The following is a 72,089-nucleotide window of genomic DNA, read 5'->3' on the forward strand; positions in this document are numbered from 1 at the left end:
TTTGTACAAATTCTCTATATACAGTATCAATGGATAGACTATTTTTTTTCGCACAGATTATAATTACAACATATACACAAAAGCTAGATATATTGCAAATTTTGGCATGCATCATAAGTTCTCTTATGTAATGTATATAAAATTTAATTTATAATTTAAATGACTTTATTATTCTTCATTAAAACCTTCCGACATCTCATTATTAAAGAGTCATTAAATAAAAATCAATCTTAAAAATTAAAAATAATTAATTAATAATAACTAAATTAAATATTATTTTATAAATTAAAAAATTATTAATATTTAAATTAATTTTTATTATTGATAAATAATTTTTAATTTGATATCAGTTATCAACTAAAAAGTTTGTAGTTAAAAAATTAGTAACTAATTAGATACAAATTAAAAAATTACTTATCTATTCATATAAATAAATACTCACTTTAATTGGACATATATGGATATGAATACAATACTTTTACAAGGAAGCTAATATTAATTTTGTCTTTTCTAATTCTTAATTGTTTCATTTTGTAAAGCCTTTATTTTGTCTTTTCTTATTCTAGTTTTTATTGGCTTTTATTTTATATTATCTCTTTAACTAGATCTCTGGAATGAGGGTACTGCTTATATATATTCAAACTCTTTGCTTTGATTTAAGTAAGAAAAATAAAGTAGAAGAAATATTCATTCACATATCCTTTGTCTTCCTTTTTCTTCTTTATTTTATCTTAGTTTTTTATTTATAATAATAATTAAATCTCATTTATGTTTAAGATTTGTTTAGTTTAATGATATGTTTTATAGGTGTATGCATTTAAAGGAGTGATTAGAAAGTAAATAGAGTTGGAATTAGATGTCTGGAGTGAACACAAAATATGAATATATAAATAACTTAGAGAAAGATGTGTGAATTTAGAAAATGTGGGTACGACAAGAAAGTTTTAATTCTTTTTCTTTCAATACATAAAGATGTATTTCTCTTTCTATTATTATTCTTTCTTTCTACTTACATCATTGGTGCATAAAAGGTGAAAAACAACGGTTATTTTAGCATTAATACAACGATTCTTGGATCGTTGTGTTTTAACATGTAGTATATTCTCTTCCGGCATAAACGATGACTATTTGACCTTCGTGTTAATGACATATATAAGCAACGGTTATTACCATAACCGTCGTTTTAGACCTTTTTTGTACTTGCAAATACAATACATGTAAGAGGTATAAAACGATTGTTATGGTAATAATCGTCATTTCTTCCCCGAGAGGGATCCTACAATCCATAAACATCTTGATTCCCGTCATTAATAGAAACTCTAGAAAAATACCTACAAGTTATTAATCAAAGCATAATTAATAATAATTTAACATAAAGTAAACTAATATATAGGTAAAGATACTTACATCATATAAAATTAAATTATATTTATATTGAACTCATGGTTTCCAGTTCCAAATTCTAATAAATCTCGCATGTATATGTACAGTGGCATATCATCTCACAAAATCTCCATAGGGTCTTGACCAATCTCTTTAGCAACTACCGTTAAGGAAGCTATAGGATCGTCAATGGGAACCTCAAGCTTCTTTTTCGCACTTGGTTTCTACAAAATAAAGAACATTTGTATTAAATTAGATGAAATACATAAATATAAATTAATATAATGAAATGAAATTATTACCAGAGGTTCTGGTATAATTCGAATGAGGGGTCTGAGCCAGGTTATGAATGTCTGAAATGCCTCAATCACAGTGGTTACCTCATCTGTAGGTAGTGAAACACGAGCATCAGCTACTCATATTTTTTCCATCGTTACCTTCATCACATTAGGGGAGAGATGAATGTTATGTAAGGTAGTGGCCTCTTGATAGACTTTTCCAATGGCTACCACCTGAGGAAAGATTTTACCCTCTATCAGTAACTCACATTGGTAGGTAGTGAAACACGAGCATCAGCTACTCGTATTTTTTCCATCGTTACCTTCATCACATCAGGGGAGAGAGGAATGTTATGTAAGGTAGTGGCCTCTTGATAGACTTTTCCAATGGCCACCACCTGAGGAAAGATTTTACCCTCTATCAATAACTCACATTGGCTTATCTGGCAAATGACATCCCTCCCTGACGTTGTAGGAGTTGCACAACTCCCCTTTGTGCTCTTCGGAGCGGGACTATCAAGCGGCTCATCACAAAGTTGTTCTGATAGAAACTTTTTTCGCAACTTACGATTTTGTTCCTCAAACTCTAGCCACACGCGCTCAGTCTCCTTTCTCATCTCCTTCATTAATTCTTGACGTATCTTACTCTTCATTTTTGCTTTGGTCTCTGAGGTGGGGGAGGAGGATGAATGTCGTGGTGCAGCTCCGAAATAATGTTTAATTCCAACCCCTTTTCCAGCTGCACGTACACAACCAGGATGCTCAGGTTGTCCAATTGTTTCAATCAGGATATATTGGCGACCTTGAGGTACACAATTTTGGGAGCTTTGCTCAACCAAGGAATCCTGCAAGAGACCAAAATCATACAAGTTTTTAATATAATTAATGCTTTAAAATAAATGCAAAAGAGGATAAAAATAACTTACAATTTTTTCTAAGAATATCCGTGATTGCTCGGAACTATATGTACCTGACTTTTTAATTCGGGCCATCTTCCATTTTTCGAGGTGGGAAGGTGGTGATGGAGGTTCACTAATCCCTATATCAATCTCATAAGCAGTCCCCAATCTCGATTGCTCCTTTTCCATTATGAATGATTGTTGCTAATTGCCAAATTTCAGTAAAATATAGGCATTTATGAGTATTAATTGCTAAATAAGTATAAAATAACCCTTAATTTATGAATTTATACCTTTTAATATATTTTGTGATTTGTAATTGAATTGAAATGATTTATTCCCAAATTTGGTGTTAATTTTAGGATTCTAGGGGAGAATGGAGATGATTGGGAAGAAGAAGAATATACAAAGCTAAAAAGGAAAAGTAGGAATGCATCAACACTCACCAAGCTGCCAAATGCACAAAAGAACCATCTCACCACCAGGGGAGTTCGCTTAAGCAAGTTATATGTCACTTAAGCGAGATAGTACCAATGAAGTTGGGTTGGACGTTGTTTTGCTCACTCAAGCGAGCTCATTCTCGCTTGAGCGAGAATACACTTAAGCCCATGAAAATTAGGTTAAATAGGGGGCTTGAGGCACAACCCTAGTGTTCAAGATTGAGAGGAAAACACCATTGAGTGACTTGTAACCCAATTGGGAGGATAAAAGGTGTTAGAAGATGTGTGGCTAATTCTATCCTTTGGGATTGAGAGTAATATGTTCAAACTCTTATGTATTGAGGTGATATCTAAGCATAATATTTTGTTCTTGATTGATTATTGGTATTATTGTTTTGCTTCTAATTCTTGATCTAAAATCCTAAATTTGTCTGGAAAGTATTTTTAAGGTTTTGACCTAAACAATAATACTTAACATATTTGAGTGCTAGTGATGTGAGTTGATTTTAGAATTACACATTTTTATGGGTTGCACTTTGTTTATGGTTTTAATTTTAAACAAATATGGTGAGAAACCCAAGTAAGATTCCCACTAGATACGAACTTAACCAAGTGGTTAAGTAAGTGTGAATGTTAACTTCTAGAGGACAAAGAGAAAACACAATTATATGTTGTTGATGATGAAGAGGTGTGGAATTAAAGAGCATATAACTGAAAGAAAGAAAGAAGATGGAAACCAAATAGAAAAAGATGAAAACAAGAACATAAGGGAATGGAAAATAAAAAAAATGAAAGGAAAGAGAAGCTTAGGATGATGAAAGTGTGGTCACACCACTTGGAGGGGGAGGAGACTCCAAGATGAATGGTGAAGAGCCGCCACTTGAGGTGCACTACTTTCAAGATAATACCTAAGAACAATTTAGGTGACAAAGCTCACTAATCACTCCAGTATAGTTTCTCTTCTTAATTCAAATTCAATGTGTAAATACATGAAGCAATGCACTCTATTTATAGGAGAGAGTGTATGGGAGAATAAGATAGAAGGATAGGGGTGTAAATGACTACAAGCTTTTAGAGACTAGGTTAAAGGTGAGCACATATGGAAGTCTTAAACACATGGGCGAGTTTCTAGAAGCCAGGTTACGGTGGGATTTGGCACAAGTCCAATTTACTAAGTACATCATCTTCTAACTTATTTTTTCTAATTGAAGCTCAAAGTGAGCCCAATTTATTTACTTAACTTGTCTTGTAAGAAGACTAGAAGGAAGAACAACTAACATTCTGGTTCATGTCGGTTCTCCCGCTACTGAGGCTCTTCTGAGATTTGGTGGGACCTTGTCTTGTATGTTGAGATGACTGACCTGGTTTTGAAGAGTCTGTGGTGTCCTTAGTCATCTGCTTGTCGATTTGGTTTGTATCATGCCCCCCAAATTGGAAAGAATTCGACCTCGAATTTAGAACTCCTATAAATAACATAGTTAGTTTGTTCAATGGAAAGATAGAAACATTTCTAGACTTGGTATGTGAAGCAAACTTATGTTCATTAAGCATTGGGAGTATGGGTGAGTTCTACTTACAGACTATGTTTTAAAAGAATATTTGGGGATGAAATGATTTTTTTGTGAAAATCCTCTTAGAAGGTGAAAACATTTAAGAGGTTTTTGAATATCATCCCTAAAATTCTTTATCAAAGATGTCAAGTATTTAAAATGATTAGGAGATGAAAAAGATAAGGAAGAATAATACCTATGAGGTACCATTTGTATTTTTGTACGGGTCAACATTATTGTTTTTACTACGTGAGGTGAGATGATGATACTCGTTTTGTCTATTTTTTCTTCATCTTTTTCATTTTCTCTTTTGGTTTTCATTTTTACTTGGTCCTCATTAACTTCTTTGGGAGAGAGTGATTTTAATATAATCTTATGCCCTTGGAAGTTGAAAGAAATCTTATTGGTATGACCATCATGTAAAAATTTCTATCATATTGTCAAAGCATTCCCAATAGAATGAGTGTTGCTTCCATTGACACAACATCACATAAAACCTCATCTTTATACTTTCCTATACCAAAAGTTATGAGAACTTGTTCATTAACCATAATTTCACCCTCTTCACTTAGTCATTGTATTTTATAGGGCTTTGTATGAGAAATGATGGAAAATCCAAGTTTCTCCACCACTCTTGTACTTGCCACATTTGTACAATTACCCCCATCAATCATCAAAGAACATAACTTTTCATTAATAAGGCACCGGGTATGGAAAATATTTTTCCTTTAACTTTCATCAAAAGATTTTGAAGTTGTCCTAACATACGCCTTATTACTAACAAATCACCTTCACATGGTACTTCACACTCGTCCTCACTTGGGGATTTTGAAGAGGAAAAGGAACTAGCTCTAGATGTTTGGGAACTATGATCACTACAACTATTCCCCCTTTAACCATAATTGTTCGTTTACTTGGGCAATTAGCAGCAATGTGCCCAAAACCTACACATTTAAAGCATTTTTGACTTGAAGTTTTGGTGGGTGATTTAGGAGTATAAGGTTTATCTCTAGACTCTTTATGATGTGGGATGGTTTCTTTTGAGAAATTGGAAGGAGAATCTTGGTTTTGAATTTTTTTTTTTTTTGCCCTTCCAAGATGATTTGTAAAAACCATCACTATGAGTATTTTTAAAAGAATTTTTCTTCAAAACTTGTGATTCAACCTTGACGGCTAGGTGAACCAATTTTTCCAAAGAAGTATACTCATAATTTTACAACATCTTGTATTTCTTGTCGTAATCCACTCACAAATCTAGCAATCTTTGACTCTTCACTTTCATGCATATTAATTTTAGTCAAAGTCACTTCCAAATCTTTAAAATATTCGTCTGCACTCCTAGATCCTTGATGAAGTCGTTGGAGCTTCAACAAGAGTTCCTTGCTATAGTGAGAAGGAACAAACCATTTGCGCATGCATAACTTTAAATCACTCCAAGAGACCACGACTAGCCTCTTGTTTAGCCCAATGTGTATTACAGTTTGATGCCACAATTGCATGGCATAATCCTCAAATTCTATGGAAGCTAACTTAACCTTTTGGTCCTCTTCGACCTCATACACATTAAAAGTTTGTTCTACCTTAACTTCTCATCCTAAATACAAGTTAAGGTCACTTTCACCACTAAAACTAGGTAACTTAACAAAAGGAAAAGAAGTCTTCGGTGGTTGGTATTGGTGGCGCCTATTTTCCACATTGCACTCTCCATTCTTCTTCTTTTTCTTCACTCCCATAGTACTTATGATACCTTGTAGTGCATTTAGGTTCTCACCTCCTTTCTCTAGCTAGTCTCTCTTAAGTATCTTCTAGCCTTTGCATTCTCTCCACTAGTTGCCTAAATTCCTCTTCTTTGTGGGGGCAAGCTCCTCTTAACATTCGAAAGCTCCCCCAAAAGATGTTCCTTTTGAGGAGATTGTGGCTTTGAAGGCTCGCTCGAAGACAAATGAAGCCTAGGGGCAAATATGTATGGTTACCCATATTGGTGCCAACTCACCTCGTATGTTTATCTCAATCAAATCTAAACGAGCATTTAGACCATCCTTCGTCTTCCCATTAATGTTAAGAAGTGTACCAATTAAACTATCGCACACATTCTTCTCAACATGCATTACATTTATACAATCTTTGACTTTTAACCTCGACCAGTACAGAAGATCAAAGAACATTTATTTTCCCTTCCATATCTTTTTCTACTTACCGAAGGTGTGGTCTATGTTCTTTACCTTTTCGTAAACCTCAATACCAATTAATGGAATTGGTGGATTATCAGTCTCTTGATGTCCATTAAAGGCTTTTTTCAACCTCTAGTAAGGATGATGACTTCTAAGAAACCTCTGATGCCAAAGATATACAACCTTCCTTCCATGTTTCAATTGTTGAGAAACGATGTCTTATTCACATATTGGACATGCTTTATGACCCTTAACACTATACCTTGATAAGTTACCATATGCCGAAAAGTCATTGATGGTGCAAAATAACATAGCATGCATCTTGAAAGTCTCATTGTCAAATTCATCAAATACTTCAACACCCTGATCCCACATTAACTTCAAATCTTCAATTAGGGGACTTAGATAAACATATATGTCATTTCCTGACTGTCTTGGACCGGATATCATCATAGACAATATCATGTTTTTTTGTTTCATGCACAATCCAGAAGGTAAGTTGTAAATAACTAGTAAAACAGGTCATGAACTGTGATTCGTACTCATATTTTCGCTTCATGCTCAATTCATTCCGTTTGTAGCTAAACCAAGTCAGATATTTCTTAACTCTTTACCAAATTTTGGAAACTCATCATCAAATTTCTTCCCAACTAGATGTTGAAAACCTCTAAACTCAATACCAACACGTATCAAAGAATTATAAATATATATGCAATATAAAATTAAAAAAATTAATTACAGTTATAAATAATAAAGAATATCAATTAAAAATCAATAAATTATTTATAATCTAATTAAAAATCATTAAATTAATTATAAATACTAAATAATATAAATCTATTTACATTCTAACAATTTATTAATTCTACTCTAACCTAACAACTAAGATAATATAAATTAATAATAAATACTAAATATAAAAATTATAAATCATTAAATTAATTATAAATTTTAAATAATATAAATTTATTTATAATCTAACAATTATTAATTCTATTCTAACCTAGCAACTGACATAATATAAATATAAATTAAAAATAAATACAAACTATAATAAATAAAAAATAAAAAATTAATAATACTAAAAAAATTAAAAATACCACCAACCTTGTGCGTGAAGGCAACGACGACGGTGGCTAGCACCGGCAAAGAAACCAGTGGTGACAACAAAGAAACCAATGAAAACAGTGGTGACAGCCAATGAAATAATGATGGCAGCCAAGAAAACCTTCACCAATGGAGGAGAGAAACCAATAAGAGAAACAATAAATAATAAGCAATAGAGGAGAATGCAATGAGTGAAAAAAACTTACAATGAGTGAATGTCGCAACGAAGATGAAGAAGAAGCAGAGAGTACGAGAGAAAGACAAGTGAAAAGACAAACAAAAGCATAAGTGGGGTATTTCGAATTAGGGTAATAAAATGACTCAAACAATGGTTCTTAGGTAAACCGCTCTTTTAGACAAAAGCTGCTTGGTATAAAACTGCGGTTAGGGTGAAACTGCTGTTTTAGACCAAAGCGCTTGGTATAAAACCGTTGTCACCACTGTTACGAAATGGACTTTAAGCCTAACTCAACCCCATAAAACCGGCTCAATGGGGTGAGGTTTGCACCCACTTATATACAATGAAAGGCTCTAATCTCTAGTCGATGTGGGATCTCCAACACACCCCCCTCACGCCGAGACTGCCAACTCGTGCGTGGGACTATATATTTTGGGTGGTCCGATAGCGGGTGGCACGATAGGCCCAACACAAACACTCGCTAGGATAGGCTCGAAATGGCTCTGATACCATGTTACGAAGTGGACTTTAAGCCTAACTCAACCCCATAAAATCGGCTCAATGGGGTGAGGTTTGCACCCACTTATATACAATGAAAGACTCTAATCTCTAGTCGATGTGGGATCTCCAACACTAACCACCATTTTACACTCGTTTTAATTTCAAAAATGTCACCGTGTTTTGATGGACAATGTTTGACAGTAAAAGCGATGTGTATTTAGTGTTGTAAATGGGATTTTTTGCACTAGTGTATATTTATCTTCCTTCTTTCTAAGCTTATCTTAGCCATGGCTTTCTCCTTTGGTCTTTTTACCTTAATTAGTTGTGAAAACTTGTCTCTTAGACTATATTAAGTGTGAAAATTTGTGTCTAAATAGTTGTAAGCAAGGGTAGAGTACAAAAAAAGTGAAGTAGACTCTTAGGTAAGTTTTCTCACTTCTTCTTTTTCCCTCTTTCCATATTTATGAACATAAATTTTTTTCTCTTGCCTTTATATTGGTTTTGCAGGAACATAAAGCTTATAGGATTGGTACTGGAAGGACTTTACTGCATTAGGGATACGAACATACCTACTACTCTAGATAGCGAGCAAGGTGCAATACTAGATAACATCTTAATAACAAACTATCTAGAGGTTGTTTTTGGATGTTGTTTTCCCTGATTTTGTGAAGGAAAAGGGTGCATTTTGGTGCTAAGGGCTTATGATTGTTGATTATGTTAATGGTTCTTTAATATTATAGGATTAGTTTGTGTTGGACTCATTTTTTGCTTATGTGATGTTATAAGAATGTGGATATTTAATATGAAGGTGGGTGTAGTAGGAACAATGTATTGTTAGGAATCTAATAACTTTATATCCAGTTAGTATTTTGTTAGGTTGGATTGTAAGGTTGATAAGCAGGTTGAGGCTGTTGGTTTTTCTTGTGTAAGGGTTGGGGCACCCTTGAAGGGCTCCATCTAATTTAATTAATTCTTTGTTGATCCAAAAAAATGAATGCTTGTAAAGATCTTTGAGAGAGATGAAATATTAGTAATGTTTAGCTTAATGTGGTTATGATATTGTTGGTTAGGTTTGGATTCTTGGGTGATTAAAGAGTTCTTAAAGTGTTTTGTTTCATCATATTCTAAAAAATCACAAATTTTTCTTAAAAACAAAGGAATTAAAAGTAAGGAAAATGAACTTATTTTAAATGTTATTTTAGATGGTAAGTGAGATACTAATTATGTAATTGAAAGATATTTGATCATACGTGACTAAATTTGAGATCAAAGTGAGTTGGTTGAGCATGAGTCAATTTTATTGTTGAGATATTTATAGGTTAAGGGTGAGACTTTTTAGTGATCAATATGTTTAGTACATTGTTAATAGAAGAATTTATTTATTTATACACATGTTTTGTTTATTCTTTGATTGTAGGTATATGTTGTAGACTATATTAGCAATCTTACTTTTTTTATATAAGAGTTAGAGTACCTCTAAAATGCTTCAAGTTAATCTATTTTATTTATTGTTGATAAAAAAAATTGAAGAATTTATCGATATGTACCAGGAATATTGCTTGTGATAATTTTGTCTTATATTAAGATTTTAAAAAATAATTAAAATAAAAATATTAAAATAACAAGTAATTTAATAATATAATGTTTTTATTTATTAAAATTTAATAATACTTTTTATTTGAATTTGAATTTATTTTAGATATATGCAAAAAAATATTTTATTAGTAGAAAAATTTCATTCACTTTTTCTTAATCTAAAATAATTTTATTTTTTACTATGTTATTCTTCTTCTTTTATTTTTTTTACTTCCTTTTATCCCAAAAAAACATAAGTTAGCCCGAAGCCATTGTAGTAACTCGTAATAATTTGTCTTCCACTCTATATTGACATGTTCTCGTGTTGACCAGTAGAAAAGCATCCTATTAAAATATTTATAATTATACACCTAGAGTTAAGAATTATGTGTGAAAAAAAAATCAAGAAAAAGAATTATGAACTCAATGGATTAAAATAAAACAAAAGTTATATTTTAGGTTTTATTTAATACGTTTTGAAAATGCAATAAGATTGATATATACCAAATATTATACCTTAACTCGTTCGAAGAATTAATATAATAGTAGGTCATATCTTAAATATGATGTTGATATTTAAAAAGGTGATATTTTTAATTTTAATCTTATTTTTTCATTTTAACAGTTTACATTTAACATATTTAGTTTTTGATAGTCAAAATTAGTTATTTATTTTATTTATGTTCTCAATAAATTTCTAGTCTTATGGGTTTCCTATTTTCTGTTTTGCTTTAGTAAGTGTAAAAGGTTATAAAATGTCTAATGTTCATTTCAATTTGTAGTGAATTCAATTCACTTCCAATTTTACGTGTTATTTCATTTTAGTTCCTACATTTGGTATAGAGCTTGAAGTTGTGCCCTCTTTACCTTTGTGGAACCTTGGTACTTTTGCCGCATCGACAACCAGATTGCCTTCGATGTCCCTTTGTCAAGAATTGTTTCCAGAATTTCTCTATCAATAGCCTGGAATAAAAAATTCTTAACCTTCAAATCCTTGAGCTTGGCTTCCTCCACGTTTTTTCTCTGTGCTTCACTCGTTGCCGCGGTTCCAATCGGCGGCTTCGGTATTCCTTTGTCTACAAGACTCCACATCTCTTTACTTCTCAGAAAGTTTTCCATCATCATTGACCAATGATCATAATGACCGTCAAATTTTGGAATAGCTGGTTGCACGAACTTTTCTGACATCTGAAGCAAAACAGAAAAACCACTTTTCATGGCAAGTTACAAGGAAATTCAAAAGCAACTAATCCTAGAAAATAGGGAACCCATAAGACTAGGGATTTATTGATGTATTTGGCTTAGGAGAATATTGGAGCACTTTGGAGCTGAAGAAAGAGGAAGCACAGAAATTAATTGTGACAACAACTCTACAATTCAGCTGTCCAAAAATTCTGTTTTTCATGGACGAAGCAAGCACATTGGAGTAAGATTTCATTTTCTCCGAGACTTGGTAAATGATGGAGCTGTGAAGCTGAGTTTTTGTATCTCTGAAGAACAGAAAATGAAATCTTACTCCAATGTGCTTGCTTCGTCCATGAAAAACGAAATTTTTGGACAGTTGAATTGTAGAGTTGTTGTCACAATTAATTTCAGTGTTTCCTCTCCAATATTCTCGTAAGTCAAATACATCAATAAATCCCTAGTCTTATGGGTTCCCTATTTCTAGGATTAGTTACTTTTGAATTTCCTTGTAACTTGTCATGAAAAGTGCTATTTTGTAAAAGGCTATAAAATGCCTAATGTTCATTTTATTTTGTAGCGAATTCAATTTCCTTCCAATTTTACGTGTTATTTCATTTTAGTTCCTACACTTTTCACATAATATTTTTTATTTTTCAATCAAATTATATAATTTTTTTTGCATTTTGTACAAATAGAAATTATACTAATCATAATGACTTTCAAAACAATCGTTACAAATATTAACAATTATATCACAAAATAGTAAGTCATAACTAGATGACAGTATATAAAATATATTTCTCATTGTCAATGCATTTTAATTAATTACCTTTATGAACATGGAAAAATGTTTCTTTATATTGAATTTCTTAACCAAACATTTTTAAATTTTCAATAAGTAGAAGTAAATCTAAATAAATAAAATAATATTTTCTTAGATGAAAGACACATGTTATCAATGGAGAATCTGACTCTATTTCTCAGTATACTATTATTAAAGAAATGATTAAATGTATTATGTGTTGTGCAGAAGCAGACATAGCAGTATATTAGTATAATAGAGTATATAAATATCCACGCAAAAAGCATTTTGGCGGTGCATTGAGAAAAATATAGAACGGAATAAGGGCATATTAGAGAACTTACAAAAATGGCGATTGCACTCTAGCGGTGCGCAACGCACTCGTAGCGATTATTTGAAAGAAGCGCCATTCTCCAAAAAAGCAACTACAATCGGATCTACGGCATGCGTATTCGTGGCTCCACGCGTCAGCGTAGCAACGGTGGCTGCCACGCCTTTCGAGAAACATATAAAACAAGGGAATCTGATTGGGCCACGTGCAGCTTCAGGGAAAACCACTAGTGGTTTTTCTGGCCACATAAGCGGTTTGATTGCACCACCCAAAAGTGGTTTCCTCACTTTCCTTATATAGCTACCGAGCTCGTGCTGCTGATGCGTATTCAGCGCTTTGTCTGTTATAACCAACGCCTTCCTCAGTAAGCACACTCTTTTCTCTCTTCTTCACAGTTTTTTTTCCTTTTTCTTTTTAAGATTCTCTCTGTCTTTCTCGGAAAATCAATTGGTCTTCCTTCGTCACCACAGTGGATCCAAGCGTCTTCTATTTTCTCTTTCGCAACCGTTGTTTTGATTTTCGCTTTTTATTTTTTCTTCTTCTTCGTCTAATTGAAGTTTTGTTTGTGGATCTGTTTTGCAGCGAGTGCTTTTCTGAATCGGAAGGATCTGATTGTTAGGGTTTGGTATGGGGAGAGGAAAGATCGTGATAAGGAGGATCGACAATTCGACGAGTAGGCAAGTCACCTTCTCGAAGCGAAGGAACGGTTTGCTGAAGAAGGCGAAGGAGCTTGCGATCTTGTGCGATGCTGAAGTGGGAGTTATGATTTTCTCCAGTACAGGAAAACTCTACGATTTCGCCAGCTCCAGGTACACGATTCGTCTATCGATCTATTTTTCTTTTTTTTTTGTGGATGTTGAATGCTATGCTAATATATGCTCTACGATTTCACTGTCAAGTTTTGTGCATCGATGTTGAATGCTGTCTGTGTTGTAGCTTATTCGTAATGATATTATTAAGATATTAGCACAAGTTTTATAAGATTTGAAAAACCGTTCCCGTCATAGTGTAGTTAATAGTTAATTTAATTAGCAGTAATTAGAGCACTTCGTTAGGTTAGACACGAGCGACCCTTTCGTTCAAACGCAAAAGGTTTAGAATTTGAAGAACGATTATGTCTGGTGCTTACTCGTACAGTTAATAACAATAACAGTAACGGCTATATAGATAGTGTTATTTTGGATTCAACTGCAGTGACGGGTGTTATGGGTTACATTTCTCTATAGGCATCATTTTTAATAATGTTGGGATTTTTGCGGGAGATTATAATTAATATAGGTGACGAGATAGTTAATTAATATTATTATAGTAATAAAAGGGCTTACATAACTGTGTGTAGTTAAGTAGAGTGGTGTTTTCTTCAAAGATGCAGTGGGTTTGAAAATTAGAATAGTTGAGCTGGATGAAAAAAATAGGGTGCCGAGTAATCTTATCACAGTTCTGAAGTACTGCAGAAGGGGTCCACCGAAAACCTCAGTTGTGCTCTACAAGAAGACTGTAAGATGTTTATCAGTGAGATAAAGAAACCACTTGGATCTTATAGGGAGTTGAATGAGTTTGTGCGTTTTGTAGATTTAAAGTTAGAGTCGTTTCGTGTTGTTGAACTTGATGAACTTGAGATAAATGGTGTGATTCTTTCCTCATAAATTGTCATTCTTATTTTAATCTCTAATACGTTATTTGATAGGAGTGATTTATTATTTGCGTGAATTTCTGAGTTGATTTAAGAGAATTTGGGATGATTGTCTGTACTCTGGTTTATGCCATTTGTAGAGATTTAATGGAAAAATTTAGAAAGATAAATGAAGTGTGACAGAGAATAAAGTGGTGGATTTGTAGGATTGTTTGATAAATTATAATTTAATTTTATATCTAATATTTACTTTTTAAAAATAATTTTATATATTAGACTTTTTTTAAAAATTTATAAATATTATTGAAAATTAATAAATAATATTTTTAAAAAATACCTTTTTATTTTTAATAATGTTTATATTTAAAAATATACTTAAAATAATTTTCACATTATACTACAAGTATACCAATTTTCATTAATTCAATCAAATCATTTATATATTAGTAATGAACTTTCTATTGAAATCTAAAATATATTTTCTTAATCAAATCATTTCACTTATTATTATTATTTTTAAATAATTATCATGAATTATTGATATTGTGTAGGATGTGATTTGAACTGCAGTAAGCGAGTTATAGATAGAAAGAAATCGTGTAATTTTGTAATTTTTAAAGAGAGTGTAGTCAATGTTTTAGAAGTGTTTGTCTTAGTTTAACTAAGGGTTTGGTCTTCGGTTACAGCCAAGTCACACTCTGGATATTTTTCCTTTTCTGACGAGTGTTAACTCTCTGATTTGTATGAGGATGGTTTTTGATATTCTTTTTCAGGTGTTTGTTTTTTAGGTGATTTTTCTAGATCCAATCAGATGTGTTTTTTTCTCCATAGATATCAGTTGGAACGCTTTTTAGTGGGGTGGGATATGCTTAAAATTATTAGTCTATATATGGGTTAGACCACCTTTTAACTGGTTCACATTTATTATTTTTTATTATCAATAAAAAAATTACATTCCAAGCTCTTAATCAAACAAAACAATGATTTTATTTACTTATTCCAAGTCATATATTATTTATACAGGCATAACTTCTCCTAGATAAATTTTCCATAGCATTTTGATGAACTTTAATCACATAATTTAGGTTAATCTCTGTATAACATATAATGAAGTATCATTAATTTTTATAAAATAATTTTTTTATTATATACGTCATATAAAAGTAGTTATATTTCTCCAATTTATATTTTTGATTTAAATTGGAGAAAAAACACCTATTAGTACAGGCAAGTTGGCTTCCTTTTCTGAACATATCCAACTGGAACACCTGGGTATAAGTTTTTTTTTATCAGTGTTTACATGAGAAGATTTTTCACTTTATAACACTTTATTAGTACATACTTTCTATTCTCTTTGTTATATTATATTATTTATTATATACCAAAAATCTTAACACCTCATTTTTTTTATTGTTTTGCCCATTAAATATATTAATTTTCTCTTTTTAATTTTATATTTTCCATGTGGAAAAATATGTAAAATATATTTACTTTTATGGACAGGATTAAAAAGAAATTAAATGGAAAAAATATTAGTAAGAGAATTGTAAGATAACTAGTTAAAAGATATATGTAGTTTTTATCTTGATATTATTAGTGTGATGAGCTTACATATGATATCATTCTGAATGATAAAAAATACACACCCTTTTTTGTTATCAAATGTATTTTCCACTCTAACTATATACTAATATTGAAGTGTTTAGATTTGGAATAACATTAACTTATGTCTAGGTTCTTATGTAACATTGAATGCTCACGGTTCAGTGGCGATTCAATTTAATTCTCTTAAATACAAAACTTTGAAAGTTAATTTCAGTTAAAAGTTAGCTTAACTTTTGAATTATATTTTTACAGCAATTAAACTTAACTAATAAATATATAATGGTACAAAAAGATATGTTGATATGATTTATATACGTTTATTTTATAAAATATAGTTATGGTTTCATGCTTTCGTTTATATTGAACTCTTATTATTTTTATTAAAAAAAAACAAAATAGGGCAATAAAGAAATAGATACCATAAAAAATAATGAGTTTTTTATTTATTAAGACACTATTTGAATGATGGCTTCTTAAAAGGTAATTATTTTTTATAAAATAATTGAATGATTTATGACAAAAATTATGGTTTTTGGATAGAAATTTGTAGAAGAAATTAAAATTTTATGAAACTAATTAACATCTTAAAAATTTAGCAATTTGATTGCTTAAAATTAATTTCAAATTTTACCTTAAAAAAAGTGAAAATTCTTTGTATTTTCTCTTCTCTCACATTAATATATCGTCTATTCGGTTTCGATCAAAATGTGTTTGACTGAAGTTAAAACATTAGCAATTTGACATGTTTTTTTTTATTGATTTTAGATTTATTTAAAGTTAGAGTGATCCTAGTTATTTTTTAAGGCCATCGTCAAGGTTATTTTGTGCGATATATCTATCAATCAACATATAAGTTAGACTTTTTATCTGTCAACAACAACAATGTTTTTTATTTGATGTTAATCGAGTTTTTTCTGCTAATGTCTTTCATAACGTAAATCGATATTATTTTAAGTAGGGTAGAGTGATTTTTTTACCAATGTTAATCTATTTTTTACTAACATTCGTAATAATATAATTTGGCTAATATGAATTAGGATTTTGTATCACACCAAATATACAAGTTAATGCAAGTCAGTATATTTTTTTTGTTGAACTTATTAACTTCTAAATGACATTATTGAGATTATTTATTCATTAATAAAGATCAAAGTTATTTTTTAAATTAATGTTTGTCAATATGTTCTCAACCAATGTATCAAGGTAATTTTTCGTAGTTGTAAACCAAATTTTCGTGGTTGAAGTTTGTAGTGATTATTTTCTCTCAATATCTACAAGGTTGAAGTAGTCATTTTGTATTTAGTATTTTTGTTTGGTAGTAATTAAAATACTCTATCCAAACAAGAAAAACAAAATTAATAAATTGGAATCATATATATATATATATATATATATATAAATAAAATATTTTAAAAATAAATTAATTCAAATTTAATATATTTTAATTTCTTGAAAATTGAAAAATTCCTATCCATAGCACAATATAAGAATAAAATGAAAAAAAAAATATAGAAAGTTACATACTACAAATTTAAAGAATAATATAAATAAGATGAGTGAAAAAACATAATATGTTGCGGGATAAAGTTCGTTTACTAAAGATATGTATAGTCAAACAAATTAATTAGCTAATTGATTTGTGATAATTGTAAATAATAAAACCACCTCATTCTTTTCCCAAATGTTTATGATTGTAATGTAAAACTATGGTGTTAAATGTTTTGAATGAATAAAATAAAAGAGAAAACAATTAAAATTATTAAAGATTAGGTTTCATTCCCACGACAAAGAGAACAACTCATATATTTTCACGAACAATCTCAATAATAAAAGAGAAAATAAAAAAATACCAATTAAAAAGGAGGATGCTAATGAATTTTGTAAAGCTCTTAATCCTTTTAAGTTACTAACCAAATAAAAATGTCTATTTAAAACTTATGAACCCAACATTAGACCCACGTTAAAATAAGAAAAGACAATAAAATCTAGTTAGAGACGGAATCGATGTGCAGATCACAAACATAAATATACATATTTTGACATTCATCAATCATAATCTCATCTCATCTAAAAAAATATCATTGCACAATATTATTATGAGACTAATAATATTTATATTATATTTATTATAGAATGGGATTAGTTTGAGTTATGGGATTTGAAATTCACCATGTTACTAACTCAATTTAACTGTATACACCAAACAAACTTAAACCAACTTATTGATATTTTTATGGGTTAAATCATCGGGTTAGGTTAAAAAATTTACATTTTTATAGGTTGGATCATTGAGTTAGGTTGAGTTAGATGGATTCGTAAGTTGGATGTAACTAGTTTTCACTTATAAAAGCATATCATGTTCTCTATTGCTTGTAAAAAAAGAGAATTAAGTAACATGTAATGAAAAGTAAAATAATTGTTTGATCTATTATTATTATTATCATTGTAATTGTACACAACCCATAATAGAAAAACAACCATCACTAACCAAAAGTAGTAAAGTACCTAATGAAAAAAAAAATCCAATTTGTAAAAATTTACAGGAACAATAATGACAACAACTATAATAAAAAAATAAATATCTTTAATGGGGAAGTTAAAACCCATGGAACACAAATCACTTATTCAAATTTCATTAAAGATCAAATAATGAAAAAAAAATAGATCAAATGCACTAACAATTTTTAACTAATTTTGAAGAATAAAAAAATCAAAATAGAGAAATAATACCAAACGGATTTCCTCAGTCACAAACTTTCAATTTACTATAATCAAAATGAAGAATACTATTCAACAAACTTATTGTCCATTGTTTAATCTAATCCAACGGCAACTTAAGCAGAAATCACGATTAATTAAATAGAAATCACAATTTTAGTAAAGTTGTTTGATAAATATGCGAACTCATTTTCTACTCTCTTTGTTTTCTTTTTCAGCTATCTTTCTCTCTTCCAAAGACCTGCAAAATTAACATTCTTTCTTAATTTGATAGAGCTAAGTGAAATAGAATGAACTTACTTGATAAGTTTGAACTTTTAAACACAAAGAACCCAAGTTAACCTATAAGACAAAACTAAACATGTATAAATTCAAACTTGACACTTCATCAAAGAGAAGATCAAATGGCTTATAGGTACAATCTACCTCCCTTCAAAACTAGGTAGGAAATATAATCACTAACAAATCTTCCACAATGACGTTCCAAGAACTTAAAAATGCTCAATTTTCATTCATCAATTTAAATAGAAATATTATAAATAAATAAATTTTCCTATATTGATAATGTTATTTTATTTGAATTGTTTTTTTATTTCTTACTTTCCTATTCCCTTTAATATATTATGCTTCCATATCTCCTTTTAATGTGTTTAGCATGTAAAAATAGATTAGATGTTGAAAAAACACAATCAAAATTTTCTGTTATTATCTGAAATTGATTAAAAAATATAAAAGTTGGAGGTTTCATCACTCTTACTCTTTTAATGAGTTTATGTTGATTTAAAATGAGATTCAGTAAATTGTAATTGTAGCTGAATTGATGAACTTCAAGTCTAACACAATTTACTTCTCTTTCTCCTGCAAGAGTGAGAGGGAGAGAAAATTTTAAAGTTACACAAACATATAGACTAATAATTACTACATCAACTAAATCATCTACCCCAAAATTTCATTCCTGAGACATGTGAACCACTTTACAATTTGATAAGATATTACGGAGGCATAAATATTACTTCTTTAAATTTGTACATAGTAAGGTCCTAATTTCTTTAGTTAATGTTACCGTGAACAGAGTATATGTCTGACGCCTTCTGATTTTGAATTACTCTTTTCAGCATGAAATCGGTAATTGACCGATACAATAAATCAAAAGAAGAAAATTTTCAACTTGGGAGTTCAACCTCTGAAATTAAGGTATATAAATATCTAACTTACAATCACACATGAACTACTTATGAGATTATCATGAAATTGTATAGAGCATTAGACATGTTTGAATGTGAAAAAAGAGATGACTGAAAATATAATTTGTAATGTAATTTTTGCATCCTCAAGTTGCTAGTTTTTTCATTTTTCTTTCCCAAGTATTAATGAGTTAAGACACCACAATTTTCAAGTTCGAACAAAAAAATACTTCATTATTTTGGGGGAAACAATCCAAATGAGCAAATTAACTTGGGGCACTTCCTCCCTTCCACTCTTTTCAAGTTCATGATTCAGCACACCGTTAAAAAATATTTGAAGGGTAGAATGTAAAATATCTGAAAAATTGACAACCCAGTACCTTACCCAGTGTATAATAAAAATAAAAGGAAGAACTTAGCAGGATTTATCAGTTCTTGGTTGGCATGATTATATACCAAAAAAGTAAAATGTTTTGTCACTCTTCTAGTAAAACATCCATACTGGCCAAAGCATAACATAACTAAAAACCACGATGCCAATTAAGCACTCTGAAAGAAATGAATAATTTAATAACTTCCTACTTCTTCCTTTCTTCTCGAATGAAACTCCCCAACCAAGGGATAGGATTGGGAGATATGAATTGAATCACTTCACTAGAGAAGACTTAAGTTTGATTTCTTCCACAAGAACCCTAATTACAAAATAAATAAATTGTTTACAGAATTAAGTTGAGTTATATAGACGGAGCTACAAAATTAGCAATGATAGATCCTAATCATCTTTATTATTAAGAAGTGGATTGACTATGTTGGAAATCCCATGCACTTTTATTAAGAGTTTGTTAAACGTATTAGGTCATCTGTTATCGGGTTGTTATTGGACTACTCATAAATATACAGTCTCATGTATGAATTGGCAGCCTTGCATGAGGGGGTGCGTTGAAGATCTCACATCAACTAAAGATTAAGATATTTCATAGTATATAAGTGGGTGCAAACCTCACCTTATAAGTCGATTTTATAAGGTTGAGTTAGGCTTAAAGTTCACTTCCTAATATGATATCAAGACCATTTAAAACTTATCCTAAGGATAGTTTTTCAAGTTTATGAGACCACCCGCTATCCATAAATATATAATCACAAGTACAAGTTGACAGATCTTGATGTAAAGAGGGGTGTTCAAGATCTCACATTGGCTAAAAATTAATCTTTATTACAAAATAAATATAAGGATAATCAAATAAGATCTAATAAGAATAATCTACAATCTTGATCTTGATCTTAACTAAACCTAAAGCTTCTAGAACATTTAATTGAAAGTTCAAATAAAAGCACATACAACTGTCAACAATCCATAATTTTCACTCTAATGGTTCGTATAAGTAACTAGCTTTAGACTCTAATCAAGAGGTGGTAACCTGAGTCTAGCGCAACACGCCATGTTACATCACAACTTTACAACCCTAAAACTTGATCGAAAAATTATCCACTCCGAAGACTTGACCTGACCTAACCATATTTCAAGGGTAATGGTGAAAGAGTGTCAATCACTTATATTTGCTCAAGATAATTTCATTCTCTTTACAAAGCACACACCTAGCTCTTTTTTAAAGAATTTTTTATTCTTTATGTGACAAAAGGTCTTTGAACATTATTCAATTTGCTTGGTAGGATTCACTTCTCTTTAAAAGACAACTCTTATAAAGTCCTCTTGAAAGTAACACTTTGGAAGGATAGTCTTTATGTGTTTAAAAGACAACTCTTATAAAGTCCTCTTGAAAGTAACACTTTGAAAGGATAGTGTTTATGTGTTCAAGGATCTAATACATACATTATGAAGAAACTCTCAATTACTATATAACTAATCAAACGTTTACCATTAAGTTAATTAAGTCACTCATGATACAACTTTTTTATTTAAGAATGTTACGACCCAAATAATATAAATCCTAAATCCTAATCTTATTGCAAGATAATTGATGTATCTATAATTGTCACAAAAATTGAATATTGAATTGTGATATTAATTGTTGAGCTCATAATCAATTGTAAACTAAACGTCTTCAAGCACTATTATAAGGTTATACGTGCCCAAATAATTTATGTTATTGTGGTCATACAATATATTTATATATTATTTTGTTTAGTTTTGTCTCATTTAATTTAAATAATATGAAAGCCTAAAACTTTCTTTCTGATAAAAGGAGCATATATCTGGTGATTCGTCTTCCTATAATATCTAATCTGACCTTTATTTATTTCTTTCATATTTTTAGTTTTGGCAAAGGGAGGCAGCAATGTTAAGGCAACAATTACACAATTTGCAAGAAAGTCACCGGTACACCCCTTATCAGAACATATGCTTATCCTACTACAGTCGAGTTTAAAAGAAAATTCCACATTAAAAAGAACTCAGCAGTCTATTTAACATGTTAGTGTCAACTGTAGGTATTGCATACTATATAGTATTTATGCTGTAACTAATACCTCACTAATTCCTACCAAAAAAAAAAATGCTTGTGTATTTGACAAATTAAGCATTTTCATAAAGTTATTCTATTCATATTAACAAAGACAGCTATAGAGATCAGCTTGTGTAAGCAGCATTAGGTGTACATAAATTAGGGTTGGTAAGATGGATTGAGGAAAAATTTTAATTTAGAATGTAAAATAATAATAATTTATTGATTCATTTTTATCTATTAGTTTATTTTAAAAATTTCTTATCAATCCATGATCATTTAAAAAAAAATCATTGAATCCATCAATTAATTTTTCATGAATGGATATTCAATCAATCCACAAAATATTATTACCTTTCGTTATATATAAAAGAAACAAATACATAATTCTCAAGACAACTAAAGCAAGTTAAATTGATAAGGTTTAATTAACAATGTCATAAATTTATATTTTATTTCAGAAATACTTATAGAATTTAATGGTTTAAGTGGTGGTAGTTATATTTAATGTCATGACTCGTAATTAAATGAATAATTTCTTAACGACTTATTTTGTTAATGAACAGTAAATGCATCTTCTTTCATGAGAAATATATGCAAGTCTCATTGATATATACTTCACAGTAAATTACGTGTATAAACGAAAATTAACAATTAACGCAATTGAAATTAGTCATATATTTTCAAATCTATTTTGTAAAGTAATTTTTAAAACATTTTTAAAAATACACTTTTTGAATTTAAAATGCCAGAAATATGGGAAAAAAGGTCGGATTAATTTTAATCCATTCAACATTTATAAGATCTATAACATTTTCAAAAATAATTAATGTAATGAAATTAAATGTATAGATTGGAATCGAGTTATTTTTATTTTTTGCAAAAGAGGAGTTGGATGGATTTATTATGAATGGATATATAGATTGATTTGTCACCACTAGAATTGTTCAGTATTGGAAACTGCTCGATGGTGGTCTTCATAGCAAATGGCAATTGTGCATTGTGATTTCTTTTAAAGCAAAATTAATGCATTATGATTATATATAGTTGAGCGTCCAATAATTTTGATAATTGTAGTTTGTGAATGTAGAATACCCTCTGTACAAGATTTGGTCCTCAGTACAGCTAGTGTATTGTTATTTTAGGTTAAATTTTGTATTTTATTAGTTTACATTATATCAAAATGCGTTACAACTTCATAAATTATAATGAGACATTGATTTTCAACACAAACCAGAGGTTATGAAATCAATTTAGCTACCTTAAGCGAAACCTAATTGACATGCAGATACCGTAAAAAAGATGAACATACATTTTCAGTAACATCGTCATACATGCATGGCCCAAACTTCTCCATATTCAAATAATAACAATGTTAAGAGTAAGATAGTTAAGGTTTAGAAAAATTATCTAAATGAGGCTCTAGCATAAGTCTTGTATATGTATTAGGCATGTTTAGAAATTCTTATAACTATAGCACCATTCCTTTTTTTTTTTTGCCTAGCACACTGGAGTAAAGATTTACAAGAATAGTACGGTTTCCTGTTTACCGCCAGTATTCGACTTTTCGATGACCAAATTTAGGACGTTGTTTTCGCGTCCCGCCACCACCACCATGATCCTCCATCCACCGCTGTCAGCACCCTCAACCATGCCGGCCTCTGCGGCATGGTCATTTCTGGCGTTGAGGATTGCCCCTTTTTCATTTTTCTCATCCTTGCCCTCTACTTACTGGTTTGGAACAACGGCCAGAATTTAGTTCACAGAAAGACAAATTCTAGCAGTAAACTGTAAATCTTGCGATAATATGCTACTAGGGAAAAAGAAAACATTGCGGGATGGGTAGATGGTAAATTTCTCACGTGTTCACATCTTAACAAACAACTGTTTGAGATCATAAATGGACTAGACATTATACCAAATAGTACTTCTGTTGTATATTCAGGTTGTTATTAGAAAGTGATTTTTAAATCTAATAGAGGTAATAGAGGTAATATTTGGTGTACTCATTTCCTTGGAACTTTTGACCTTTCAACTGCTACCTCATTACTTTGTTCTCATTGTCTATATTCCATCTCTCTTCCTCGTCTTTTAAGTTCCTCATCTGTCACTATTCCAAAAATTAATGTGCCTGTTTGTGAACTAGTTACAATTATTATTACAATGAGATAAATTGTCTCATAATTATAGAAGAATAAAAATGAGTATCTCTTAAAGTTTGTCAAATAATTTAAAATACACACAAAAAATTACGTTCAAGATTATATATTCAATTATTAAGGTTCCATATATCCAATACATACAATTTTACTTCTAGTTTGATGTAGCAGCAAAATCATGGGGGAAGAACTGTCAGGTTTGACAGTCAAAGAATTACAAAATTTGGAGAAGCAATTAGAAATAAGCCTTCGTGGTGTCCGTATGAAAAAGGTTTGTATTCTCTATCAAACATTTCAAGCTCAATTTTGAAGATAAAGATGTATTTGTTAACATAATATCGGCATATGCAGGATCAACTTTTAGTGGATGAAATACAAGAACTAAATCGAAAGGTAAGTCTTTAAACACAAGTTAATGATCTAAGTATTTTATTACTTAAAATATTGCTTTTACTTACTGCAGGCAAACCTCATTAGCCAAGAAAATGTGGAACTGTATAAGAAGGTAAACCTAATTTCTCAAGAAAACAAGGAATTGAAAAAGAAGGTACTGGTTTGGATGGCAGATCAAACTAAAATAATCTTCTCAAACTGAATGATCCACTTTCTAAATGAGGACAACTTTGTTTACTATTTATCCTGAACTTTAAAAGAGTTTTACTAACTCAGGTCTATGGAACAAAAGATGATAGCGAAACAAACAGAGATTATGTTCTGACAAATGGTCTAGGCATGGGAGAGGATTTGCAATTGCCCGTGAATCTCCAGCTAAGCCAGCCACAGCAACAACACTACAAGGCTCCTTCAGGAATTTCGAAATTGGGGTATGATCTTTCAATCATTTTAACTAGTAGACCAATAATTATGATGCAAAAGCATTGATATCAGATTTATTTTTATTCTTGCAGCAGATTGCAATTGCATTGATCCATTTACAGGATATGTGTTTCGCAATTGCTATCAAGAAAAATGGACTAGGATTTTAACTTTGATGTGTTTATATAAATGTTCTGGCATATAGACCACAAACTAATTAGTTTAAATATTTTATTATCAAGAAAAGAAAACCAAACCTAGCATGTATGTCAGAAGTAATGAAGCATCTTTTGAGAAGCTAAGACTCAAATTAAGGAAGAAATTCTACAAACCACACAGATGTGTAGTTCCTTTTACCAGTTTTATATGTTAAAAATTATTAGTGACTTTTAAATGGGTGAAAGATGCAATTTGCAATTGCATTGATCCATTTACAGGATATGTGTTTCGCAATTGCTATCAAGAAAAATGGACTAGGATTTTAACTTTGATGTGTTTATATAAATGTTCTGGCATATAGACCACAAACTAATTAGTTTAAATATTTTATTATCAAGAAAAGAAAACCAAACCTAGCATGTATGTCAGAAGTAATGAAGCATCTTTTGAGAAGCTAAGACTCAAATTAAGGAAGAAATTCTACAAACCACACAGATGTGTAGTTCCTTTTACCAGTTTTATATGTTAAAAATTATTAGTGACTTTTAAATGGGTGAAAGATGCAATTTGCAATTGCATTGATCCATTTACAGGATATGTGTTTCGCAATTGCTATCAAGAAAAATGGACTAGGATTTTAACTTTGATGTGTTTATATAAATGTTCTGGCATATAGACCACAAACTAATTAGTTTAAATATTTTATTATCAAGAAAAGAAAACCAAACCTAGCATGTATGTCAGAAGTAATGAAGCATCTTTTGAGAAGCTAAGACTCAAATTAAGGAAGAAATTCTACAAACCACACAGATGTGTAGTTCCTTTTACCAGTTTTATATGTTAAAAATTATTAGTGACTTTTAAATGGGTGAAAGATGCAATTTGCAATTGCATTGATCCATTTACAGGATATGTGTTTCGCAATTGCTATCAAGAAAAATGGACTAGGATTTTAACTTTGATGTGTTTATATAAATGTTCTGGCATATAGACCACAAACTAATTAGTTTAAATATTTTATTATCAAGAAAAGAAAACCAAACCTAGCATGTATGTCAGAAGTAATGAAGCATCTTTTGAGAAGCTAAGACTCAAATTAAGGAAGAAATTCTACAAACCACACAGATGTGTAGTTCCTTTTACCAGTTTTATATGTTAAAAATTATTAGTGACTTTTAAATGGGTGAAAGATGCAATTTGCAATTGCATTGATCCATTTACAGGATATGTGTTTCGCAATTGCTATCAAGAAAAATGGACTAGGATTTTAACTTTGATGTGTTTATATAAATGTTCTGGCATATAGACCACAAACTAATTAGTTTAAATATTTTATTATCAAGAAAAGAAAACCAAACCTAGCATGTATGTCAGAAGTAATGAAGCATCTTTTGAGAAGCTAAGACTCAAATTAAGGAAGAAATTCTACAAACCACACAGATGTGTAGTTCCTTTTACCAGTTTTATATGTTAAAAATTATTAGTGACTTTTAAATGGGTGAAAGATGCAATTTGCAATTGCATTGATCCATTTACAGGATATGTGTTTCGCAATTGCTATCAAGAAAAATGGACTAGGATTTTAACTTTGATGTGTTTATATAAATGTTCTGGCATATAGACCACAAACTAATTAGTTTAAATATTTTATTATCAAGAAAAGAAAACCAAACCTAGCATGTATGTCAGAAGTAATGAAGCATCTTTTGAGAAGCTAAGACTCAAATTAAGGAAGAAATTCTACAAACCACACAGATGTGTAGTTCCTTTTACCAGTTTTATATGTTAAAAATTATTAGTGACTTTTAAATGGGTGAAAGATGCAATTTGCAATTGCATTGATCCATTTACAGGATATGTGTTTCGCAATTGCTATCAAGAAAAATGGACTAGGATTTTAACTTTGATGTGTTTATATAAATGTTCTGGCATATAGACCACAAACTAATTAGTTTAAATATTTTATTATCAAGAAAAGAAAACCAAACCTAGCATGTATGTCAGAAGTAATGAAGCATCTTTTGAGAAGCTAAGACTCAAATTAAGGAAGAAATTCTACAAACCACACAGATGTGTAGTTCCTTTTACCAGTTTTATATGTTAAAAATTATTAGTGACTTTTAAATGGGTGAAAGATGCAATTTGCAATTGCATTGATCCATTTACAGGATATGTGTTTCGCAATTGCTATCAAGAAAAATGGACTAGGATTTTAACTTTGATGTGTTTATATAAATGTTCTGGCATATAGACCACAAACTAATTAGTTTAAATATTTTATTATCAAGAAAAGAAAACCAAACCTAGCATGTATGTCAGAAGTAATGAAGCATCTTTTGAGAAGCTAAGACTCAAATTAAGGAAGAAATTCTACAAACCACACAGATGTGTAGTTCCTTTTACCAGTTTTATATGTTAAAAATTATTAGTGACTTTTAAATGGGTGAAAGATGCAATTTGCAATTGCATTGATCCATTTACAGGATATGTGTTTCGCAATTGCTATCAAGAAAAATGGACTAGGATTTTAACTTTGATGTGTTTATATAAATGTTCTGGCATATAGACCACAAACTAATTAGTTTAAATATTTTATTATCAAGAAAAGAAAACCAAACCTAGCATGTATGTCAGAAGTAATGAAGCATCTTTTGAGAAGCTAAGACTCAAATTAAGGAAGAAATTCTACAAACCACACAGATGTGTAGTTCCTTTTACCAGTTTTATATGTTAAAAATTATTAGTGACTTTTAAATGGGTGAAAGATGCAATTTGCAATTGCATTGATCCATTTACAGGATATGTGTTTCGCAATTGCTATCAAGAAAAATGGACTAGGATTTTAACTTTGATGTGTTTATATAAATGTTCTGGCATATAGACCACAAACTAATTAGTTTAAATATTTTATTATCAAGAAAAGAAAACCAAACCTAGCATGTATGTCAGAAGTAATGAAGCATCTTTTGAGAAGCTAAGACTCAAATTAAGGAAGAAATTCTACAAACCACACAGATGTGTAGTTCCTTTTACCAGTTTTATATGTTAAAAATTATTAGTGACTTTTAAATGGGTGAAAGATGCAATTTGCAATTGCATTGATCCATTTACAGGATATGTGTTTCGCAATTGCTATCAAGAAAAATGGACTAGGATTTTAACTTTGATGTGTTTATATAAATGTTCTGGCATATAGACCACAAACTAATTAGTTTAAATATTTTATTATCAAGAAAAGAAAACCAAACCTAGCATGTATGTCAGAAGTAATGAAGCATCTTTTGAGAAGCTAAGACTCAAATTAAGGAAGAAATTCTACAAACCACACAGATGTGTAGTTCCTTTTACCAGTTTTATATGTTAAAAATTATTAGTGACTTTTAAATGGGTGAAAGATGCAATTTGCAATTGCATTGATCCATTTACAGGATATGTGTTTCGCAATTGCTATCAAGAAAATGGACTAGGATTTTAACTTTGATGTGTTTATATAAATGTTCTGGCATATAGACCACAAACTAATTAGTTTAAATATTTTATTATCAAGAAAAGAAAACCAAACCTAGCATGTATGTCAGAAGTAATGAAGCATCTTTTGAGAAGCTAAGACTCAAATTAAGGAAGAAATTCTACAAACCACACAGATGTGTAGTTCCTTTTACCAGTTTTATATGTTAAAAATTATTAGTGACTTTTAAATGGGTGAAAGATGCAATTTGCAATTGCATTGATCCATTTACAGGATATGTGTTTCGCAATTGCTATCAAGAAAAATGGACTAGGATTTTAACTTTGATGTGTTTATATAAATGTTCTGGCATATAGACCACAAACTAATTAGTTTAAATATTTTATTATCAAGAAAAGAAAACCAAACCTAGCATGTATGTCAGAAGTAATGAAGCATCTTTTGAGAAGCTAAGACTCAAATTAAGGAAGAAATTCTACAAACCACACAGATGTGTAGTTCCTTTTACCAGTTTTATATGTTAAAAATTATTAGTGACTTTTAAATGGGTGAAAGATGCAATTTGCAATTGCATTGATCCATTTACAGGATATGTGTTTCGCAATTGCTATCAAGAAAAATGGACTAGGATTTTAACTTTGATGTGTTTATATAAATGTTCTGGCATATAGACCACAAACTAATTAGTTTAAATATTTTATTATCAAGAAAAGAAAACCAAACCTAGCATGTATGTCAGAAGTAATGAAGCATCTTTTGAGAAGCTAAGACTCAAATTAAGGAAGAAATTCTACAAACCACACAGATGTGTAGTTCCTTTTACCAGTTTTATATGTTAAAAATTATTAGTGACTTTTAAATGGGTGAAAGATGCAATTTGAAGCAACCATGCTGTCAGTCATCAGATAAAATCATTGCAATCAGGTCTATATTGACTCCAACAGAACAAATACAAACTGTGAAGTGACTTTAAATGCCTATGCAAGAAAAGAAATACCTACAACAATTGAAATGCATCCGTGTATATATACTCACCCTTAACCAAAATTTCACTTAAAGTTCATAAATGAATGGTTAATATCATCCTACCACTTTTTCTCCTTGACTTGATGATAGCATCACTTCCAAAGGAAAAACAAAGCATTAATGTAGCTGATTAGCAGGTAAAGAGACATGAATCATTATCGTTTTTATTTAAACTGAAAAGGAAACAAGTAATCTATACTTACCTAAAATTTACGAAGGGTGAGTGGGAGTATAAATCACTATATTTCAAGAACATCAGATAAAAATAAAATTTGGAAAACAGAGACAGCTAAGTACAGTGGTCATAATATTACTTTAAGAATGTGACTCGGATACATGGCAAAAATCAATATGCAAATGATTTAGCAAGAAATTTGCATTTTAAAACTGACTTTTTACAATCATGGCTATTAAGAATCGGAAATAAAACCATTATTATAATCTACATCTCACAAACACACTATTGTTAACTAAGTACTTATTTTTTTACAGATAATGGCAAAAAATATTTATATTGGAAAGAAAACTAACCAATAAACAATCAAAATTCTGTGGGTGTGATATCATGGAAGTCAAAGACACCATGTGACATTATGATTGTAAATCACAGCAGAGTGCAGACATGATATCAAAACCTGTATACGACCTAATGGTATACAGTTTGATACTTTGCCACTTCCATTCTTCTAAAATAGAAGTTTTTTAGCACAAGGTGAGTCTGCATACTGACCATGCTTCAAGCCCAAAGGGCTCTTAGATTAGGGGACATATTCAATACAATTCATGAATCTTCATCAAACAGTGGCAGTGGTATTTTTTATTAGTTATAAAGCCTTTTCAAAAGAAGTCAAGAAGAGCAAAAAATTAACGGTTCTCTAAATTGACTTAACAGAGCAAATAAATATATTGAGCTTGAACATATATAACAGTAATACGAAAAAAAAACTAATTTAGTTCATGTAACTCAATTCAAAATAATAATTTCGTACAAAATATATTCTTTATATAAAAAAGAATGAATGATGTTAAGACAAATCCGTGGTAAACTTGGTTCCACCCACCAGCAACAGTTAAAAATCAAACATTATAGTGTAAAATTAAGGCAAGGGCTTTGCAGTTCCTCTTTCAATTCTGGATAGAATAAATCATAAATTATACAAGTTGTGAACTTGATACTAAATTTAGGAAGCTCGGAAACTGTATATGACAATTCTAAACATGTTTCCCAATACAAAATAACAGATTTTAATCAACAAAATTAAGAGGAAAACTTTCAATAAAAAAGACATTAACAAGGGCGTGTGAGAGGTAGAAAAATATAAACACAAAGCAGACTGTCTGAATGCTAATCATTCACTATTCATATCAAGTCATAAACATGAAAAGTATTTTAATCAAGAACTTGGTTATAAATAGAAAATATATACATAATTTTAACTAATCATATCATATAATTTCATTATGATAATTCCCTTTTACAGTTAACCTCATCTCGGTATTTACACATTCTTTTTTCACAGTAGTCCTCTTCATATGAATTGAAGAGCTCTTCTCTATTCTTGTCCTTCTTGGGTTTTTCTTTATCGGAGCCTTATAAGGAGGGTATAAAATATGTCAAAGATGCAAGACGAAGTATAATAAGGGAATTATTATGACTCGGTAAGAGTCTAAGAAACCAACGGGAAAACTAAAATGGTGGTAGTGAAGACTTTGTATCATATTTGAACAACAAACAAATTGAAAGCAAATTGTGATACCCTAAACCTAATGATGCATGATTCAAGTGATAATAGAACATAATCTTGGTAGCTTGATGTAAATTTATCTGTCGTGATTATATTCTCCATCGCAGTGTCATTTGTGTAGTCTCTTCAATCTTAAGCGCTCACAAAATATGAATCAGACACATAAGTTATCATATTAGTAAAATCATGACCTCGTATTTTGTTTCAGAACTTCCTCTCACTACAACAATTTGCTTCTTTCTGTTCCAGGATACCAATTTTCTTCCAATCAAGACACAGTACCCAGGAGCAGATCGCCTGGCATTGGGTGAAATTGGCCCAATCAGCATATAAGTAGCCAACTATCTCTGAGAAACCAATTAGCTGAGCAGCCCCTTGTCTTTATAAATGACATAGTTACCTACCGCACTCTTAATGTACTTCACTGTCTGCATTATTAAATCCCAATGATTCTGGCTTGAGAGTTCAAGAATAGACTCACCACACTTCCTGCAGAGGGAACATGTGGATGAACGACTAAGAGATAATTCAGATTTCCATCAACCTCCTATGTTTCCCAAGATTCAATAAAGGCTCCTAGTTGGGTAGCAGTCTAACATGTGGATGAATGACTATGAGATAATTCAATTTTCCAATCAACCTCCTGTATTTCCCAAGATTCAATAAGGGCTCCTCCTAGTTGTGTAACAATCTAACATGAGGTTCCATCTAAGGTTCTACTTAGCATTCAGTAGATTGGTTTCTTACAAAATGTCAAGAAAAAATTTCCATAATAGGTCACCGAATCATTCTTGGATTGTGCAATTTCGATACCTAGGAAATACCTTACCAAGGTCTTTATTCTAGAAACTAGCACAAGAGGAACTATTTGAGGTTTTGAATATTACACAAACCAATGTTTATAAGGAAAATATCATCCACACAGAAAATAGGATAAATGCATCCCTGAGGTGAATGGTGATAGAAGATAGAGTGATAGACTTTACTACAAATAATACCAAGTTGTTGCACAAAAGTAAGAAAGTGACCAAACTAGATTGGAGTGGACTATTTGAGTTCATATAGGGACTTGTGAAGCCTGACCAACCATAGTAGAAGACTTCCCCTAAGAAACATAATTTACAAGTTGTTCCATGTATGTAAACTTCTTCATCAAGATTGTCATCCAATAGAGAATTCTAAATAAGTACAATATATTATGTTTCTATTTTCAATAATTGACTTCAATATGATGCAACTATAGGTATATCATTTCTCTTTTTCTTTTTGGATTCCAGTAGGTTAGACAAAAAGTAGTACATTAATGTGTAGCTACAATTTTTTAGAGCTCATGATAATCGTTGTATGAAAATGATTTAAGAGTTGGGTGATAGAACTTGGTATATATTCTTGTGTTGAGACACTGGAAACAGAGGGGAAACTTAAAAAATTCTAATATTAGCTAAGGTGTCTGTTAACACATAGTATGATCTATCATTAGGCTTGCTAGACTAACGGTGAACTATGTCAACCTACAAACTGGTCATGGGCTTGGAGTGGGTGATGACACCTAGCTTAGCCAAAACAGCATCTTCGATCTTCAACACAATGGCAAGCTCCTTCAATGCAACAAAGTCTTTGCCATCCATAGGAAGCTCCTTGTACGCCTCCTCAGTTGACTGGTGAAAGCTAAAAAAGTTGGCATCATCAACAACGATAGCAAAGTGGTAAAGATATGGGCAGTTTTATGGTGTGTGAAGTGGTTATGTCATTGAGTTCCTCGAGTTAAGATCTTCGTCATTGACATATATGGGACTTCTTACAAAGATAGAGAGTGAAGGAGGATAAGAGAGTGGCAAACAAAAGCAAAACAACAATCTATAGTTTGAAAAGTAGGGAAAATCAAGACTTGTCAAACAAATTATGAGTTTTTCTGTTTTGGAAATAATCTCGAAACATTTAAAAACCAAAAGGTCCAAGAGTGAAAAGATAGATCTCTATAAATGCTTTTTAGAACGGAGAAGGCATCCATGGTAGTTCATCAAGGCTGCTATTTTATTTTGTTGAAGGACCACCATTGATTAGTAATATGGTAGTCTATGTAAGTGGAGGGACAATCTTGTCTCTATGAACTATCTTGAGGTTGAGATAGTAACAAAACAAAGTTTAAGATATTTTAATATTTTATAGAACCACAAGCAATTCTGTTATTTAATATTGCTCTCCAAAAAACATCTCTTAAAAACTATTGGCTTCTAGTTTATTCATAATGTCCTACATCACCAATTGTGCTGAATGAAAAATTCAAAATACACCCTTACCATCAAACAAGGTTAGAGTAAATTATAGGATAAACCAAAATTAACCATTCCAAGAGATGCGAAGCATGTGCGCATTGTCTTAGGTCAAGCAAGTTATGAAAATTCATGCAATGTTGATTAAATCTAAGTTGATTTCAAACATAGGGATAAGCTTTGCGAATGAACTTATTCCATCTCAGACTCCACTTATTTACCTACATAAAAGTACAAATATTCTAAAATGAGAGCATATCAAACTATTTAACAAGATTTAATTTCACAAAGTAATAACAACAAAAACACTTTAAAATTGAAATTGGGAATAAAAATAATGATATTACGTAATGGCACACCATGAATAATTGTGTTATATTAAATATGACTTGAGAAGGCAAAAGTTAACACACCGAAAATGTGGAAATTAAACAGCTCACGTACATCTGCAAACTCATTACCCTACATCCCAAATGTTGTCACAAAAAAAATAAACACAAAAATAAAGATAGAATAAGAAAGTCAATTACAAACACACGGTAGAACTACCTGTGACTAACGAAAAGCATCCAAAAGAAAATCTTAGACATCAATTGAATTCCATAGTAGCTTGCTCCATCACAAATTTCCACCAAGTTATTTTCCATCAACTTGATGAGAATTGGACTAGACATGTCGACTGTAAGGATAGCTCATCCTGTCAGCGCCCTTTTTCCTTCAAGGACAATGCTACAAGAAGCAACATCGACCAACTCACAAGCTCGAGGATTATTAGACTTTTTACCATGAAACCTACGTAAAACTAAAGGTGATTATTTATACACTGTAGTACCACCGTTGAAACCCAAGGAAGTATTCCTCAACACAATACTCATCCTAGTGAGTGGATAAAAACTAAAAAGAAAGAAAGAAAAAGCAACCGGGAAACAAAAAAATAAGGAATTCGACGGGGCAAAGTTTACATTTAAAGGAATTGAAAAGTTATATATATTAAAAAATAAAGAATTAAGGAGATAGTGCTAATTATATACGTAGTGCGATGTCATTTTTTTTAATGTTCAAACAATGGAACTCCAAGTCTGAGATATAACCAAAGCAACGAACCAACAAAGTATACTACTGAATTATATAAGACTGTACTAAAAGTTGCAAAAGGAAAATAGAATAATAACACATCTATTTATCAAAAACAGCTAAAGTAGCATACACCGTACACGTAGGTTCTTAGTTACCTGAGATCCAAACGCACGTCTCCATCGAAAGTGACCATAACTTCACAGAGATTTAATAACATCTCTAACCTACCCTGAGATGCCGCGATGATGCCAAAAACAAAGAAAAACAGTAGTTCTCCTTTCGCTAAAAGTAATCTAAAAGAGAAGAAATATTTGCAACAGTTAGGTTACGGTGCAATTAAGATCACCGCTTCTGTTCAGTTCTTCGGTTTTACTTTTACCTGTGTTTTCGCGCGGTTTCTTAGAAACCAAACGGATTCGGAAGAAAAAAAGTCTTCGCCGATGTAAGGCGGAAGAGAAACCTCGAAAACTCGTTCCATGAAAGCGGAATCCACGAAGCTTCGAGAAGAGCGAAGCGAGGACGGTGAGAGCGTGAATGCGGTTTGGAAAACGAATTTTGATAAGAGAATCGGACTCCGTGGATGGATCGGAAGAAACAAGAAAAGGAAGCATTGAAGGTTAAATGCGAGATCTGTGTGCGTGTGCTTTGGAAGGTTGAAAACTGAACAACAGTGAGTGACCGTACGCAGGGGGAGAGAGAGAGTGAGAGAGAGAAAGAAATGTGTGAAGGAGGTTTGAGGAGCGAAGGAAATATCAAGAGGCACTACAATAGCTATTTATTTGAATAAGTAATCGTGGGAGTTGTAGCATCGTTCCCGACTTTAATTATTAGAGCTTTGCATTCAATAAAGGATTGTTGGAGCTTATGGAATTAACTAACTTTCTTTTTTTATATTGGAAATGGGTACTCATGAATTTTGGTTAATTTAATAAAAAAAATATAAACTATTAAAAGTTATGTCATCAAACACGAATTTAAGAAGAAAAAAAAGTTAAAATCATGTAATGGAGAGCCTATAAAACTCAGACATTCTTAAATGACGTGTCGGTGTCGGATACTCATATCGAACATCAACACTTGTATGACATTGTAAAACACGTATTTGTGAAGTGTCCAATTCAAAAACTATTTATTTAATTTTTGACAATTCTAGTACGGTTTTAACACAATTTAAAAAAAGAAAAATATATTAATTTTCTAAAAACTCAAACTTATTGTATAAATTTTTATTATGATTACAAAAATAAGAAATAAATCTTTTTGAATCAGTCATGAAAAATATATTTCTGCTCCAAAAAATAATTTGGAACATACTTATGGATATAAATCTTTATTGTCAATTTATATAATTCATAATTATATAATATATAGATTTGTGTCCCCATGTCTTATATTTTTTATATTATATGTATATTAGTATTTGTGTCCGTGTTGTTTCTGTGTCCATGTCAGTGTTTGTGCTATATATAGCACAACTTATTTAATCATTTTATAAAATTTTATTTTAACCACCTATACTTATAATATAAACTATTATATGTATATATTAACATTTTTATTATATTAAAATAATAAAATTTCAAAAAATATATATAATTTTGTAATGACAATATTAAAAAAATATAATTCAATATATATATATATATATAATTTTGTAAAAATAATGTTAAAAATGATTATTTAAAAAAATATTTAGTTATTTTAAAATAAAAATTTGTTTAATAATTTATTTTATTAAGTAAAAATGTATTTCTAATAACAAAATGAAGTTACAATAATTTTGTATAATAGTATACATGAAATAGAATAGAGCAAACTCAATTAAATATTTTAATAATACTTTTTTCTCACTTACTAATATGCCGTGCACGAACACACGCCAAATAAAATATGCATTACATGTGTTATTAACAAAATTATGAATTGTTACATAACTGTAATTAAAACTTGAGATTTAATACACTTTTTAAGACCTTATTTGAAGGGACTATATTAGTGTATCATTAAACGAAAATGCCAAAAAACTTGAAAATAATAGTGATTGGTCTATTTGAAAATGCTGTCCATATTTAAAATTTAAAAACGATAATTATTCCATTACAAATATAATTTATGTTTATAGTAAAATTTAAAAAATATTATAATCGAAAGATAGATTAATAATATTTGAATGTGTTTTTTGTTGCATACAGTAGAAGTACTGGAGAACATTGGTGTAGTAAATGGGAAGTAGACACGTAGTGGCATGAGGTCAAAAGCTAAACCTCGTTATTCGTTTTTAATCATTATTTAATCATATATAATTAAGAATGTAATTAGTTCATTAGCTGCCATGCACTTTGTTCCCGGAGCTTCAAGAACGTACTAGGAGAAAGTTCTTCATAAATTAACTATTTTTTTATTCTCATCAAATACTCTAAAGATAAAGTTACCTTCACTCTCACTGTTCAGTAGTATGGGCCTCTATGGACTTTATGTTTTTTATTAGTAATTTTTATATATTGGTATTTTGTATGTAGCGTCTAATGACAATAAATTTTGTTTTACGTTTATATCACCTTCTTTATTATACGTTTACATGGTATCACGAGTCATATTTTTTTTTTTTCTCATTATGTTATTCTTCCTCTTTGTCTATGTGTTCTTTGTTTCTTTTTTATTATGTTTTTAGCTTTTTTTTTCTCTTGTTTCTCAAGATTTCATACCTACACAACTTCATACATTTTTCATACTTCTTTCCTAAAAACTTGATGAGATGATAAGTTTCTAATTTGACAACAATAATTTTGATGCAAGATCCTCTATTAAGATTTTTTTTCATGTTTGTGGCTTGTAACTCACTCGGTTTCTTGAAAACTTGTCTTCACCTCCTTATTTTTTAATCGATAAAAATTTTGTCATCAATAAAGTTAATATGGTGTTCATTCTACACCAACAACAATATCATCTACTAGTTGTATGACTTCTTGGATCAATGGCAACACCCATTCTAACCAAAATGGTGGGTTTGCGTACAACATTTCAAATCTATAATCAACTGCAAGTTTATTATGTCTCTCAAACCCGTTCAAGAATTAAGAAACCCAAGACTCAACTAAAGATTTTGAAACATGAATTGACCCATATCTACATATCTTCTAAGAAGATTGTAGACACTTTTGCAACCACAAGCTCGCCCATTTCCAACAAAGAGCATCTTAAAGCCATTTTGGATGGTTTATTCTAAAGATTATGAATCCTTCATTACGCCTGTAACCTTGTGTATAAACCTCTACATTGTGGCAGATATTGAAGCTTTGCTCCTAGCACAGGAAGAGCGTCCTGGAAAATATAAAGAACTACATCTTAATCAAGCCAATCTTGCTTCCACTAAGTCAGTCTATGTTCTTTCGTCCAAATCTATACCTAGTGCAACCTCTTTTCAAAACCATAGGTAATGACATATTAGTGCTCCTAATGCAAAACATTGACATAAGTCCATTAAGAATGAAATTGATTCAATTAAGAAAAATAATACTTTGAACTTTATTAGAGTTTCCTAAAGGAGCAAAATTCATTGGTTGTAAGTGAATCTTTAAGAAAAAATATCATCTTGATAGATTCATAGAAAAATATAAGACAAGCGTGGTGATAAGTATCATAATTCAATAATATTTCATGCAAAAAGATATGCACTTATAGACTTTAATTGTTAATAAAATTATAATTCAACCTTTAATTTGGAAATTTGAACCTTTTTACATATTTTAGATTATGAGATGAATAAGAATGATTTATTCACAAGTTTTTGCTAATTTTAGGAGTCTAGGGGAAGATGGAGATAAAAGAGCTAAAGAAAAATGGACAAGTTAAAGAAAAGATAAAAAGACAAAGTTAGAACATTGAAAACTCGCCTAAGCAATATCACTCCAAAGGAACTAGCTCAAGGCTCACTTAAGCGAGTTCACTCCAGTGAAGTTGGGCTTTTTCCCGTGAAACTCACTTAAGCAAGCAACATTTTGCTTGAGTGAGATGTCACTTAACCCAAACCTAATTAGGTTAAATAAAAGTCGTGAGGCATAACCCTAAACACAATTGAGAGGATGATCAGAGATAGAAAACCCTAGAGGAGACAATTGTCAAAGAGAAACACCCTAGATCTTTTTTTCTTGCTTTTCATGCTTGTAATGGCCAATATGAGTGGCTAAGTCTTCCCTTTGGAATTGAGAGTAATTTGTTTAAACTCTTATGTATTGAGGTGATATTTATCTGTAATATTATGTTCTTGATTGATGATTGACATTATCATTTTATTCTTAAAGTTTGAATCATGATTCATGATTTTGATCCTTAGATTTGACTGTAAAACACTTCTAAGCATCTAACCTAAATGATAATGCTTAACATATTTGAATGTTAGGAATAAATTTGAAATGTTAATTGCTTTATAACATTTGTTCGTAATGATAAGATGTTTTTATAAATATGCGAGGAATCGATATTTAGGAAACAATCTTAATAATTTTGTATGCAAGAAATCGATATGAATGATTTTTATATGTGCATCAATGTCAATCAAGATGGAATGTTATATTTTTATTCATTGAAAATACAGACGAGTGAGAAGGATTAACCTCAATCCCAATTTTCTCAATTGAATAATCCAAGTCATTTACTTTGTTTTTATTTAATTTCTTACAAATTTATGATATAGAAACCTTTCAAACAAACTTTAACACATTTTTTCATATTTAGTGAATATTATACTTGAGATTTTAGAATTTTTCCTTGTGGGTTCAGTATTCGCCCTTAGGAACAATTTATTACTTCTGACTCAGTACACTTACCGTAAAATAATCATCACTTAGTAGTGAATTTTTTTTACTAAAAAGCCCAACATAAATTGCTTTTATAAGTTTTCCTTAATTACTAAAATTTCTTCTATTCGAGTTTTTTTTAGCTTTAGAATTTATCCATGAATGAGTTATTCACCAAATAATGAGTGTTAATATAGTCTTTCTGAATGATGAACCAAAGGAAGAAATCTATGACTCAACATGAAGGTTGTGTAGTTCCTAATCATGAGAAAATATACAAACTTTTAAAATATTTATGTGGACTAAAATATGCACCAAAACAATGACATGACAAACTTGATAATGTTCTACATTGTGATGGTTTTTCTACTAATGATGTTGATAAATGAGTGTACACTAAATTTGAAAATGGTGAATGTGTCATTATGTGTTTATATGTTTATGGCATGCTAATTTTTGGTACATGCAATAATATAGTTTCTCAAACAATTATTTTTTGGATAAGAGTTTGAAATGAAAGACATGAGTGAAACAAAGTGATTTTAGGAGTTATAGTCATAAGAAAGGGAAATAGTATATTACTAATACCAATAACAATATATCAAAAAACTTCTTAGGAAGTTTGACTATTATGACTTTAAACCAATAAGCACCCAAAATGATGCTAACATTATCTTTAAAGAAAACCAAAGGAGAATATATTTCTCAACCTCGATATGGCTAGGTAATTGAAAGCTTATTATTTTTATTGAGTTTTTTAAGATCGGATTTTGCTTATACAGTAGGTACACTCAATGTAGTCAACAATGAAGTGAGAGTTTGTTGCTCTTGAAATGGTTGGAAATGAAGTTGAGTGGTTGAAAAACTTCTTAGCAAACATTCCATTAGGAATGAAACTAACTTCATTTGTGTCAATGCATTGTGGTTTCTAATCGACAATAGTCATAACTGAAAACAAAACTTACAATGGAAAGAACAAACATATACAATTGAGACAAAATTTGATAAAGTAGTTGCCAAATAGGAAAACAGTTTCCATTCACTATGTTAAGTCATGACAAAATTTAGTAGATCCTCTAATGAAACCCCTAGGGAGAAACACGATTTTAGAAACATCAAGGGGAATGAGACTCAAGCCACTTGCAAACAAACAAGTGATGGAAACCCAATATTTGTGATTGGTGATCCCATAAATAAGGTTCATATAGGTAAAAACAAATTATTTGTTAGTTTTGCTAGCACTAAAATTGATTTTAATTCAAATTTGTACATTATTACGACATGTGAAAGTGCTAGATACTACATTATTGAGAGGGTGAACTTTTTGATTAAGTTCTATGTGGTATAATGAATTTTAACTTCTAATTTTTTTTTAAAGATTTTCATATCCCTTTTGAGTTGTGTATGATATGCAGTATACACTTGATGAAATCACCTATATGAATGTCGAGTGGGGTCACTTGCATAAGATATTGGCAAGATCTCTAGAGCACTTATGAATATTGGGCACGAGCATGACCTAATAAGCTCAACACAACAATAATAAGAATAGTGGGGGTGTATTGTGATTGATAAAATGCTAACACACACTAAGTGTTTGATTCATATACCTTGTTATACCAACTACATTGTGTGTTAAGTTTCTCAAATCTAGAATTGGTTCATATAGTTTGTTACACCAACTTTAATGCATTACATCTTATATGAAACCCATGATTTTTCTTCTTTTTTTCTTTATATATCTTGTCTTTTGCAATATGCGGGGATTGTTGTGAAAATAAAATATTTTGAAAAGATCCGCAACTGATTTGCTCGTGCCCCTCCTTTTCAACGATTCACTCTACAACTGATTTGCAACGTATCATTCCTATAATTCAATTCACTCCACAAATGTTGATTTATATTCTGAAGAAAAAAAAAAAAACACACTCAAATGTTTAGTTCCTTATCCGCAGGTCACAGGGTTCCTTTGTAAGTCATTGAACTTTTGCAGGTCATGGGGACTATGACTTTATCCTCCCCCTGTAAAAAGGTGTTTCTACTCCTTTCCAAAACACATATTCATTTACTCTCCTATCTTATCTTGACTTCTCTTCTCCTGGATTATTTGCTCTTACGAGCTTGCTTACTAGTTTTGAGTTCCTCGATACCATCTAATTTTTTTTTTTTTGTATTTTAGAGGACTTGTGTAACACACCGTATAGATGATTTACGCCTCAAAAGATTGAAATTGTTCTTATTGCTAGTTAATCTTTACTACATAGATGTTGGTTTCATGTGGTGGCTTGGGAAGGTTCACAGTCACATTATGTAATGATTATAGGAGATTCTCAATAGTTTATAGAAGAGGCATTACATCACCAACCCTACCTCTTTCATTTGTCTTGATTTATTTTCATTTTATCATATTTCAATGATTTTCGCTATAAGGTTTTTTATAAAAAAAAAATTAAAGCTAATTTCTAAAAACTTTTTATATATTTTTTTCAAACTTTTATTTGTAATTTATATGTAAACTAAATTTAAATTATTTAAAAATTTCATTTTTTCATATGTTTTCTTACATGAGTCCTTCAATAGATATTCCTCCCACAGACCCAAATTCAGATTTAGATGACTAATTATTAGAAGAAAAAAAGTGCAGTTTTGGGACTTGATTTCTTGGATTAATAGCATGAATTATCTCATATTTTTTTCTCCTATCTGCTAATTCAAACACTAATGCAAGAAGATTTCTCCATAAAATCTCACTAATTTATCTTGTTGTAATATTTATTTATATTTATTTAATGTGTGTTGCGGTATAAATTTGTGTGATGATTGTCATGGTTAATCTCGATTGTTTTTTGTTGTAATACGATCAACGAAACAAAGAGGAAGAATCCTAAGATGGTGTCGCGAGAGTGGAATGGAGAAGGAACCGGTGAAGATGAAAATCAAGAAGAAAGGCACATAAACCTTAATCGTGAGCAAGAGAGAGAACAAATAAAAGATTAAGAAAAAGCGTAAATAGATAATACAAAAAAGGCATAAAATGAGAAACTGAATTTCGTAAAATGAATATGTATGTTACATAAAGTAAAAACGGATGTCTAATTATAAAGCAATAAAGGGAAAAAGTAAATAGATTACAAAGCCCAATAGGATTTTATCACCCCCCTCCCCCCCCCCCCCCCCCCCTCAATCCGGGAATATATATTTCTCCTTCCCAGCTTAGACTTGAGCTCTTTGTAGATTACAAGTGCAAAAGGCTTGATGAGAATGTCAACAATCTGTATAGAGGAAGAGATGAGGAGTAACTTGAGAAGGGCAATTGTAATATTTTCTCGAATGATGTGACAATCAATCTCAATATGCTTAATACGCTCATGAAAGACTTGGTTAGAAGCAATTTGTATTGCAGATTGGTTGTCACAATGGTTGATTGTAGAGAATCCCAAGTTCTTCAAGAATGTAGGTCAACCACTGGATTTCACAAGTTTTTGAGGCTAAGGCTCTATATTCTGCTTTAGAGGAACTTTTAGAGGTCGTCTGTTGTTTTTTCGATTTCCATGAAATTAGAGACTCTCCCAAGAAGATAAAGTAACCAGTTACAAATTTTGGGTTTCAGAACATGTGCCCCAATTGAGTCACTAAAACCACAAAATTGAGTAACACTGTTGTTGTGAAAGAAAATGTCATTCCCGAGAATGCCTTTCAAATAACGAAGAAGATAAAAAAAAAACAACTTGTTGATGGAGGGTGATAGGAGAGAAGATAATGAAGTTGTTGATAGCAAAAGTGATATCAGGTTGTGTGTTGGTGAGGTAGATGAGTTTGTCAATAAGTCTTATATATGTGGAAGAGTTTGCTTCATTGAGCTTTGTACCCTCTGAGGATGAAAGCCAAGATGAGTGAACAATAGGTGTGGGCATGGGGGCAAAGTTCATCATGTCGATTTCGTGGAGAAGGTCCAAAACATATTTGCATTGACAGATCTTGGCTGTTTCAGGCTATTTCCAAGCCCAAGCAATAAGTAAGATCTCCTAAATTCTTGATCTTGAAATGAATGTCCAGTAAGGATGTAATGTGATTGATTTCCTCATGATCATTTCCAGTGAGCACTAGATCATCAACATACACAAGAATGATTGTTATGTTAATTCCATTACGACTTAAAAAAAAGTGATATGCATATGATAAAGTGTATTTATTTGAAAGGAGAAAGTTAGATAGTTTATCATACCATTAGCGACCAACTTGACGGAGGTCGTATAATGATCTTTGTAATTTGCAGACATGTTGAGAGAGGGAAGATTGGGGTCAGGAGGTGGTTGCATGTAGACTTCCTCAAAGAGATCACCATGTAAGAAGGCATTGTTCATATCAATTTGTTTAAGAATCCAGTTTTGAGAAGTTGCAACCACAAGCAAAAGTCTTAAGGTGGTTAGTTTTGTTACATGAGAAAAAGTGTCTAAGAAATCAAGCCCTTCCAATTGAGTGTATCTTTTGGCTATCAAACATGCTTTGTGACAATCTATAGTGCCATCAGATTTGTGTTTCACTTCAGAAACCCATTTACTGCAAATAGTCTTCTTCCCTAGGAAAGATGAGTAATCTGCTAGGTATTGTTAGCATTAAGAGCATTGATCTTTTCTTGCATTGCTTGTTTCTAACAAGCATTCTTGGAAGCCTCATTATAAGAACGAGGATCACTAGTAGAGGGTATAGAGAGAATAGTATTTTTGAATGAAGGTGAAAGAACATAATGAGAAATTAATTTATGAATTGGATATCGACTATTTATAGTGTTTGCAGTGGGTAAACTACACTGAAAATCCTCTAGATAAGCAAGTGTTCATCTTTCTCTTCTGGAGCGTCTTAGTAGAGTGTTGTCTTCATTTTGAATGGTAGTATCCACATTCTCAAGATTTGGAATTTCATAATCAAACACATCATCACAGTGTATATTATAGTTAGTAGGAATGGGTAAAGATAGATTGTTGGTGCTCCATGTATCATCATTGTTCAATTTGTATGGAAAATGATGTTCATGAAAGATCACATGTCTTGAAATCTCAATACGGTGATATTTTAAATTTAAAAGAATATAACCTTTGATATTGTGTGGAAAATCGAGAAAAATACCATGAAGAGATCTTGCATCTAATTTCTTTTTATTAGCATTAATGGTACTATAATAATAAGAACATCCAAAAACATGTAAAAAAGATATATCACAAGGTTTTCCAAACAAATTTTCATAAGGAGCAATATTTTGCAATAAAGGAGTAGGTGTATAGTTAATGAGAAAAATGGCATGTTGAATAACAAAGTCCAAAAAAATAAGAGGTAAATTTACTTGAATCAGTAAAGCACGAGTGGTATTTAAAATGTGTTGGTGTTTATGTTCAGTTATACCATTTTGTTGAGGTGTTTCTACGCAAGAGGTTTGATGAATTATGCCTTTTGAAGCAAAAAAAATTCATAGCAAATTCAACCCTATTATCAGAACAGATACTTTTAACTTTAGTATTAAATTGATTTTCAGTGTAAGCAAGAAAATTAATAAGATGATTGTGACTTCATATTTGGTATGCAATAGTATAGTCCATGTATAACGAGAGAAATCATCAACAATTGTAAAAAAATAATGAAAACCTTGCATAGATGTAAAAAAACAAGGATCTCAAATATCAACATGAATAAGGTCAAACATAGCAGTAGTGTGAGAAGTACTTAAAGCAAAAGGAAGTTTTCGTTGTTTTGCATGATTACAAATATCACACATATGAGTCTTTTCAGTAGAAATAAAAAAAATATTGATTTTTCAAGACATGCAACCTTTCATCAGAAGCGTGCCCCATTCGATGATGTCATAGATTAGTGTCCTTAACAGTGCAATAGACAGAAGGAACAAAATTTTGTGTGGTAGTTTGAAAAATAGAAGAGTCAAAGATATACATACCAACTTTGGCATTAACTAAACCAATCTTCTTTTTGGAGAGGTTGTCCTTTATCAGACAGTGTGTGGGAGAAAAAATTAAGTTACAATTTAGGTGCAAAGACAATTTAGAAGTTGAAATGAGGTTACAGGTAAATTGAGGAATATACAAAACATCAAGAAGATAAAATTTATTATTGAAAATAATTATCTCAAAGTAATTTGCAAAAACATGTTGGCCATTTGGTAAATTGATAAGAATAAGTTTTATACTTTTATAAGGGTTGAAAGCATATAGAAGAATATATACATGATCAGTGGCGCCAAAATCAACAATCCAATTTTTTTTGAGTATGATGTAAGGAGTTTAAAGAATTCTTACCCGTTGAAGATGGCTCATGTGCTTTGGGATCTACAGAAAAGAGCCCACTTGATTCACTTGAACAGTATTGACTGCAATGCCACTGTTATTCTGTCTTAAAACATCAGTACGAATCTAATATTGATGAGTTGTGAGATAGTCACGATTTTCCTTCTTTTATTGACAAATCTCAAAGAATGTCATTAGTAACAACCAAATTATTAACCTGATTAGCCCTACTGTTGTTATAAAATTTGTACCCCAAGAGGGTATCCATGTTTCTTGTAACAGGTATCCACATTATGACCATTTATGTTACAGTAAGTGCACACCTTTTTAGTGTTGTTGAATTTAGTGTTTCTATTATCTTGACTAGGGAACCCGACCTATTTAAAACAAACATTTTCTGTATGCCCATATTTACCACAAAAATTACACAATATGGAGGTGGTGATCCGATTGGAACTAGCACTATTGATATTGGAAATATTTACAGAGATGTTATTTGTTAATTGTTTTTCTTGTTGTGAAACGAGAGAATTTTTTTTTGGTATAGGTGGGATGAATTCCATGAGTAAAACATTGACCTTATATTACTGTATTGATTATTCAAGCCTCTCAAAAATTTCATAAAATGATCTTCACATTTCCTTTGGCTTATAATACAACTATCAGAGTAAGAACATTTAACAAAACATGTGCATATAGGGATAGACCTAAAATTATCTAACTTTTCCCAAATGATCCTTAATTTTGTGAATTACTCAGTCACAGACAAATCCCCCTGATTTAAAGAAGCTACCTCAAGTTGAAGATTATAAATTCTAGATAAGTCACCTTGAGAGTATCTGGTTTTCAAATCATTCCAGATATCCATGACAACATCCATCCAAATAATAATTTGCCGAATAGGGACAGAGACAAACTGTGTTAACCATGAAACCACCATATTATTACATATATTCCAAGTTGAGAAATTTGAATGATCTTCTGTTGGCCAAGAGTTTGTTCTGAGGATAAACTCTACTTTGTTTTTGGCATTCAAGGTTGTCATGATCGAACGAATCTAAGAGTGATAGTTGGATGAATCCAACACTGGTGAACAAGCGACGCAACATGGTTTTTACTTATGTGAAGATACATATAGCTACTTGTCAATTGATCGTTTGAGAAGATGAAGTGGTGCGTTCATCCGCCATTGCTGCAAGAAGAGAAACACAACAAATATTCAAGAAAATAACAATAGCAAAATAGAAAAGAAAAGAAAGATACGGAGTGCATTGTAGAGCTCTTCTTGAAGAGCTATGATACCATAATATGATCAATGACACAAGAGGAAGAACCCTAAAAAGGCGTCACAAGAGTAGAGTGGAGAAGGAACCAATGGAGATGAGAATCAAGAAGCAAGGCAAAGAAACCCTATCGTGAAGAGAGAGAACAGAGAAAAGATGAAGAAGGAGTGTAAACATAGAATACAAAAAGGGCACAAAATGAGAAACTGAAATTCTTAAAATGAATATGTGTGTTACAGAAAGTAAAAGCGGAGGTGTACTTATAAAGCAATAAAGGAAAAAAGTAAAACAAATTACAAAACCCAATACAAGGCCCAATTATAACCTAAATAAGGATTTTATCGTGTTAATTAAATAATGTTTCTGCCACATATTAAGTTTATAACAGGTGAAATTATTTTTAATTCATGGTTGAAATTAAAATGTGACTTAATTAAAAAAAAAATCAAAACTTATTGGTTTGATGGAGTATAATACTCCCCCTTGCTACTTTGTAAATGTAAGTGAAGAAAATCTTTTCCAAATACTTGGTTTTGCTTAATTTTTTTTACCACAAAGCCTTTTCTATCTACATGCGCTTATACTAGAGCAAAATTATATGTTATATAGTACAATACATACCCAAATGTGGCATTTTAAGGGATTCATCTATAAGTGCCTTCATTAATAATTTAAAACTTTTTGTTTGGTATGTATTGTATCATTCATTATTCCTTCCAACAAGTAAAAAGATTAATAGTATTTCTTAAATATTGATAAACATATTTGAAAGAAAAACACATGTATGAATAAAGATATACATATTTAATTTGGTTTTGTAAAATATTAGTAAACATTTTTAAAGGAAACACGTCTCTCATTAAATATGCACGCATTTAAAATTTTAGTTCTCTTAAAAGATGACTCTTTATCACCTTTTTGAAAGGAATTTACATTTGAATTCAAATATACAAGAATTAAACTTGTTCAATTAATAAAAAAAATTAAATTTAATGTCCATAATAGGTCACTCAAAGAAAAAGATTAACGGTAAATAAAAATGCAAAAAATATTACTAGAAGATATTAAATTTAAATTTATTTAAGTGTATAGTATAATTTAATTAAATATGATATCAACACGAAAAGGAAAGGGTCAACCAACCATTCATATTACTGAAAAAAATATTATGTTAGAGTGGTGGCAGAAAATGTTTAAAAGGGTGAAACTTGAGTGTTTGAAAACTTCAAAACTTTTATTAATTGGTTACCAGATCAAGTTAATACACAAATAAAGTATGTTCTTAAATTACATATGTGTTTTTATTAATAGCAAAGATTATTTGTATATCAATTTGTAATTTGTATTTTTTTTTTATTAGGACACTTAGGATCTAGCAAATATATTTTCCTAATTTTTTAACTTGACTTGAGAATTTTCCATGGTCATTTTTAGTTACAGTGGATATTTCCCTATTAGGGATCATAAATAAGAACATGTTATTGTACATAAATTATAATAATGTGCTGAGAATTGTTTCAAACAACCTATATAATTTTCATCTTAAAGTTATGGAGTATCTAAGTACATACTTTCCTCCTTTAAACTTTAGTACAAAATTTAATATCTTTCTTTTCTTTCAGGACAGAAATCTTTTACTAGGTTCTACATGTTTTGACTATAACATATGATTCTAACAATGTCTTTGGATTTCATTAGACACAATTCATCAAAAAGTTCTTATAAAATGAATGCATTAAACAATGGATGCAAGATTTTATCAATGACATTTTTCTTGGACCATACTACCATAAGTAAGTCGTCACTTATTAGTACATTAAATGTATTTTTTTTTCTCAATCTAATATGTTGTTTTTGTCAGTCTAATATAAGGATGATCAATCATTCGCATTGATTAAGCCAATTGACATCAAGGTATAATGATTTTACATAATGATGATGATAATGTCATTTTTTTATTCATAATGTATTATAAAATTTATATTTTGTTTCCTACGAAAGAATGTCAATTATGAATAAATTGTAAAATATACACACATATATATGCAATATACATATATTGATAATTACGTGTCTGTGTAGATAAATGTGTGAATGCCATGTTTTGTTATCTTCATTCAACTGGAAGGGCTTGTATATTATGTTACCTTTGATATATATATAAGAAATAGTGTAAGTAGAACAATAACCTATGTGTCACACATAAATAAAACGAACAATACCTGATTTTGTGATAACAAAATATCTTTATAAACAACATTTTTTGTAAAATTTCCATCTTCTCCCTCAAGGTGTCCTTCTTTAATAAGAATTTTTGTTGAAGCTTGAGAAACACCTCTTGATAGTGCAACATATAATTGACCGTGACTAAAAACGTGCCGTGTAAGGTAAATTCCAACATTAGGTATAGTTTGCCCCTGTGATTTATTTATAGTAATGGCAAAACTTAATTTCACAGGAAATTGTTTCCTAATAAGCACAAATGGGAGACCTGCACTTTCTGTTGTTTTATGTTTAATTCTTGGTAAGAAAGGTCTTTTTCCAGCATGTTGACCTGTCAAGTTTTCAACATCCAACATGTTCATGTAGAACCCACGACACAATAATCTCGTCCCATTACATAACCCAGATTTAGGGTCTATGTTTCTCAACAACATTAATGGTGCACCTTTTTTAAGCTTTAAAATATGAGGTGGCAAGCCACCTGGAGCAATGGAGTGCAAGTACTCTTGTTGGTATAGACTATGTGTGTCTCCTTCAACTTCATCAAATGACAATAGATTATGTTGTTCTCTTGGAAAATGATCGATAATCATGTTATTGAGTATTTGAACATCTTCATTTTTTGGAGTCAATATGGCTCTCTGAACCATATAAGATGCATCCCATGTATGAAATTGCAATTGGGGAAATGTTTCTTGAATAAGTTTTTTGTATTGAACTTTCTCCTTCCCATGGTATTGCTAGTTCATGGGGTATTTTCACCATATCATCAAGAATTGTAGGTTTAATCCCATCTCCAATGCGCATGAGGTATTCTGCAAAATTGTGATCTTGCAATGATCGCATGTTTTGTTGTAAATGCAATACCTTTGTGTTACTCCATAAAGGAGACTTAACAATACATGCAGAAATCATTTGTGCCTTTGTACCCTTTTGAACAACTGGTAGTACCTGGCGAAAATCTCCTCCTAATATCATCACTTTCCCCCCAAATGGAGCATCACAATCTAGAATGTCCTTTAATGATCTATCTAATGCCTCTAAAGCATATCTATTAGTCATTGGTGCTTCATCCCAAATAATTGCAGTTGTTTATCTTAGTAGCTTTGCAAGATCAGATTGTTTGCTTATTGAACCAAAGGAACCAACTTCTACATTAATAGGTATCTTAAATCGAGAATGTGCAGTTCGACCACTAGTAATAATGTTGCAGCTATACCAGAGAAGGTTGTAGCTAAAATAATTTTTCCTTTACTTTTATAATATGCAATTAATGTACGGTAAAGGAATGTTTTATCGGTTCCTCCTGGTCCATCCACAAAAAATACTTGACTTTGCTTACGATGAATTACATCTAAAATGGTATTGAAAACGATCAACTGATTAGTATTCAATCTCTGTACATTGTCAACATCTTCATTAGGGATTTGTATTGATAACTCTTCTTGTATAATTCTTGGTACTGAAGTATTTTCAAATGCATCCAATGTTAATGCTGGTAAATCAAAATCATTGATTGTTTTACCATGTTGAATAAGAAGTTCATTCAAATCCCTTAATAGCATATTAACGTTGATGCCCATAGAAGTGCTTCTTAAAGTATAATCTTCTGCCATAAAGATATAAAACTCATTCCAGAGACTTCGAACATCAGTTGGTTCACAACAAATTAATATGGTCACAAACAACCAACTTAAAGCATAAGGCATCTGTAAACTTGATGCTTCAATTTGATTTCTACTCTTCATCTTTTGTATTTATATTTTTGATTTTGTTGTGTAATGTATTAAAATATAGAAAAATAATAAACATTAGAAAAATTATTTAAAAAATTCTAAAATATAAATCAAAACTAAAAGCAAACAAATTATAAAAACACTGTTGCAAACAAATAAAGAAAACCAAGAATCAGTAATGCAATGCAAACATACATACAACAAGAAAAAAAATTAGTATGTGACAGAAAATAGATAGCTAAATTAAAAATATTTTCAGAAAATATTTTACAAAATGTGAAAATAAATATATAAAATATGATAATATTTAAAAAACACTTTTATGTATATATTAAATATTGTTTATGTAAATGAAAAAATATAATTAAAAAATATCTTCATAAAATAATTCGCAAAATGTAAAAATAAATATATAAATATATGATAATATTTTAAAAAACATTTTCATCAATATATTATTTAAAAAAGTAGCGTAAAAAAATATCTTTAGAAAATATTTTTCAAAATGTGAAAATAAATGTATAAAAAGCACTTATATTTTCCATTTGGTTATGTAATGTATTAAAATGTAAAAATATAATAATAAACATTAGAATAATTATTTAAAAAAATTTAAAATATAAATCAATACTAAAAGCACAACAAATTATAAAAACACTGTTGCAATGCAAACATACATATAGAAAGAAAAAAAAGTATGTGACAGAAAATAGATAGCTAAATTAAAAATATTTTCAGAAAATATTTTACAAAATGTGAAAATAAATACCTAAAATATGATAATATTTAAAAAATATTTTTATGTATATATTATTTAATATTTAATATTATTTATTTAGATGGAAAAAATAGATAGCATAAATAAAAATATATTCAGAATATATTTTTCAAAATGTGAAAATAAATATATAAAATATGAAAATATTTAAAAAAACATTTTAATCCATATATTTATTTAATAGTATTTATTCAAATTTTATTAATTAATAGTATTTTATTCAAATTTTATCCTTATATTTATGTTTTATTTTATTATTTTAAAAATATATGAGAGGAGATATTTTTTATTTTGTGACTTCTTTATTTTTAAAAACTAAATTTTGAATTTTAAATATTAAATATTAAGTTTTAAATTTTAAATTTTAAATTATCTATATATAGGGATCACCTCTTAACCACCATAGTGAATTTTAAATTATGAATTTTAAATATTAAATTTTAAATTTTAAATTTTAAATTACCTACATAGGAGATCTCCTCTTAACTATCATTTAAAATTTAAAATTTAAAATTTAAAATTTTGAATATTTAATTTTTAATTTTTTTAAAAACTAAATCTTAAATTTTAAATATTAAATTTTTAATTTTATGGGATCTCCTCTTAAATACCATTTAAAATTTAAAATTTAAAATTTTAATTTTAATTTTTTAATATTTAATTTTGAATTTTTAATACTTAATTTCGTATACGTTTTATGTACTAATAAATTTTAAATTTTAAATATTAAATATTAAATTTTAAATTTTAAATTATCTATATATAGGGATCTCCTTTTAACTACCATTTTAAATTTAAAATAGTGAATTTTGAATTTTAAATATTAAATATTAAATTTTAAATTACCTATATATAGGGGATCTTCTCTTAACTACCATTTTAAATTTAAAATAGTGAATTTTAAATTATGAATTTTAAATATTAAATTTTAAATTTTAAATTACCTATATAGGAGATCTCCTCTTAACTACCATTTAAAATTTAAAATTTAAAATTTTGAATTTTGAATTTTAAATATTTAATTTTAATTTTTTTTAAAAACTAAATTTTGAATTTTGAATTTTATATTTTAAATTACTGGGACCTCCTCTTAACTACCATTTAAAATTTAAAATTTAAAATTTTGAATTTTAATTTTAATTTTTTTATATTTAATTTTGAATTTTTTAATATTTAATTTCGTATACGTTTTATGTACTAATAAATTTTAAATTATCTATATATAGGGGATCTCCTTTTAACTACCATTTTAAATTTAAAATAGTAAATTTTGAATTTTAAATATTAAATATTAAATTTTAAATTTTAAATTACCTATATATAGGGGATCTCCTCTTAACTACCATTTTAAATTTAAAATTTTGAATTTTGAATATATAATTTTTAATTTCGTATACGTTTTATGTGTTAATACTAACTAATACTAATATATTAATTAATACAATAACTCACCAAATAGGGGTTAAGAAAATCATTGTAACCCTAATAAACAATTTTCGAATTCTAAGGAACAAACCATAATCCCTGCAACTCACCCATCACTACAATGCCTTTGGATGAAAACTTCCTATATGTTTTCTCATATAGTAATCCCTCTCATTGGTATAGTTTTTTCTGGTACTTAATTTCTCTTCCAATTTTTTAATAGTTCTATTTGTTTGTTTGAGCACACTAATTATAATATTGTCATCATATAATGCCAAAGACATTCATAAATGAATAATCAATAAAAGTAAAATCAAAATATATACTTTATAGTTGAAAAACAACACTTGCGGATTGAACGGAAGTGGTGGTTCTGGAACGGTTTGGGAGAAAAATATGATATAAATTTTGATGGAATAAAAATGAAGATGATCCGGAGAAAAAAATGATAGAAAGTTTGATGGGATAAAAGTGAATATGAACAGGAGAAAAAGATGATAAAAAGTTTAATGAAAAGGAGAAAAAGATGATAAAAAGTTTAATTAAAAGGAGAAAAAAATGATAGAAAGTTTGATGGGATAAAAGTGGAAGATGAATTGGAAAAAAAGATGCAACTGTAGAATGTTTAAACTCTTTGAGATATAAAATTTGAACTCTTTACAAAATGACAAATAAAATAGTAAGATATAAAGATAAAATTAAAATAAAATAAGATGGTAGTTAAGAGGTGAATCCCTATAGATTAATATGAATAGAATATTTAAATGAAATAAAAGTTTTGATATTTACTTTTTCTATCGTCTTTTTTATAGTAACCGATCTATTTCAAGTAATAAGTAATAAGAGGTGTTTTATTAATAACTATTATTAGAAAATATATTCTATTACCTTGACCTAACATGTCGTGTGAATTTTTTAAAAAATTTAAAAATTACGGTTTGGTTTGAATTTCAATAAAAGTTTGATATTTATATTTGCAAACATATTGGAGAATATGAAAAATAAAGTAAGATATATTTTTACATTTAGAATTTAAAAGCATATATTTTTAATTTTACTAATGAATTAATTAAATGAGATCTAAAATAGCCACAATTTAAAAAACGTGCTAATAAAATTTTAATAACCATTACTTATATTAAATATAATTTAAAATATTCAAAATTAAAAGATCAACAATTTTATTATAGATTATTATAGATAATCTAACGGTTTTATAAACATTGTAAAATCGTTGTTATTTTAATATTCAGACAATAATTATATACATATATGACCTACTAAAATAAAAAAAATTGTATAATAAATTATAAAATATTTATTTTAATTATATTTTATATTCATGTTGAAGTACCAATGATTATTTATTAATATTCTGGTCTTTAATGTTGCGAATAAGTATAGTATATTAGGTAGACATCACATTAATCGATGGTAGAATAGATCTTCCTTAAAGTAATAATAATTATTCATTACGAATTTACACACACATTTTTGTCATGTAACTAAAGGTTAATTTTGTTGCATTACAATAAACAAGAAGATAATATAGTCATTACAATAGACGAGAAGATAATAGAAGTATATAATTAGATGTGAATAATAATCATAGGTCATCAACAAATGTTTAGTTACAAATAAAATTTGGAGAACTTTTTTTTTAAAATAAAGTTAAATTAAATTTATATATTTGAAAATTTTCAACTATTTCTTCTAAACATAATTCAAAAAACATATCACCAATTTGGAAGTATATTTTTTAAACTTTAATATTTTTAAAAATATTGTAATAGAATACATTTCATTTATAAATTACATAATAATAAAATAATATATATATATATACATATATATATATATATTTTGTGTGTGTATGCATATGTGTTGCTATGATACAATAGTTATATTGGATTTTTTTATAGGGATGTTAAAGCGGGGCAATCACGATTCACTGAGAAAAATTGCGAGACGATCTGTCTATTCCAATCCACTAGTCTGTTTAGACCCATTCCCCGTAATTTGTAGTTCATACGGGCTAAGTAGGAGACAGGGTGGGTTAGATCGTATATCTTAAAAGTCTAGAAATATATTTTTGCACTCTCATAATTTCTTCATACAATCTCATATTGTCAAAAATTCAAAAATTATTTATTCTAAATTTTACAATCTAAAATACAAATTTGTATTTAGAATTGTTTAATATGAAATATTGTACCATCCAAAACACAAATTTTAACTTATAGGTTCTATAATTCTGAAAGTCTTTGTATTCCAAATTTTGAAATTAAAAAAAAAATATTCAAAAAAATTTATCTATATTTTATTACATATGTATCGTAAAAATAATATTGTGAAATCATTTAACTAATTTATTTAAATAAAAAATAATAAAATCTATTCAAAAAGTTATTTTTTATTAATTTTTAAAAAGTTCTTATATAGATGAAAGTGCATATCAATTCTTATATCAATAAAAATAAACTCACATTTTCTATTCTATTCTACATGAATTAATCCAATCCAAATTTCACGAAATTGTCCGATCATCTCTTATTTTTTATACATTTGAAATTAGTTGTAAAAGAAATTAGACTTTTAACTTTGATTTTAACATTAATATGTTGAAAGTTTGATTGAATACTTTCAATATTAATTGCTGACCGATGTTAAGAATTATTCTTTCAACTACTTCCACTTTAATCTCGGTTTTCGAAGTTGAAAAGTTATAAAAAAATATTAAAAAGGTTTTCTGTATGATTGTTAACATTGCATCTGTGTTATATGCATAATTAATTTTTAATATTAAACTTAAATAAATTTAATATTTATTTTCTACGCTTCGTGTATTCATATAGTAACGAAATTATTATGAGAATATCTCTCTCACACTTTTTTTTATATATATATATATATATATATTTATTGCATACATATCATATCTATACCTATATATAAAGGAAATTCCCCTCTTAACTGCTTTTAATTTTTTTTCCTATTTTATTCTTATATTAATATTTAATTTTATTATTGTATTATGGTCATTGTGTCATTATTCCCTCTTAACTGCTCTTAATTTTTTTTCCATTTTATCCTTAATAATTTATTGTATTAATTTATTTTGGTTATTTGGACATTTTATAATTTCAAAAATTAATAAAATAATTTTTTTAATTTTAACTGGAGAGCGGAGAGAATGGAGAGAGTGGAGAGATTGATTAGTTACTTTTCTGTTTAAAAGATCTTTATTAAATAAAAAATTAAAGATATTTGTAATATTTTGTGGACCAGGAGAGTGAAGATTTGGTACGTTACTTTTCTGATTTAAACTGATATTTTTTTTATTAAAATTGATTTAAGAAACAGATTTTCTATTTAATTATTTGTTCGGTTGAGTTTGTAGTTTTAAATAAATTTTTACTATTACCAAATACATATATTTTTAACCATAATTAATAAAATATTAAAAATTATAAAAAAATATTAAAGAAATAAAAAATGCGGATACACAGCCTATGTTCCCGCTAGTAATAATAATAATAATATTAATCATTTATATTTTAAAATAAATTAATCCTAATATAGAATCTCAAGTCTGCTGGTAAAAAGTTACGTTTAACAAAAAAAAAAGAGTTGTAATTTATATTATTACAAAAGTTAAAAAATATGTGAACTTTATAACTGTTAAAAATAGAAAAAAAATATTTTATTAAAATATAAATCCGTGAAGAAACAGTTTTCTTATTTATCCTCTTGTTTTCACTGTGCCCTAGGGCCTGAATTTCATTACCACCCCTTGGGGGTTATTCTCCTTCTCTTTTCCTATGTACGCACGAACACCTCAGTTTGCGGCACAACCCCAGTATTAAATATTGCACACCGTTGTCACAGATACCTCCGTTCCGTTGCGCACATTCCGTAGAGTAACTTCTTCACCCTCGCCCACCGGGTAAAACTCTCAACCTAACATTTCATCTTTCACTTTCTTCTTTCTCTATTTACAAACACAGTGACGTTCGTCTCTTTTCTTGTTTGAGTTTTAAGTTCTTATTTTTCGCTCAAACTTTTCTCACGTTCTCATTTTCCCGTTTTTAAGTGATTAGACAATTTTAGGGATTCTTCCGACATTAGTGTGATTAAGTTGATGGGAACCACGATCAGGGAGCAGTGAGACCTGGGGAAGGGGGTTTATGGTGGATTTCTATTCTGAAATGTCATGTTTTTAATCTACGTAATCATGAATTCGGATTTCGCAATATTTTTTGTTTTTTACTTCATTTGTAGGATTGTTTACTGTTCTAGGTTCAGATTGATGAATGCATATGTCGGGTGAAGTATTTATGTTATGCTAGGTGTTGTGTTGTCGTCGTTGATGCTTAGCTTTTGACTATTGACAGTTATGTTATTGAAGGTTTCATTATTGGCTTGCCTCATTTTTATAGCGTGCTTATTACTTAAACTTGTAAGTATATTAACTAGTGCACTTATGGAATGTGTGATTTTGAATTTGCAGGTTATGAGAATTCGGTGAAAATGGATTTGGTGGTTTTGGAGTTTGTGTAGCAAGTGTTTGAAGTTGGTGAAGCAATGGATTTGGTGGTACCACATACATAGTTTTTCTCATATTAACACTTCCTCTGAGAAAGATTAATATAGCACTGGTTCTGCATTCAATTTGGTGAGAGTATATAATATGGCCTGCAAATTTAACTTATTTGGTCTGTGTGATGGGGTTATTGATTTTAGAAAACCTAATCGCACAAGGACTAGAAAGCATTGGGGCTGCAGCGTGCTTGCTGTTTCAAAATATGAAAATTCTGGTTCGAAAGGTAGTCTGCAACATTCTGAAAGATTCTCTAAATGTGCTTTAAATGGGGTGGAGTCCTCAGCAAGGGTCAATACTTCCCTGAATTTTGAGGACTCAGAGATTTGTCATCTCCGTAGGTTGATTAGAAATGGGCAATTGGAGGAAAGTTCTAAGTTTCTTGAGTATATGACTAATAAAGGTAATATCCCTGATGTCATTGCTTGCACTTCTTTAATCCGTGGGTTTTGCAAGATTGGCAGGCCTAAGAATGCAACTCGAATCATGGGAATTCTGGAGGAGTCTCGAGCTGTTATTGATGTAACCTGTTACAATGTTTTGATCAGTAGTTATTGCAAATTAGGGAACACAGAGGAAGCCTTGCGGATTTTGGATCACATGAGTGTTGCTCCAAATGCTACTACATACGATGCAATTTTGTGTTGTTTGTGTGATAGAGGGAAATTGAAGCAAGCCATGCAAGTACTTGACAGACAGATGCAAAGCAAGTGCTACCCAGATATAGTTACGTTCACTGTATTGATTGATGCAACTTGTAAAGAAAGTGGAGTTGGTCAGGCAATGAAACTGTTCAATGAGATGAGGAGAAAAGGATGCAAACCTGATGTGATTGCATATAATGTTCTTATAAAAGGGATTTGCAATGAAGGTAGGTTGGATGAAGCAATTAGATTTTTAAACAAATTACCATCCTATGGTTGTCAGCCTGATGTGATTTCCCATAATATTGTCTTGCGTAGCTTGTGTAGCCGTGGAAGATGGATGGATGCTATGAAACTATTGGCTAACATGCTTCGTAAAGGGTGTTTCCCCAGTGTTGTTACTTTCAATATCTTGATCAATTTCTTGTGCCAAAAAGGCTTACTAGGTAAAGCCCTTAATGTCTTGGAGATGATGCCAAAGCATGGTCATACTCCTAATTCCAGAAGTTACAATCCATTGATTCAAGGGTTTTGTAATGAAAAAGGTATTGATAGAGCAATAGAGTACTTGGAAATAATGGTATCTAGGGGTTGTTACCCAGATATAGTGACCTATAATATTTTGCTAACTGCACTATGCAAAGATGGGAAGGCAGATGATGCAGTTGAGATACTGAGGCAGCTATGTTCCAAAGGGTGCTCTCCTTCTCTTGTTACGTATAATACAGTGATTGATGGGCTTTTGAAGGTTGGAAAAATCGAGTGTGCCGTGGAACTCTTTGAAGAGATGAGCAGAATAGGTCTTAAACCTGATATTATTACTTATAATATAATCATTGACGGGCTTCTGAAGATGGGGAAAGCCAAACTTGCTGTAGAGCTTTTGGAAGAGATGTGCAGTAAGGTTCTTAAGCCTGATCCAATTACTTGCACTTCAGTAGTAGGAGGCCTAAGTCGTGAAGGAAAGGTTCATGAAGCGATCAAATTTTTCCATTACATGAAAAGGTTTGGCATCAGACCAAATGTATTCATTTACAACTCAATAATGATGGGATTATGTAAGGCTCAGCAAACCAGTCGTGCCATAGATTTTCTGGTCGATATGGTGGCAAAAGGATGTAAACCTACTGAGGCTACATATTCTGTTATTGTAGAAGGCATTATATATGAAGGGTTGGCCGATGAAGCTTCGAAGTTGTTGAATGAATTGCACACCAGAGGACTTGTCAAGAAAAGTTTGGTTGAAAAAGTCAGAGTCGAGATGTAGAAGAAAACAGGTTGGTTCAGCTCGGCTACATGGTTTGGTTAATTCCCATTCAGCTCTATCAAGAACCAAAATTTTAATAAAACCATTTGTGCTATATTTCTTTAAAGCACTCGAGATGTAAGATATAACGCAGTTTTACATTGCACAACTATGGTCTTTCCTAGTTGTGAAGATTATGTTGTCCCCTTATTTTAGTCAGCACCTATAAAGTATATACACCGATACGAACACAAACACAAAGATATACAGACACAAAGATATGACTAAATTAAAAATTATAAGACACGGGACACGACTATATATAGTAATATATTTTGTTATATAGAAAAATCAAATAGAAACATTTATAAAAATAGTTTAAAAAAGATGTGCGTATGTAAACTATAATGTTTGACTTTTATATTTGTGTATCTTCATTAAAAAATACAATGTTCATCAAGAGATAAGTTAGCAATATCAAAAATTTCATTGTCATCCAATAAAAGGTCATCTCGTGCAATATTTCATAATTTATTTTTCTATTTGTAATTTGAGGAGTTTTTTGAGAGAAGATGAAGATTACTACAGACAAATACTAGATCCTTTGTTTTAGGTGTCATCTTATTTCTTTTTAAAGAATCTATAAAGGAGTAGGTACTCTAATTCCTCTCACAACAAGAAGAACATGGTTGTCCAAGTAGTTTAAGAGCTTTATTTTGAAGTGTTGGTGCATGAGCTCCATGAACAATCCACCATGATTTTGCTTCTATCCCTTAAAGAGTCAACATCGACAAAATCTTCTCTTTCATCTGAAAAGTTTGCGAACTCTATATTTACGTGTCTCCTTACATCCGCATCGTCAAAGTACCTCTTAAAACATTTTTCCTTAACTGAGTAAGTTCCTTATCTTGATGTGGGGCAAGTCTTTGTGAATCTTCATTTAACCATTCATGATTATAATATCTACATAAAAATATATAAACATAAATTAACATAATATTATGTACTTAATAAAATATTATTATAAAATAATTTAATTATATTGTATTACCTTGGATTTAAAGAATGAGCAAGACAATGAAGAGATGTGCTACTCTTAGTCCAATGATCAATTAATATTAAGTTTACTGCCCTAAAAAATGATGAATGTTTAACTTTTATCTTTCTTTCATGTTGTTATATCACCTTTCTCACATTTTCAATCATTGAATCCCACATTTTGTATACTAAATGAAGAGTAGCCATATCCGTATCTGTTTTTGTGAGAACATCATAAATAGGGGAAGTAAAAACAAGTATGTAATCAACCTTCATCCACCAATTATCAGTCAAAAAGTTTCTTTCACAAATTATGTACTATCCACATTATCCTCTTTGTAAGAAGACCATTCATCCTCAATAACTATTATCTCTTGGAGTCCTTTCTTCAAACTTCTAAACCTTTTTAGCATGACTATGGTTGAAGCAAAAGAAAGAAACTTTAATGAGTCGAAGTCATTAAATATTAATAATTGGTAGTGTATGCATTAAGACCGTGCTCTGAGAATTGGTAGTGTATGCATTCAATGGAAAACAAAAAAGCATTAATATTGGGCCGTGTGCAATGAATATAAAACAAAAAACATTAACATGCTTACCTCTCCAAAGACTTAGTTTCTTATGTATTCTTTCTTCTTCCTTTTTTCTTCTCCTTCTTCTGTGAACCTGACACTCAACAACCTTTACCACCACACCACAATTCTACTCTCCTCGCGTTCCAACTTAGGTTTTTATAGAGTGCAACTATTTTGTTCTTTGTTTTTGTATTTTCTATATGATTTATAATATATTTTTTTAGATTATAATTTTTTTAAGGAAAAAATATATTATTTGTTCCTAATTTCTTCTCTTCTTCTCGTAAATTATAATGAATTTCCTTTAAATTTTCATATAATTTTTTATTAAAATGATTTGTTTGAGATTTTGTGTGGAAAGCGTGTTCAAGGAGTGGATCGTGTCCTCTCCGACGTGTCCAAGGAGTAGAATGTGTCTCTCTGGCATGTCCAGAAACAGGGTTGTGTATGGCCCACAAAGATGTGTTCGACACCGTGTCGTGCACTCCTCCGTTGCGTGTCTGTGTCGGTGGTGTGTCGGAAATGCAAAAATACACCTTTCTGCCGTGTCCGAGCTTCATAGGTGAGCACTGGTCATTCAATGCAAATCATAGATTTTAATTTTTGTGGTGGTGAGATATCTAATGATAAAATCCTAGTCAATTTTGTATGTAGGTAACTGCAATTTTATTTCAACATATTCAGTCATTGTTAAAATAAGTTATCTTAAATAAACTTTATTGAAAGGTTAGTTATGTGCTTTGTGTTGTACCTAGTTTCTCGGTGAGACATTTTTTTCCCCTTTCCTTTCATTCTCATTGTGTATAAACTTCTAATATCATTATAAATATGAGAACCATAGACAGGAAATTCAAGCTCTCTATTTCATTTTTATTATTTTGTATTCATCTCAAGTTGGTATCAGAACAGTTCGCTTGTTTTGCGATTGTCCACTACCTTCCTCTATCATCACCATTGTTGTCGTATGACAAACATTGAGTCTAGTTTGTTTCATTAAGATATATTGATTCTATTGTATTTTATTGTTGTTTGTCGTTATCTACCATTGTTTGTCGTCGTCGGCTGCCGCTTGTCACCTTTCATCGCCTTCTACTGCCATCAACAACTGTTGTTGTTTAGTTGGTTGTTGTAATTTTGTTTATTGATGGATGTCTATTTCAACAGGCCTTCATTTATACAGTGGGTGCAAATGTCGTTGTTCTCGTTGAACCTTTGATGTCTAGAAAAATTCTCTTTATACGTTGCGATGATCAAGTTGACGAAAACATAAAGTGTTTAGTTTTCTTGTATCTATCCTTTGCGTTATAAAATCCCCCTTCATTGTGGGGGTCTGTTTTCTTTTTATAATGCCAACCTCACTTCTCTTCGTGAAGTTGTCCTGTCCCTATTTTCATGGAGCCGTTATAAATTCGTCCACAACTTCCTTGAAGTATAGTTACTTAGTTGTCTCTTTCTTGGCACAACTAAATAGAATAATATTCGTCTAACTAAAAAACCCTAAAATCTAAGCATTTTAGTAGAAAACGGTTATACACTATATGTTGTTCGGTATATTTACCGAAGTGATACATCACATTATAGTATAATAATAAATCGATTACCAAACCAAACTGAACGAACACTACAAAACCCCCTAACCTCTAGTCGAGCGGAGTTGGGCGAAAAGGTTTATGCATGTAGACACAAAAAGGCTCTTCGCGCCAAATGGTGGTTATTACACACATCCCAAGCATATCTTGACAAGACATAAGCTTTTCGGGCCATCAACCATAAATGCTCCTTTACACGAGTCTTGCATTGCATTGATTGGTTTATTCAAATGGACATTTTCTCTTCTTTGTTCATTAGGGATTTACCATTTTGACCCGTGATAGGACATAATCTAATCGAGACCATCGATCATGGTTGTTACTTTACACGTGTCAAACATCGATAAGCCTTTGGTCGACCGTTTCATCTTCTTCTTCTTCGAACGAGTGGTTTCCCACTCTTATGCTCACTTTTCTTTACTCGATACTTTTGTTGCCTCCCTACTCCCTTATCCCTGTCGTGAAACCACCATTAACCACCGTGTCCTTTATCCCTTGTTTTTTTTTTCTTTGTTGTGCTTTCAATGTCTTTCTGTAATTGGCTTCTTACCGACTTCCAGGTTTAGGCGATGATAGAAGAAGTCAGAGTTAATTCTGGGCATATCAGCAATCAACCACACAAAAGCGTTCATGTTCATTTGTAGGACTTCCTTCAATTTGTTCTCCAACTCCTCGTACAACGTCGCGCCTAGTTTGAAAATCTTTCCATTGATCTCGATTTCGCTAATCTCTCCTACTATCTCGAGTCGCCTTTCATAATTGGTCTTCGTCTTTCCCGTGCAATTTGTAATTGTATATGTTTCGTGCCGGCTTCTCAAGCTATTTTCATTACATTTTCGAGCTATTTTCTAATCCACCTTCATTGTGACGAACTTGCCCTCTGGTGAAGGCAATTTTAGTTTTAGGTGCGACTTAGACACTGCCACTCCCAAATTTTTCAACGACGGGCGTCCGAGAAGTAATTTGTAGGATGAAGGTTCATTAATAAATATGTACTTGATAGTTAGTGGTTGCTACTTCACCATCTGGGGTGGTGGTGCGTAGCTCCGGGTATCCACGAACTTCAACCTGATCTCTTGTAAAAGCGATAAGGCATTCATTGAACGGTCTGAGCTGGTTGGAGGGGATCTGGAGTCCAGGTAAGAGTTCCAAAACATTATTTCAACTAAGTTTCGTTAGTTAATCAATACCTAGTGCACTTTGAGCCCCATCATGATAAATGATAGCACCACATGGTCGTCTTGATGAGAGTATACATCCTCCAAATTTGCAGAAGTAAAACAGAGAGAAGGGACAGTAGGAAATACCCGAGTTTCCAAAGATAAAACTGAGCTGGAATAACGATTCTGACTCGATGAAGAGTAGCCCACTCCTGAAAAACCATCGACTATAGTGTTAAAATCACCAAATATGGGAGTCTCATGGTTGTGCTCTCGTGGCTGGTCCTCACCCTTTTGATCAATATTAAGATCCTGTAGATATTTCACCAAAACCCCTTTGTAACCAGCTTGGCGAGCTGATACTTTAGAGTCAAGCACCTCTCGGTGTCATGGCCGTGAGCTCGATGAAACTCACACCAAGTGTCCTTTCTTGCCCCCAATCTGCGATCTGTCTTCTTCGAGAATTGTAGCTTATTCACAACATCTTCCTTAATTAATAACGACTTGAATGTTGTGTTGAAGTAAGGTGGGGGCAAGTTGTGCTTGGGTCGTTATTCTCTCACTTCACTCCTTTTAGCCACGTAGGGAACGTACTTACGTGCTCGCCCTCTAGAGGACGTGTCAATATTTTTTGAATGACAGCATGTGCTCTCCTTATACATTCCTTGTTTTTTTAGCTTGTTGACCCTCTTCCTCCTGATCGCCTCCTCCACCTTAATGTGAATCGTCGCCTGTTCATGCATTTCTGCCATTAACTCAACTCAGTTTTGGAGCAAGGAGTCGCTAAAGGGACTAGCACGAAGTCCTTTCACAAATGCATCCACAACCATCTCTTCGTTCGAGTTCTATAAGTGTACCAAGACCACATAAAAATGGTTAAGGTACTCTTTAAAAGAGTCTCCATCTCGCTGCCTCACGTCCAAAAGATTCGCCAGCCTGGGGGGCTCGACCTTGTTGGTCGAGAGCTGCTCCTTGAATACCTTGGAAAACTCATGAAATGACGTAACACTCCCATCAGGAACCCGCTGAACTATTGAAGGGTCATTCCTGTGAGCGTTCCCACAAATATTTTGCAGCGCATTGCGTCCGACCCGCCCTATTTAGGCTCATAAGGCTTTTAGGTGTCCTTCTGGGTCCGCCACTCCGGAGAAAGGAGTGATTTTTTGTGTGATGAAATGGGGCGGAATCAGTTCCTCCATAATTGCCCGTGAAAACGCTAGGGGGTTATCTCTTGCTAACATGTTGGGAGAACGAGTCCGCGTGTTCCTTCTCACTTGTCTATGCATGGTTCTTTGCAACCCCTCATTTGCTTTTTGTAGCTCTTCATTCATCCAAACTATGTCCTCCATCAACCTTCTGAAGCGATCTACCTCTTTCTAAAATTGATCTTGATTAGCTCAAGATTCATCACGATTAGCCCGTGCCTCTTCATGTAGACGATCCCACTCCTTTTGAAATTTCTGAGCTTTTCGCTTCACTTCCTCGTTGTCGTGCTTGAGGGCCTGCATAGTTTCCATGATTTGTTGGAAGAAAGGCTCTTCTTCCTTTTCATACGTTTGTTGGCGAGCGTCCCCCATGTCTTTTGGTAACTGGTGTTCTAAATGTTTTTGTGGTTGACATGATTAGTTTTACCTGTCCTACGGGGGACACCAAATCTTCTTACCAAACCTTTGATCGAATGCCTAAAAAAATTCTCTTTATACGTTACGATGATCAAGTCGATGAAAACGTTAAAGTGTTTAGTTTTCTTGTATCTCTCCTTTGCGTTCTAAAATCCCCCCTTCACCGTGGGGGTCAGTTTTTTTTTTTTTATAATTCTAACCCCACTCCTCTTCGTGAAGTTTCCCTATACCTATTTTCGTGGAGCCGTTATAGATTTGTCTACAACTTTCTTGAAGTATAGTTACTTAGTCGTCTCTTTCTTGGCACACCTAAATAGAATAATATCCATCTAACTAAAAAACCCTAAAATCTAGGAATTTTTGTAGAAAGCAGTTATACGTATATGTTGTTCGGTATATTTACCATTGGTTGTCGTCGTCGGTTGCCGCTTGTCGCCTTTTGTCACCTTCTGTGACCATCAACCGCTGTTGTTGTCTTAGTTGGTTATTGTATTTTTTTTTTATTGATAGTTGTCTATTTCAGTAGGCTTTCATTTATGCAGTGGGTGCAAATGTCCTCAATGCTTCTTTTGTAGGAGAATTGGCCACAACTCCAAATAATTGATTTTCCTTACATGGTTTTCCTAACATGACAACAAACATCTTTCAATCTTATAAGGTTGAACCACAATTTACTAATGAGGAATATCAGGAATATCTCATGTTAAAATTTGGTAGCTTATTAAAAAAGATAAGCTAAAAAGACACTTGGATTGAGTCAAAAATGGCTTGTTGAAAGAATACTTGGATTGAGTCAAAAGTGGCTTGCTGAAAGAATAATCTTATGAGGTCAACCAATTCGAAGGAGTACTCAGTTTATCTAGGAGTGACTAAGTGTCAAAGAATATTCAATGGGTAGTCACGAGTGTCTATAATCCCAAAGAATACTCAAGGGGTTAGTCAAGAGTGGCTAAGATCCCAAATAATACTCGATTGTACATTGCAACATTAGTTTGCCAAGTGAACCTTAATATGTTGATTGAGAACTGAATGTCGTTTGCTATGAAATATAATGTGTATTTCTTCTCTCCTTATCTATTTTACTTTGCATGTTATTATCATTTGTGTTAATTCAAGAGAGAGAATAATTGTTAAACTAAATTTGAAAAATGACTTACTTAAGTAAATATGTTAGAAGTTTGAAGTAGTTTCTGATACTTGTTATATAAAACTATTGTCTAAATGACCTTTTTCAAACGATATCTATGAAAATTTTCTTATGTTTTTTTTCCTATTTTTCACAAATAGGATAAAGAATCACAAAATGCATTAAAAGATAGTTAACACATTTGTTCTTGCCTCCTCCTTCAATTTTATAAAGATCACAACTCTTATCTATGTTTTTGTCTCAAACAAACAAAAATAGGTTAATATAAACACAACCACAATAGTCCAAGTAAATACAACAACATTGTAAATACATTACTGATACATATTTAAAACAAAATAAACCTATATTAAAAAATTCAAAGAATGCATGAATCACAAATTGATTTGAAAGATAAGATAGCGAGTATAAAGATATTATATGCCTTCTTTTATAAGATCAAACTTCTTGACCATGTTTATATAAACATAATCACAAATTGTAGCAAAGCAAAATAAACTTATATTAAAAGATTCAAAACCTTCAAAGTTCAAAACAATGTAAGAATACAAATTATATTCCAACACTGTTGGCACCTAAACTCACAAAAACATGTTAGTATAAAAAAGACAACAAAAGTTTCAATAAGGACAAGGACAAACTATATATGTATATATGCATCCAATTCTAAAACATGTATATATGCACTAAAAAATTGATAAAAGTATGATAATGTAAAAAACAACCCAAGAAAATTGAGTCTCATGATATAAACACTACCACAATAAAAGCTTACTAAAATAATGAAAACATAATCATGCAAGAATCACACCTTTTTTTCAAACAGGGTTAGCAATTAGCAAGTCAATGATTATACCTTCATACAAATTCTTGTAAAACAAAATAAACATATAGTAGAAGTTTAAGAAGCATAAATTATATTATCAGAAAGTTAACACATTAGCAACTTAATGAATATAGCACCATACAAATCTTAGTTAAAAATATACTTATATTAAAAGATTTAGAATCATCTAACTCCAAAACAATGCAAGAACCACAAACTATATTCAAACACAGTTGACACTTAAACTCACAAAAACAGGTTAGTATAAATGAGATAAAAAAAATTATTGTAAAGACAAGAACAACAATGTAAACATGTATACATGCATTCAAGTCCAAAACAATGTATATAATATGTGCTGGAAAAATAGATTTAACCATTTGCTTCAATTTTAAAAACATCTTAAACTCTTACCTTTATTTCGGTGTCAAACTAAAAAATCACTGTCTTGGTTTTGTTCAACCTCAAATAAAAAAATACCCCATAACCAATATTTTTTTTAATTAATGTGTTTTGTTTGAGATTGAAAGTAAAAGTATTGAGAAGATAGATTTTGATGATTTGGTAAACTTACAAGTTGATTGTGATTTGAATAATTTTTTTTGAATGTGTTTGAATGGTATTATGAATAATTTGAAATGTAAAAATTGATGAATAGTTGTTTGAATTTTGTTATTTGATTGAAATTGATGATTAATTAAGTATATAGGTTGATATAAGAGCTCAATGAGAGTACCTCTAATACTCTTAACAAAGTGATGTTATTTTGATATGATAGGTTTTATGAAATAGAGGTTTGAATGTAATTTTTTGGTGAAAATATTAAGGGAATAAGTTTTTATGAACTTTTAGTATGTATTTTTCACTTAAGCGAGTGATTTTCGTTCAAGTGAAAGATCCTTGTTCAAGCTAGAATGAGATAGTGAATTTTGGGTTGCTCATAGACCTATTTTTCCTCAAGTGAAAATAAAGTGAAAAATGAGGTCTTCTCAGGTCATTTTCGCTGAAGCAAGAAGGATTCTCGCTCAAGCAAAAATTGGGTAAATTTTGGGGTTTTATCAGGTTTATTTTCGCTCAAGCGACAGATTTTTGCTTAGACGATGCCTATTTTCTCTCAAGCTAAAAAAAACTAATTTTTATTTTTACTTTTAAAAGACTGATTCATTTCTATTTTATTGTTTTAATTAAATTATATGTGAAATTTTAATTATATATTTAATTGAAAATCTTTTAGTTTATGTATTTATGTGTTTTCTTGAATAAACTTTGATTTGATTGAATTCTAAGTTTTGGTGTGATTTAATGGTTTGATTAGATGTGATATGAGATATGAAAAGTGTGATAGAGACCGTATTTTCAAGAAAGGAAATATCATGTTGAGATTGTTAGGAGGTACATTGACTAGGGATTCATCTAGAGGAGGTATCATAACTCTCCTGGTATATTTGGAATAATATAGATGAAGATTATCAGGTGTTGATAGTTGAAGGAGATTCATATGATTTTGTTTGTGGTTTGAAATACAATATGATCTTGCAGGTAACATGAATTAACCCTGTCATATGAGGTGATATGATATTGAGATTATTATGCGTATAACTGTGTGAATTTCACGGTGAGGTAGTATGACAAACGAGATCTTTGAGTTTAAGTCATTGCACGAGTCTTTTAGAAGTAGAGTGAAGTGTCTATGTATGCTAGTCAGTAGAAGTTTGACATGAGAAATATGAATTATGAATTATTATAGACACTAGATTGCTTTGAAAAATGTTTGAGAATTGATGAATTGATGTTTGTTCTTTAAAGTTACATTTACATTAGATGTTTTAAAAATAACTAGTTTACCATGTTGTCTATGTTATTGTGTTTTGTTTTTATATGTGAAGATCGTGTATTACACGGGAGCATATAATATTTTAGGTGATAGAACTCCACTATGAGCAGATGAAGAATTTTATTTTATATTTTGTTTTATCATATGTATATATTTTAAATTTCAGGGATATACTTTGAAATACTTTATACGGATGGCAAAGTAAGACAAGTAGACCCACAACCCACTAAGAAAAAATGTGGGACAAGTTGTCTATTTCAACCCACTGGCCCGCTTAGGCCTGCCCGCATAATTCGCAGCCCGCGCGGGCCAAGTGCGGGGTGTGGCTAGTTGACCCGCATAACCCATATATTTGAAAATTTTAAACTTTTTCTCTATATCCCCATAATTTCGTTTTGCAGTCTCATATTCTAAACAATTCTAAAATTATGCGTTCCAAATTCTATAATCTAGAATACAAATTTATATTCTACACTGTGTAATCTGGAATATTTTACAATTCAGAATACAAATTTTAACTTTCAGATTCTATAATCTGGGAAGTCTCTGAATTCCACATTCCGAAATTAAAGAAAAAACATTCAATGAAAAATGTCAAAGGGCAATTTGAGTACTTTTTGAAGTATGAGGTGCAAGAAGAAAGACATAGAGGTTGAGGAAGAAACTACCTCAATCCATAATATATTACACATTCAACAAATTCGATAATGGTTTTTTAACATTTAATAATGATTTTTTGTCCGTCTAAAATGCATAGATTATTTAGGTTTAGGTTTCAATATTTCATCAAATGCTAAATGCAATAGTGAGACCTTAATTTTTTTTTATAATAAAATTTAAATATAGTATTATTATTATATATATATATTATTTTTCAAATTAGAATAGTAATCGTGTGTACATGTATCACCTTAAAAAAAGTGTATATATTTAATAAATATTTCATTAGTGAATTTATTGGTAGATTGAATTTCAAATTTCATTGAAAATCAGAACATCATTATAATATTTATTACCCATATCTTATTACGCATATGTCGTGTGAATAATATCCTGATTTATCTAAATAATAAATTTAACTTAATAAACAAAAAATAAATCTATATTTAAAAATTTAGTTTTCATTGATTTAAAAAAAATATTTCTTATGTGGGTTGACAGGTAGGTCCGCGGAACAACCCGCATGTAGGACGTACCAATAAAATCAACTCACATTTTCTATACAGGATCCAACCCGCATTTTATAGACTAAATGTGACGCAAATCTATGTGGAGTATTGAGTCATATGAGTCAGGAAATTCTCAAGTACGATTCTAAGGAAAGGAATTGACTCACCTATTTTGATTAAGGAGAACAAACCATTCTATATGGAGATTCAGAAGTTGCAGAGTCTTGATTTAATCAAACTGCTTAATATTGGAGCGGGTTGACCTACAATACTTCTCTAATATTGTATGACTAATATATATATATATATATATATATATATATTTAATTAGATATAATTGTGATTTGGTATTTAAATCTCATAAATAAGGCGTTACACTTTAATAATAAAAATACAAATGAGTTTGTGTGAAAAATCATAGAGCAAATCACAATCTTCGTCTTTGATCAGATTTCTCAATTAAAAAAAAAAAAAAAGTGTGTATAACTAAAACTTGATAAACTTACAACCTAAAATCTTACCTCTTGGTTTAAGTCTATGGTGATATGATTCCACTAGCACAATTAAAATGATTCTTGACATTCTTAGGAATCATCTTGAGTTGGATATGAGATAGGCACTTTATCATAGAATTGGATCAAGGTTCTATGAACAAGAACTCACCAAAACTAGTACCAAAACCCAAACTCATATGGAAGTTCCACATATTGTCAAATTGAACCGATTGAAATGGAAGGAAAAGCAATTGCACCGAACAAAATGGCATAAAACTGAAATGTACCGAACATAAAATCTAGAAAATGAAAAGAAGCAAGAATGAATCGGCAGAAATATAAAACCGAAATAGAAACAACAAGAACACCAAAGGAACCGAACAAAATTTCAAAGGAAACAAGCTATGGAATGAACATAAAAAGAGAAGGAAGGAAGGAGAAGAGAAAGCTCATGAAGATGGAGGAATGGTTGGATGATCACGCCACTAGGAGGATGGAGACTAAGTGTGCAAGTCGCCACTTGAGGTAACCATTGAACCATCAAGATAAGACTAGTGAAGAAGGCACAAAGCTCTCCAATGTTCTCTCAAAAATTGAGTATAGTTTCTCTAATTAAAATTCAAATCTGAAATGTACAAGGGCAGCACCTTAATTTATAGCCTAGAGGTGCTGAAATGCAAAGCTAAATGAATTCAAAATTCCCCCCTAAATTCAAATGCAAGTGGCGCCAACTATGGTCATGAAGAAGGTGTGACCTTCTCTCTCACTTTGGCACCTCCCTAGTTACTCCTACACCTATCTACTAATGCACCCCCCGTAATACTCATAACTAAGGACCTAAAGATGCTTTAACAAAAGAGGTTTCTAATGTTTCCCTCTAAGCAC

The 72,089-nt window shown here is 30.6% G+C and overlaps 2 protein-coding genes, 1 long non-coding RNA gene and 1 pseudogene across 27 annotated transcripts; 2 read left to right on the top strand and 2 right to left on the bottom strand.

The window, feature by feature from the left end:
* Positions 1–12,370: 12,370 nt before the first annotated feature.
* Positions 12,371–33,572, top strand: LOC137827208 (MADS-box transcription factor 23-like). 20 transcript variants are annotated; one of them, XM_068633442.1, is made up of 9 exons: positions 12,371–12,764; positions 12,983–13,209; positions 19,472–19,550; positions 21,817–21,878; positions 24,330–24,432; positions 24,513–24,554; positions 24,625–24,666; positions 24,831–24,985; positions 31,626–33,572. In XM_068633442.1, exons 2-9 carry the CDS (start codon positions 13,028–13,030, stop codon positions 31,711–31,713), a joined length of 753 nt encoding a protein of 250 aa, XP_068489543.1. In that variant the 5' UTR covers positions 12,371–12,764; positions 12,983–13,027; the 3' UTR covers positions 31,714–33,572. The 20 variants fall into 20 exon arrangements, with proteins under 20 accessions (XP_068489543.1, XP_068489545.1, XP_068489539.1 ...); XM_068633444.1 differs by having other exon boundaries at positions 24,333–24,432; XM_068633438.1 differs by having other exon boundaries at positions 24,625–24,708; positions 31,626–32,530.
* On the bottom strand, positions 23,292–35,521 carry LOC137827211 (uncharacterized). 4 transcript variants are annotated; one of them, XR_011083685.1, is made up of 5 exons: positions 35,106–35,521; positions 34,882–35,019; positions 34,199–34,441; positions 34,063–34,111; positions 23,292–23,733 (listed from the first exon to the last, which is right to left on the bottom strand). It is a non-coding gene; the product is annotated as an uncharacterized lncRNA (long non-coding RNA). The 4 variants fall into 4 exon arrangements; XR_011083684.1 differs by having other exon boundaries at positions 34,199–34,451; positions 35,106–35,485; XR_011083686.1 differs by lacking the exon at positions 23,292–23,733 and adding an exon at positions 33,699–33,870 and having other exon boundaries at positions 34,199–34,451; positions 35,106–35,485.
* Positions 35,522–43,509: 7,988 nt separating this feature from the next.
* LOC137825331 (uncharacterized) lies at positions 43,510–50,804 on the bottom strand (annotated as a pseudogene).
* A 6,225-nt stretch (positions 50,805–57,029) lies between these two features.
* On the top strand, positions 57,030–59,942 carry LOC137825871 (pentatricopeptide repeat-containing protein At1g09900-like). Of its 3 annotated transcripts, none has more exons than XM_068631667.1 (2): positions 57,030–57,206; positions 57,771–59,942. In XM_068631667.1, the coding sequence occupies exon 2, from the start codon at positions 57,951–57,953 to the stop codon at positions 59,769–59,771; it is 1,821 nt and encodes a 606-aa protein (XP_068487768.1). In that variant the 5' UTR covers positions 57,030–57,206; positions 57,771–57,950; the 3' UTR covers positions 59,772–59,942. The 3 variants fall into 3 exon arrangements, with proteins under 3 accessions (XP_068487768.1, XP_068487770.1, XP_068487769.1); XM_068631669.1 differs by lacking the exon at positions 57,030–57,206 and adding an exon at positions 57,251–57,488; XM_068631668.1 differs by lacking the exon at positions 57,030–57,206 and adding an exon at positions 57,251–57,450.
* The last annotated feature ends 12,147 nt before the right edge of the window (positions 59,943–72,089 follow it).

This window comes from Phaseolus vulgaris, chromosome 8 (assembly GCF_000499845.2).
Source record: "Phaseolus vulgaris cultivar G19833 chromosome 8, P. vulgaris v2.0, whole genome shotgun sequence".
In the NCBI taxonomy this organism is placed as follows: domain Eukaryota; kingdom Viridiplantae; phylum Streptophyta; class Magnoliopsida; order Fabales; family Fabaceae; genus Phaseolus; species Phaseolus vulgaris.

Bases quoted from the DNA above. Each gene is read 5' to 3' on its own strand.
- LOC137825871 (XM_068631667.1), top strand. From the start codon at position 57,951: ATGGCCTGCAAATTTAACTTATTTGGTCTGTGTGATGGGGTTATTGAT.
- LOC137827208 (XM_068633438.1), top strand. From the start codon at position 13,028: ATGGGGAGAGGAAAGATCGTGATAAGGAGGATCGACAATTCGACGAGT. The intron at 13,210-19,471 runs GTACACGATTCG...TACTCTTTTCAG, and splicing joins TACGATTTCGCCAGCTCCAG to CATGAAATCGGTAATTGACC. The intron at 24,709-24,830 runs GTACTGGTTTGG...TTACTAACTCAG, and splicing joins ACAAGGAATTGAAAAAGAAG to GTCTATGGAACAAAAGATGA.